The following is a 71,863-nucleotide window of genomic DNA, read 5'->3' as shown; positions in this document are numbered from 1 at the left end:
ATTGTTGAGGCGCCTGATTGTAGTTAAGGAGCCGAAATGACCACATAATCAAGGTACATGATAATGAAATGTTGCTCAAAAGACGGGTGCTAGATACACATATAAGTATATCTGATTCTGCTCTGACCTGATCGAGGTGTACAAAATTATGAGGGACATAGATTTGGTAGATCGGGAGAAACTTTTCTCTGCAGTAGAGGGGGCGATAACCAGAGAGCGTAGTTGTAAGGTCAAAGGCAAGAGATTTGGAGGGGATTCGAAGATTATTTTTCATCCTGGGGTGTGGTGGGAATCTGAAACTTTCTGTCTCAAAAGGTGGTCGAGGTGAAAACATTCATATTTAAGTTTAAAGTTTATTTATCAGTGTTACAAGCAGGCTTACATTAACACTGCAAAGAAGTTACTGTGAAAATCTCCTTGTCACCACATTCCGGCGCCTGTTCGGGTACACTGAGGGAGAATTGAGCATGGCCAATGCACCCAACCAGCACGTCTTTCAGACTGTGGGAGGAAACTGGAGCACCCGGAGGAAACCCGTGCAGACATGGAGAGAACATACAAATTCACAGAGTGACCCAAGCCGAGAATCGAACCCAGCTCCCTGGCGCTGTGAGGCAGGAGTGCTGGCCATTGTGCCACCGTGCCACCCACAGAGGCATTTAGATGAGCACTTGAAATGCCGCAGCATACAAGGATACGGGCCAAGTGCTGGACAATGGTTTGAGGATCGGTGCTTGATGGCTGGTGCAGGCATGATGGGCCAAAGGGTCTCTCTCTCTGTTGTAAAGCTCTGTGACTCTATGACTAAAGAGCGATATTGCCTTTGCTGTGTGTGTCTCCTTTAGAGTTGGTTTTGCAAGGCTGAGCACACACATATTTGACCACAGAACAATGCCTGGGCAATACCTACTTAAGCTGCTGCACACAGTTCAGTGGGAACATTAACCAGAGAGACAGGGTGGTGGAGAGGGGCTTACGCCAGGGAGTAGAGACAGTGACCCACAACCCAGTAACTCACTCGAGATGAATCAGAGAATAATTACAGCACAGGAGGCAGCCAATCCACCCGACTTGTCTGTACTAGCCCTCCACAACAGCAACTCCCTGTCCTTGCCCTGTAACCCTCTAAATTAGTTTTATTTTCAGACAATTATACAATTATGTTTGAAATGTCAGGAGGAGGAGAGAAATTTGATGGAACACTCATTTTTTTTTCCCCCTGGAAATGGAACGAGCAGTTTTTTTGCCACAAAGCACTGAAGCAACCTTCTGTTTTCAGGGAACTCACACCCAAAAGTTTTGCATTTAGTTTAAGGAAAAGCGTGTAAAATATATCCCACACATGAAGGACGTTCCTTTGAAGGTGGAGGGGATTATGCGAGTCGCAGCACTCCCCGCAAAAGCAGATTCATTGAATGAGATCTTAGTTCATTCAAAACTGGGGGATCAGATCGATGACCCCACCGGACACTTTGAAGGCTGTGCTACTGTGGGGTCACCCTGTCACGCTGTCTCTTCAGAGCAAAGCGTTCAGACTATGTCGAATTATCTGCAAAAAGTATCTCCCGCCACATGCTATACTCTCAGTGACTGGTCATTGATGTTTTTTTTCACCATCTAAAGATGGCAAAAAGTGGGAGTTTGGCCACATTAACACTTTGGGGAGTTTTTGTTTGGCTTTCTCAGGCTAAGAAAGCACTCTGCCGTTTTATTTTTAATTTCCATTTCTGCAGCACTTTTTTTAAAAAAAGATAATTAACAAATGGGGCTGCGGCTTCAGGAGAGAGAATAGGAAATGGTGCATGTTCTGCAATTTCAAAAAGCACTCTCCCAATGGATCAGCGGCTGCACTGGGTATATCTCAGCTCACTCATTCAAAGACAGGATGAAATGTGTGGAGTGGTTACATTGTGTCTTTGGCTTCTGTTTTGAGATGCCGGCGTTGGACTGGGGTAAACACACTAAGAAGTCTCACAACACCAGGTTTAAGTCCAACCAGTTTATTTGATAGTAATCCCTATGAAATAAACTGGTTGGACTTAAATCTGCTGTTGTGAGACTTCTTACTATTTTTTGAGTGCAGTTATTGCAGGGGAATTCAGCAATGCAGAATATTCGGGGCAGCCCCGGCGTGTTAGTGCTATTTAAGGCTTGTTTGAACTGCTTGCTCCCTTTTTTCTCTCTCTCTCTCGTTCCTCTGTGCTGCCGAGGCTTCTGAATCTGTGCACAAGAGGGAAGCTAACTATTAGGGGCCCTGACCTCTCACCTTGAGGTCAGTGCCCTGGAACTGAGCAGATGTTCCGCTGGGTGAACAAGTTGAAAATGGCTGGAGTTCCCAGGCTGAAAGGCGCCAGACTTTGGCCAGAGGACCTATCCTGTAAACTACAAACATAGGCCTATACATTGAAGCCACAAAAGCTGCCCTGCCCAGCCCGCCCCTCACCCTCCTTTAATGCTGATCAAACTGCAGCACCAACCCCCCACCCTCCCTCCGTCCCCACCCCTTTTAAACACACACTCCCACTCCCCACAGCCATCCTGTGAATTTCTGCAGAGGATATCACCGCTCACAAGAACTAAATCATCCAGAAAACAAACGCTCACATTCCCCAGACACATTCCCACACTTCCAAGGCCCCCTTTCCCCTCCTCACTCACATGAAAAGCGGCCCTTGGCATTTGAAAGGACAAGCTTACCCTCACACAGCACTCCGCCAACACCCCAACATGGCCACACTCACAGCACCCACCCACACATTCAACACTCAACAAGCTCACACTCACAGGACGAAGACTCACACACACACAAACCAAACACAGGCACTTAGTTTATTTATTAGCGTCACAAGTAGGCTTACATTAACACTGCAATGAAGTTACTGTGAAAATCCCCTAGTCGCCACACTCCGGTGCCAGTTTGGGTACATGGAGGGAGAATTTAGAATGGCTAATGCAACACCTATTTCAGACTGTGGGAGGAAACTGGAGCACCTGGAGGAAACCCACACAGGCACGGGGAGAATGTGCAGACTCAGGGAAGTTGAGCGGAAAATTAAGGAGGTAAAACATTTCCCCAAAGTAGGGCGACTTTGGGTCACCGGTTGCAGACAAAGCAGAAACCCTGCTCCAATGTGTCCCCACAGCCAAATGAGGGACAATCCTCAGATACCCAATTCAAAAGATATGAGATATTCAACACAATTCAAAATGTATGAGATATGAGTGAAAGACATGACTTATTCAACACATTCCACATGTTAAGAAAGCCCACCACCACCTCTATTTTCTCAGAAGACTAAGGAAATTTGGCATGTCCACTACGACTCTCACCAATTTTTATAGATGCATCATAGAAAGCATTCTTTCTGGTTGTATCACAGCTTGGTATGGCTCCTGCTCTGCCCAAGACCCCAAAAAACTATAGAGTTGTGAATGTAGCCTAGTCTATCATGCAAACTAGCCTTCCATCCATCAGCTCTGTCTATATTTCTTGCTGCCCCAGGAAAGTAGCCAGCATGATCAAGGACCCCATACATCCCAGGCATTCTTTCTTCCACCTTCTTAATAGATCAAATCAAATCAATCAACACTCACAGTGCAACACCACAAAAAAGGTAACAGACACCCAGCACATTACTGCATTGGTGGTACACTGTGCACACAATACTGGATTAGTGGTACAACACAGTGCACATAATACTGGATTAATGGTTTACTCTGTGTGCGTACATTACTGGATAAGTGGTACACTCTGTGTGGATACAAAATTGAATTAGTGTTACACCATGTGTGCACACCGTCCTGGATTAGTGGTACATTTTGCACACAATACTGGATTAGTGGTACACTGTGTGCATAATGTATAGAATTCCAATGAAGAAACCCCCTTCTTAAGCACTATATTCTTGAGTCACTGTGTAAGTACACTATATTGCACTGATGGCACACTATGCAAACAATACTGCATTGATGGTATATTGTGCGCACACAATAATGTACTGGTAGTACATTGTGCACAAAATACTGCATTGATGGTACACTCTGCACACTAAACTGCATTAGTAGTACACTGCATGCGCACAATACTGGATTAGTGGTACACTATATGTGCACACAGTATTGGGTTAGTGGTGCACTATATGTGCACACAATACTGGATTAGTGGTACACTATATCTGCACACAATACTGGATTAGTAGTACACTCTGTGAATACATAATACTACATTGATGGTGCACTGTACACACAATACTGGATTAGTGGTACACACTCAGCATGCGCACAATTCTGGATTAGTGGTACATTCAGCACACATACAATACTGGATTAGTGGTACACTCTGTGTGTGCACAATACCGGATTAGTGGTACATTGGACGCTGACAATACTGCACTGGTGGAATTTTGTGGGAAGTGATTATGATTTAAGGTGATTTCGACAAATAGGTGATATTGAATCTGCCACCTGTGATATATTTCTCCAGCTTTTCAATTGCGTGGAAGCTGATTAGAAACAAAGGTATTTTCTTTAGTTAGCACCTTTCACACCCTCAGGCCATCTCAAAGCACTTCACAGCCAATGAATTGTTTCTGAATTTTGAGTAATGAAGGGAATGCGATGCCCTTAGCGATGACCCATGAGCAACAAGTTAGATAAATGGACAGTTAGTCTGTTAGTGGCAGGTCATTTGAGGGATGCATATGGGACAGGACACTGGGAGAAATCCATCGATCTTTCCCGAATGGTACCATTGGATGTTTTGTATCCTGCGGATGGGGTCTGAGTGTAACATCCCAATCAAGGACAGCTCCACATTCCCTCACTACTGCACCGAAATATCGATAACAGACTATATGCTTAGCCAGGAATGGAGTTTAAACCAAAAGCTTCTGATTGGATGAGTCATGGGAGATTCTATGTAAATGGTCAGTCATAGCCAAATCAGCCTGTTGTGTTCTTTCAGTCACTGAGGTAACAAATGCCATATCTATTAATTATTTAAGGAAGGTTAATTAATCTTAGAATTAAAGCAGGAAAAGGATAAATCCAATTAAAACTCCTTCACACAGAGGGATGCACTGGTCCACATCGAAAATGAATCGACAGGAGTTTTGCTTGGGAAGTGAGAGTATTATGGGATGTGGAAGAAGATATATGTTTGGGGTTACACAAATGATGAACTGTCGGGGTTGATAAAATAGCAGGGAATGTATAATGGGCCACCTTCCATCCCGCTCAATTGTGGAAAGTGGAAACACAGAGACACCAAGTGGCCAGAGTGTAACAGCATCATTCTAGTATTGGCTGGTGCATAGCGCCACTGAGTGAACACAGGATGTTACGGCACTTCTTTATTGTTATAGCAGTGACCGTAGTCCAGCCATCTTCCAACAAAGGGATTGTAGGCTTGAGAGACAAGGCAAGAAGGCCAGTCTCCATGAGCCATCAGAGTTGGTAGAGGGATTGGACTCCAATGGGGGTTGGCATCATTCTGCATTGAGCTCGAGCCATGGAGCCAACTGATCTAACTGACCCCCTGCAGTCCAGTAAGGGACACGGAGCTAATGGATTCAGCCCAGCTGCCTGGTGGCACAGTGGTTAGCATTGCTGCCTCACAGTGCGAGGGACCCAGGTTTGATTCACAACTTGGGTCATTGTCTGTGTGAAGTCTGCAAGTTCTCCCCATGTCTGCATGGGTTTCCTCCCACAGTCCAAATGATGTGCTGGTTAAGTGCATTGACCATGCTAAATTCTCCCTCAGTGTACCCAAACAGGTGCCAGAGTGAGATGACTGGGGATTTATTGCAGTGTTAATGTAAGCCTACACGTGAGACTAATAGGTAAACTTTAACATTGTAGGGGGCACAGAAAGGCTTGAAGAAATTGTACTGGGCTAGCAATGGGCAGCTCGCTGTCTTTCCCTTAACCCCACACCTGCTCCTATCACACAAATAGGAGATGCTGTTTGATAGGGAGATTGGATGCACTTGGTTAGGGATAGAGATGGGCAGGACAGGAGTGAGTGGAATAAGGTTGGATACAATATTGATGGGCAGTATAGTTCTGGGTAGGTTAGGGTTGCAAGTTTGTGTTGAGCAGGATAGGGTTGGGAATAGGATAAGGTGTAGGCTATGTATGGGCAGGTTACAGATGGGTAGGATAGAAATATGTAGGTTTAGAATGGATGTATCAGATTTTGGCAGGATAGAGTGGGACAGGGTATGGTTGGGCAGGGTTTGACTGGATTATGACAGAGAGTTCTGTTATTTGTTTTTGTGCTAATAAACCTTAAAACTGAAGTCTGCAGACGCAGAAATAAATCTACAAATTGAACTTTTATATCAAAGCATCAAAGGACTAAACCCTGATTCTCTGCCAGTTTCAAGGAACTTCACTGGTAGTGAACATGGGGTAGGATCTACAGTCGCTGATCTCATGTTCTTGATAAGACATGGGTTCTATGTTATTCTTTCGGAAGAGCTTAATTGGTGAGGTTGTACCAAAGATGTTGGTAAGTGTAGGTCAGAATCCTTCCCCCTTTACCTCCCCATCCCTTTGTGCTACAAATGCATCTCTCAACTTGGCTCTATGAACCAAAGAAAACCTTTCCCTTACCTGGCAAGACAGCAGATATCTGATCCGCCGGGGTCTCCCTCTCAGAGAATCGAACCAGTTCGAAGCAAGGACCTGTGCAAGTGAACTATCTCAGCACAATCCACTCATTGAAACTTTAAGACTGATCCAGCAATCCACAAACTGATTTACCTTTTCATACCATTTTGTAAGCATGTATGACACGGTGACACAAGGGTTAGCTCTGCTGCTGCCTCACAGCACCAAGGACCCGGGTTCAATTCCAGCCTCGGATGACTGTCTGGGCACAGTCTGAACATTCTCCCCACGTCGGCATAGGTTTCCTCCGGGTGCCCCAGTTTCCTCCAAAGACGTGCAGGTTAGGTGGATTAAAGTTAAATTTTATTTGTTAATTGTAAGTAAGGGTTACATTAACATTGTAACTAAGTGAAATTCCCCCGGATTAGCCAGGGTAAATTGCCCGTCAGTTTGTCTGTGGGTGTTAGTATGTACCCTGTGATAGACTGGCAGCTTGTCCAGATATCCTGCCTAGTACCCAGTATCTGTTAGGCTCCAACTCCCAGTGACCCTGAACTGGAGTAAGCAGTTAAGTGAAGAAATTATATATATAATGTATATATTATGTAATACATATGATCATCTGTTTTTCAAAATCTATTAAAATCTAATCATGAGTCAGGAGCATTTAATAGATTATCTTTGCCATAAACGTGACTCAAGAACTCTAATAGAAATTCCAAACCTTCACCAACAATCAGGCATGCAGCTCATTAAATAAACTTCTGATTTTACTTCTTATGGGAAACGACAATGCCAAAGCCAGACTTATTTTCCTCTTTGGTAGGAAGGTAACTTGTAACCACACTTCATTCTTCCGCTGGCTTAGACTCTGAACATCAGAAGGTAATCACACCCCACCAATTTACATTTGCTTTCTGTCAATTTTCATAATTGGTGCTAGGATTTTAGTTTTCTGTTTGATTTTTCCTCCGCCCCCTTGGCTTCCAACCTTCACCTTTCTGCACGAGTTGATTTTGTGGCGTTCTATACAGGAGGCACAGCGCAGTGAAGTCTTGGAGTGAGGCAGTTATAGGGCAACGGATAATTGGAGCAGGGTGCACAGATGTTATTCAGTCCTCGTTTTCAAGTAATTCTACCCTTATTTTTATGTAACATATTTTGTTTCCCAACTTGCCAAAGGGCAACAAAGTTGACTTGGTTAGAACATGTGGAGATTTCTCTCGACTACAGGTTGGAAGGCTGGAAAGTACAAAACTGAGGCACCACCAGTGACACAAGGGTGCAATACCAGTAAACACTAGAATCATAGAATCCTACAGTGCAGAAAGAGGCCCTTCAGCCCATCGAGTCTGCACCCACCACAATCCCACCCAGGCCCTACCCCCATATTATTACCCGCTAATCCCTTTAACCTACACATCTTAGGACACTAAGGGGCAATTTTAGCATGGCCAATCAACCTAACCCACACATCTTTGGACTAGATTAAATAAGCAACTTCCATTATAATTCTGGACATGGCTACTTTTTAAAAATCTGTTCATGGTAAGTTCGCAGACAGCACAAAAATTGGTGGAGCTGCGGATATGGAAGAGGATTCTCAGAGGATCTGTTGGAGACTTGGGTGGAGACATGGCACATGGAGTTTAATCCAGATAATTATGAGGTAATGCATTTTGGAAGGTCCATTGCACGTAGGAATTATACAGTAAATGGTAGAACCCTTAGGAGTATTCACATGCAGAGAGATCTGGGCATACCAAAAGTGGCAACGCAGGTGAATAAGGTAATCAAGAAAGCATACAACATGCTTGCCTTCATCGGTTGGGGCATTGGGTATAAAAATTGCCAGGTCATGCTGCAGCTGTAGAGAATCTTAGTTAGGTCTCATTTGGAATAATATGTATAATTCTGGCTGCCACACTACCAGAAGGATGTGGATGCTTTGGCGAGGATACAGAAGCAGCTTTCCAGGATGTTGCCTGGTCTGGAGGGTCTGGAGGGTATATGAGAAGAGGTTGGAGAAACTTGGTTTATTCTCACTGGAGGTTGAGGGATGACCTGATGGAGATTTACAAGATAATGGGGGGCATGGACAGAGTGGAAAAGTCAAGTATTAGAGGACATGGGTGGGGAAAAGTTTAGAGGAAATGTGCGAGGCAAGTTTTTTTACACAGAGGCTGATGAATGTTTGGAACATGCTGCCCAGGGAGGTGGTAGGAGCAGGTACAATAGCGGCATTTAAGATGAATACAGTTTTAGTTTAGGTAGGCATCTTGATCGGCACAGGCTTGGAGGGCTGAAGGGCCTGTTCTTGTTGCTGTACTGTTCTTTGTTCTTTGTTCATGGGATATAGGCGTCGTTGGTTGGTCAGCATTTAGTACCTGAGGGCAGTTGAGAGTCAACCTCATTGCTGTGGATCTGGAGTCACATGTAGGCCAGAACAGGTAAGAACGGCAAATTTCCTTCCCTAAAGGACAATAGTGAACCAGATGGGTTTTTTGGACAATCAGCAATGGTTTCATGGTCATCATTAGACTTTTAAATCTGGATTTTTTATTGGATTCAAATTTCACCATCTGCCATGATGAGATTCGAACCCAGATCCCCAGAGCATTACCCTGGGATTACTAGTCCAGCTATAATACCACTACACCACCATCTTGCACCTTGCTTATAGGGGGTCGTGTGGTGCAGTGGGTAATGTTCTTATCTCTGAGCCAGAAGCTCTGGTTTCAAAGTTCACTTCAGGACTTAATGGCCAAGTAAGGTGCGTTCATAACTTTGCCAAGCAGATTGAGTGTCAGTCTGCAAATCCTTCCCTTTCAGGTCAATGGCGGGTTTTGAGAGTTGGAGAGATTCCTAGTCAGCTATGCAGAGGAAAGAAAGTTGGAGCCTCGACTCGCACAGAATTGTTCCAGTACAGAAGGAGTCCATTCTGCCCGTTGTATCTGTGCTGGATATCTGAATGAGTGATGCACCTGTAGCTCTCCAGGTTTGACGGTCTGTTGATGGTGGCACAGTGGTCAGCATTACTGCCCACTGCGGCAGGGACCCAAGTTCGATTCCCGGCTTGGGTCACTGTTTGTGTGGAGTTTGCACATTCTCCCCGTGTCTGCATGTGTTTCCTCCGGATGCTCCGGTTTCCTCTCACAATCCAAAGATATGCAGGTTAGACTGAGCGGCCATGAGAAATTGCCCCTTAGCATCAGGGGGTTTAGGATAGTAAAAATGTGGGGTGACAGGATGGGGTCTGGGTGGGATTGACAGACTCGATGGGCCAAATGGCCTCCTTATGCACTGTAGGATTCTATGGTATTGTCACCATCACCCCTCAGCCCCCACCTTTTTCCCGTAACCCTGCACATTCTTCCTTTTCAGATAATAACCCAATTCCCTCTTGAATGTTTCATTTAAACCTAAATCCACTACAAATTTCAGGCAGCACTTTCAGAACCAAACCACTTGATGCATGAACAAGTTTCTCTTCATGTCTTCATTACTTCTTTTGACAATTACTTTAAATCTGTGCTTTCTGGTTCTCTATCAAAGAACAAAGAACATTACAGCACAGGAACAGGGCCTTCAGCCCAGCAAGACTGCATCGACCATGCTGCCTGGCTTAACCAGAACCCCCAACCCCTGCAGGGACCATATCCCTCTATTCCCATCCTATTCATGTCAAGACGTCCCTTAAAAGTCACTACCGTATCCGCTTCCACTATCTCTCCCAGCAACGGTTCCAGGCACCCACTACTCCCTGTGTAAAAAATCCGCCTCGTACATCTCCTTTAAACTGTACCACTCTCACCTTAAACCAATGCCCCCCCTAGTAATTGACTCCCCCACCCTGGGAAAAAGCTTCTGACTATCTATTCTGCCCATGCCTCTCATAATCTTGTAGACTTCTATCAGATTTCCCCACAACTTCCATCGCTCCAGTGAGAACAAACCAAGCTTCTCCAATCTCTCTCCATAGCTAATGCCCTCCATACCAGGCAACATCCTGTACCCTCTCCAAAGCCTCCACATCCTTCTGATAGTGTGGCGACCAGAATTGAACACTTTGTTCCAAGTGCAGCCTAACTAAGGTTCTATAAAGCTGCAACATGACTTGCCAATTTTTAAATTCAATGCCCCAGCCTTCATTGGCAAGCATGCCATTTGCCTTCTTGACAACTTTCTCCATCTGCATTGCCACTTTCAGTGACCAGTGTACCTGTACACCTAGATCCCTCTGCCTATCAATATGCCTAAGAGTTCTGCCATTTACTGTAAATTCTCTATCTGTATTAGACCTTCCAAAATGTATTACCTCACATTTGTCCAGATTAAACTCCATCTGCCATCTCTCCGCCCAAGTCTGCAACCGATCTACATCTTGCTGTATCCTCTGATGTTCCTCACCGCGATCCACAAATCCACCAACCTTTGTATCATTCACAAACTTCATAATCAAACCAGTTACATTTTCCTCCAAATCATTTATATATATTACAAACAGCAAAGGTCCCAGCATTGATCCCTGAGGAACACCACTTGTCACTGCCCTCATTCAGAAACACACCCTTCCACTGCTACTGTCTGTCTTCTTTGACCAACAGGACAGTAAGTGAGATTTTACAAGCCCAGGCAAGTCATGGGGGTTACAGATAGTGCAAAGTGAACCCAAGATCCCAGTTGAGACCGTGCTCATGTGTGCGGAACTTGGTCTCTGATCTTCGGGTAAGCGTTCTCCAAGGCGGCCTTCACGACACACAACAGCGCAGAGTCACTGAGCAGAGACTGATAGCCAAGTTCTGCACACATGAGGACGATCTCAACCGGGATCTTGGATTCATGTTGCACTATCTGTAACCCCCACAACTTGCCTGGGCTTGTAAGATCTCACTAACTGTCCTGTCTGGAGACAATACACATCTCTTTAACCTATGCTTAATGCTATCTCCACTCACATTGTCGGCACCTTTAAGACTTAACTAGCTCTAAAGACTCGCATTCTAATCAGTATTCTGTAAACTGTGTGTGTGCCTTTATATGCCCTGTCTGTGATCAGAACTCCCCACTCACCTGATGAAGGAGCAGCACCCCGAAAGCTGGTGGCTTTTGTTACCAAATACATCTGTTGGACTTTAACCTGGTGTTGTAAGACTTCTTATAGGGAAGGTCCCTGAAGATTGGAGAATAGCCAATGTTGAGCCTTACATCAGTGGTAGGGAAATTATTGGAGAGGACTCTTCGAGACAGGATTTATTCCCACTTGGAAATAAGTGGACGTATTAGTCAGGGGCAACATGGTTTTGTGAAGGGGAGGTCGTGTCTCACAAAATTGATCGAGTTTTTCGAGGAAGTAACGAAGATGATTGATGAGGGTAGGGCAGTGGATGTTGTCTACATGGATTTCAGAAAGGCCTTTGACAAGGTCCCTCATGGCAGAAGGTGAAGTCACATGGGATCAGAGTGAGGTAGCAAGGTGGTTACAAAACTAGCTTGGTCAAAGTAAGAAGTCTCACAACACCAGGTTAGAGTCCAACCAGTTTATTTGATAGTAATCTCACAAGCTTTCGGAAACGGTGTTCCTTTGTCAGGTGTGTGGAAGATTCTGATCAAGAAGGACATATAAAGTCACACACAGTTTACAGAATACTGATTAGAATGCAAATCTTTGCAGCTAACCTGCTATTCAAGTCACAAAGATGCAGACAATGTGAGTGGAGATAGCATTAGCATAGGTTAAAGAGATGTGTATTGTCTCCACTCAGGACAGTAAGTGAAATGTTACAAGCCCAGGCAAGTCATGTGGGTTACAAATAGTGTGACACGAATCCAAGATCCCGGTTGAGGCCGTCCTCATGTGTGCAGAACTTGGCTATCAGTCTCTGCTCAGCGACTCTGAGCTGACGTGTGCCATGAAGGCCACGTTGGAGAACATTTTCCCGAAGATCAGAGGCCGAATGCCCATGACTGCTGAAGTGTTCCCCAACAGGAAGAGAACAGTCTTGCCTGGTGATTGTCAAGCGGTGTTCGTTCATCCGTTGTCGTAGCGTCTGCATGACTTGGCCACCATTGTCTACCTGATACACTGCAGGAAAGGATATCCGGAGGCATGGTACATTGGGGAGACCATGCAGATGTTACATATGCCGGAGTGTGGCAACTGGGGGATTTTCAGAGTAACTTCATTGCAGTGTTAAGGTAAATCTACTTGTGATACTACTGAATAAATTTATAAATAAATGAAATACAGAGAAATTGCAGAAAATGATTGAATATGGAATTAAACAGCACAGGCAGCGAACAATAGCTGCACTCTCAGCATGACCATATCTCGGCCTTACCCCAATAAACCGATTCCCCTTGTTTAATATTTTAATTATATTGAATAATCGTCAAAGTGCCATCATTTACAATCCACAAAAGAGGAAAGTAATGTTGATGCTGCAATATGAAAACAGGAACTCTGGAGGCATGAACCAAAATGCTGTTTGAGTGTCCCCAAGATTTTTTATTCATCAGCTTGTTGCTTTGAATTATTGACTTTACTGGGATTTGAATTTGGTTAAAAAGAGATTCTTTCCTGGACAATGAGTTTGAATGAAACTTTGCCAAGTTCCGGTCAGCGTGGTGCCAGTCTCAAAGATGGCCGCCCAATTAGTCACACGCCAGCAAAGCACTCACGGAGCATGCGCTTAGTTTGTTCATGCAAATAGTTACCGCGGCAACGGACACCCGGATGTGGAACCGAGTGGGCGAGGTGCTTGTCAGGTAAAGGCCTGGAATAGAGAGAGAGAGAGACTGGGATAGGGAAAGAGAGAGAGACTGGGATAGGGAAAGAGAGAGAGAGAGACTGGGATAGGGAAAGAGAGAGAGAGAGAGACTGGGATAGGGAAAGAGAGAGAGAGAGAGACTGGGATAGGGAAAGAGAGAGAGAGAGAGAGAGAGACTGGGATAGGGAAAGAGAGAGAGAGAGAGAGACTGGGATAGGGAAAGAGAGAGAGAGAGACTGGGATAGGGAAAGAGAGAGAGAGAGAGACTGGGATAGGGAAAGAGAGAGAGAGAGAGACTGGGATAGGGAAAGAGAGAGAGAGAGAGAGAGAGACTGGGATAGGGAAAGAGAGAGAGAGAGAGAGACTGGGATAGGGAAAGAGAGAGAGAGAGAGAGACTGGGATAGGGAAAGAGAGAGAGAGAGAGAGACTGGGATAGGGAAAGAGAGAGAGAGAGAGAGACTGGGATAGGGAAAGAGAGAGAGAGAGAGAGACTGGGATAGGGAAAGAGAGAGAGAGAGACTGGGATAGGGAAAGAGAGAGAGAGAGAGAGAGACTGGGATAGGGAAAGAGAGAGAGAGAGAGAGACTGGGATAGGGAAAGAGAGAGAGAGAGAGAGACTGGGATAGGGAAAGAGAGAGAGACTGGGATAGGGAAAGAGAGAGAGACTGGGATAGGGAAAGAGAGAGAGACTGGGATAGGGAAAGAGAGAGAGAGAGAGAGAGAGACTGGGATAGGGAAAGAGAGAGAGAGAGAGAGACTGGGATAGGGAAAGAGAGAGAGACTGGGATAGGGAAAGAGAGAGAGACTGGGATAGGGAAAGAGAGAGAGACTGGGATAGGGAAAGAGAGAGAGACTGGGATAGGGAAAGAGAGAGAGACTGGGATAGGGAAAGAGAGAGAGACTGGGATAGGGAAAGAGAGAGAGACTGGGATAGGGAAAGAGAGAGAGACTGGGATAGGGAAAGAGAGAGAGACTGGGATAGGGAAAGAGAGAGAGACTGGGATAGGGAAAGAGAGAGAGACTGGGATAGGGAAAGAGAGAGAGAGACTGGGATAGGGAAAGAGAGAGAGAGAGACTGGGATAGGGAAAGAGAGAGAGAGAGACTGGGATAGGGAAAGAGAGAGAGAGACTGGGATAGGGAAAGAGAGAGAGAGACTGGGATAGGGAAAGAGAGAGAGAGAGAGACTGGGATAGGGAAAGAGAGAGAGACTGGGATAGGGAAAGAGAGAGAGACTGGGATAGGGAAAGAGAGAGAGAGAGAGACTGGGATAGGGAAAGAGAGAGAGAGAGAGACTGGGATAGGGAAAGAGAGAGAGAGAGGGACTGGGATAGGGAAAGAGAGAGAGAGACTGGGATAGGGAAAGAGAGAGAGAGACTGGGATAGGGAAAGAGAGAGAGAGAGACTGGGATAGGGAAAGAGAGAGAGAGAGACTGGGATAGGGAAAGAGAGAGAGAGAGAGAGACTGGGATAGGGAAAGAGAGAGAGAGAGAGAGACTGGGATAGGGAAAGAGAGAGAGAGACTGGGATAGGGAAAGAGAGAGAGAGACTGGGATAGGGAAAGAGAGAGAGAGAGAGACTGGGATAGGGAAAGAGAGAGAGAGAGAGACTGGGATAGGGAAAGAGAGAGAGAGAGAGACTGGGATAGGGAAAGAGAGAGAGAGAGAGACTGGGATAGGGAAAGAGAGAGAGAGAGAGACTGGGATAGGGAAAGAGAGAGAGAGAGAGAGACTGGGATAGGGAAAGAGAGAGAGAGAGAGAGAGACTGGGATAGGGAAAGAGAGAGAGAGAGAGAGACTGGGATAGGGAAAGAGAGAGAGAGAGAGAGACTGGGATAGGGAAAGAGAGAGAGAGAGAGACTGGGATAGGGAAAGAGAGAGAGAGAGAGAGACTGGGATAGGGAAAGAGAGAGAGAGAGAGAGACTGGGATAGGGAAAGAGAGAGAGAGAGAGAGACTGGGATAGGGAAAGAGAGAGAGAGAGAGAGACTGGGATAGGGAAAGAGAGAGAGAGAGAGAGACTGGGATAGGGAAAGAGAGAGAGAGAGAGAGACTGGGATAGGGAAAGAGAGAGAGAGAGAGAGACTGGGATAGGGAAAGAGAGAGAGAGAGAGAGACTGGGATAGGGAAAGAGAGAGAGAGAGAGAGACTGGGATAGGGAAAGAGAGAGAGAGAGAGAGACTGGGATAGGGAAAGAGAGAGAGAGAGAGAGACTGGGATAGGGAAAGAGAGAGAGAGAGAGAGAGACTGGGATAGGGAAAGAGAGAGAGAGAGAGAGACTGGGATAGGGAAAGGGGGGGGTAGGGGGTATGGGTCTGGGGTAGAGAGAGAGGGAGTGGAGGGACTGTTAGGCAGAGTGGGAGGCACTGGCAGAGAGAGGGAGGGTGGGGGGACTGGGGGGGTGGAGGGATTGGGAGAGAGGGTGGGTGGCTGGGTGATACTGGGATAAAGAGAGAGTGGGAGTGGGACTGGGACCATATCCCTCTATTCCCATCCTATGTATTTGTCCAGAAGCCCCTTAAAAGTCACTTGTGTATCTATTTCCACTATCTTCCCCTGGCAGTGAGCCCCAAGCACCCACTACCCTCTGTGTAAAAAAAAAACTTGCCTTGTGAATCTCTTTTAAACCTTGCACCTCACACCTTAAACATATGTCCCCTAGTAATTGACTCTTCCATCCTGGGAAAAAGCTTCTGACTATCCATTCTGTCCATGCCCCTCATAATCTTGTAGAATTATATCAGATTGTCCCTCAACCTTCATCATTCCAACGAGAAAAACCAAATGTCTCCAACCTCATCATAGCTAGTGCCCTCCATGCCAGGCAATATTCTGGTAAATCTTTTGTGTACCCTCTCCAAAGCTTCCACATCCTTCTGGTAGTGTGGTGACCAGAATTGAACACTATATTCCTAGAGTGGCCTAACAGAGGTCCTATAAAGCCGCTACATGATTTTTAAACTCAGTGCCCCGGCTGATGAAGACAAGCATGCCATATGCCTTCTTGACTGCCTTCTCCACCCGCGTTGCCACTTTTAGTGACCTGTGTACTTGTACACCCAGATCCCACTACCTTTCAATATTCTTATGCGTTCTGCCATTTACTGTATATTTCCTATCTTTAATAGACTTCCAAAATGCATTACCTCACATTTGTCTGGATTAAACAGCACCTGCCATTCCTCCGCCCAAGCCTCCAGCTGATCTATATCCTGCTGTATCCCCTGATGATCCTCACTACTATCCACAAATCCAACAATGTTTGTGTCATCCACAAACTTACTCATCAAACCAGTTGCATTTTCCTCCAAATCATTTATCTATAACAAACTGCAAATGTCCCAGCACTGATCCCTGAGGAACCCCACTTATCACAGCCCTTCATTCAGAGACACACCCTTCCACTGCTACCCTTTGTCTTCTTTGACCGAGCCAGTTGTGTATCCATCTTGCCAGCCCACCTCAGATCCCATGCGACTTCATCTTCTGTACCTGTCTGCCATGAGGGACCTTGTCAAAGGCCTTACTGAAGTCTGTGTAGACAACATCCAGTGCCCTACCCTCATCAATCATCTTTGTCACTTTCTTGAAAAACTCAATCAAGTTAGTGAGACACGACCTCTCCTTCACAAAACCATGTTGCCTCTTGCTAATATGTCCACTTATTTCCAAGTGGGAGTAAATCCTGTCTCAAAGAATCTGCTCCAATAATTACCCTAGCACTGACACTGTAATTACCTGGATTATACTTGCTACCCTTCTTAAACAAAGGAACAACATTAACTATTCTTCAATCCCCTGGGACATCCCTATAAGAAGTCTCACAACACCAGGTTTAAGTCCAACCAGTTTATTTGATAGTAATCCCACAAGCTTTCAGAAACGATGTTCCTTTGTCAGGTGTGGAAGGTTCTGGTCAGAGAAAGACATATAAAGACACACACAGTTTGTGTGCCCTTCTCTGACCAGAACCTTCCACACCTGACAAAGGAACACCGTTTCCAAAAGCTTGTGGGATTACTATCAAATAAACTGGTTGGACTTAAACCTGGTGTTGTGAGACTTCTTGCTGTGTTTACCCCAGTCCAACGCCAGCATCTCTACATCATGACATCCCCACATCATGACATCCCCTGTAGCCAGTGAGGATACAAAGATTTCTCTCAAGGCCCCAGCAATTTCCTCTCTTACCTCTTTCGGTATTCTGGGATGTATCCCATCAAACCCTGAGGATTTGGCTACCTTAATGTTTCTCAAGAGCCTCCTTTTTGATCTCAACACTATTCAAACTATCTACACACCCTTCCTCAAACTCATCATCAACCAAGTCCTTCTCTTTAGTGAATACTGACGCAAAGTACTCATTTAATACCTCTGGCTCCATGCATAGATTCCCTCCCCTGTCCTTGAGCGGGCCAACCCTCTCCCTGGCTACCTTCTTGCTCTTTTTATTTATATATAAGCCTTGGGATTTTCCTTAATCCTGCTGGCCAATAACTTTTCATGACCCCTTTTAGCTCTCCTTGCTTAAGTTTCTTTCTACTTTCCTTGTATTCCTAGCCTTGACAAATGCTTCCTTTTTCTTTTTGACTAGGCTTACAACATCTCTCATTATCCAAGGCTCCTGAAACTTGCCATACTTATCCTTCATCCTTACAGGAATGTGCCAGTCCTGAATCCCTATCAATTTACGCTTGAAAGTCTCCCACATGCCAGATGTTGATTTGCCTCAAATACCTGCCTCCAATCTACATTCTCCAGTTCGTACCTAATATTGTTGTAATTAGCCTTCCCCCAATTTAGCACTTTCACTTGAGGACTACACTTATCTTTATCCATCAGCACCTTTAAGCTTATTGAATTGTAGTCACCGTTCCCGAACTTCTCCCCTTCTGGCTGGGCTCATTTCCCAATACCAGGTTCAGTACGACCTCTTCCCTAGTTGGACTATTTACATATTGTTTCAAGAAGCCCTCCTGGATGCTCCTTACAAACTCTGCCCCATTCATGCCCCAAGCACTAAGTGAGTCCCAGTCAATATAGGGGAAGTTAAAATCTCCCACTCCAACAACCCTGTTACTTTTACACCTTGCCAAAGTTTGCCTACAAAATGTTCTTCTATTTCTCACAGGCTGTCGGGCAGCCTATAGTAAACCCTCCACGTTGTGACTACACCCTTCCTATTCCTGAGCTCTACCCTTATTGCCTCCCTGTATGAGCCCTGCGAGGTGTCTTCCTGCAGTACAGCTGCGAAATTCTCAGAGACTGGGACAGAAAGAAAGAGACTGGGATGGAGTGGGAGAGCCAGACTGGGGTAGAGAGTGATAGTGTGTGCGATAAATAAGCAAGGAAGATGACAGATTGAAAAACTGGGTTGAATTTAGCAAGTGAAGATAGGGCTAGAGATGAATCTGCTGCATGAGGAAGTTCCTCTGTTAGCCTGGTATTGATAGATGGGGAAAATCAGAAGAATGTGTGAAGCCTGAAGATATTCTGAAAGGGCCTATGAATATGGAGTTGAATGTGGCAGCAAAAAAACTGGGCAATGATTCAGAGTGGAGCCTGGAAATCATTCTCCATTTATGAAATATAGCATTGTTTGATGATTGAATGCATATTCCTGTCTGAGAATTGTTACCCATAGTAGAGTCAGTGTGATGTCTGCCTGTTGTACTGACTGCTACCACATCTATATTGTATCTGCTATTGGCAGTTTCTGTGGTCTCTGTCTGTCAGTCACTGCTGCTGAGAGGAAGATGATTAGTCAAAATGTGAAGTGTTTCCACCTTCTCCAGTCTTAACATTACCAAGCAATTTCTACAGACTTTCTGCATTGAAAGTTTGGTTTGATACCTTACGTTAAAGGCGATACTCAAATACAGGTCATTTAAAAATGTTTTAATTCATGCCATTTCAGTGAAATACAACGTGTGATTCTGTTTTGCAGGTTGGCTGCAGTGCGACTGTCCCATCACCCTTGTCTATTCAAATCTGCATCAGTGGGATTTGTGCTGCCCATGGATTTTCGCAAGTGCCTCCATGTGAAGGCACGCTGTGAGGTGTACCCAGGCTCTGAAACCCGACGTTTCCCTGTCCCTGATGAAAAGGTTGATTGGGCAGTGCCGTGGGCAGATTATAAGCCAGTTGATTACACTGCCCCCTCGCTGTTCAGACGACCACCCTGGGCAGACCCACCTTACAGGTATGCCAGTGGGATGAGTTGATATGTGATCTCGCTCTCCAGCAAATAATGTGCACTTTGAGCATTTTGTTGCCTTAATATGGTCAATTACACCATGCTCCTTCACTGTCCATCTTTCATTGCCCAGCTACCTGCATTTTGTTCCACTCTATCCAGTCATAGCTAGAGCGTCTACCACGATCCCCTTATCTAAGGAAAGATATATTGGCTTTGGAGGCAATCCAGGGAAGTTTCATTAGGTTGATCTCAGGTATGGAGGCACAGTGGTTAGCTGCCTTACAGTGCCAGGGACCTGGGCTCAATTCTGGCCTCAGGTCTCTGTGTGGAGTTTGCACATTCTCCCTGTGTCTGTTTGGATTTCCTCCGGATGCTCCAATTTCCTCCTGAGATATTTAGGTTAGGTGGATTGGCCATGCTAAATTGACCCTAATGTCAGGGGGATTAGCAGGGTAAATATGTGGCATTACAGGGCCAGGGTGGAATTGTGGTCAGTGTGAACTCGATGGGCTGAATGACCTCCTTCTGCACCGTAGGGATTCTACAGGGGATTTTCTTATGAGGAGAGGTTGGGCCTATACTCATTGGAGTTCAGAAGAATGAGGTGTGATCGTATTGAGCTACGTAGGATTCTTAAGGACTTGACAGGCTCGAAGCTGAGAGATCATCTTCCCTTATGGGAGAGTCAAGGACCAGAGATTGCATTATCTCAGTAAGGGGTTGCCCATTTAAAACAGATGAGGTGGAATGTCTTTTCGGAGGGGAGTGAATCTGTGGAATTCTTTACTGCAGCGTGCTGTAGAGGCTGAGTCATTACGTATGTAGAAGGCTAAAATAGATTTTTAGACAGCAAGGGAATTAGGGTTATGGGGAAATGGTGGGAAAGTGGAGTTGAGGATTATATTGGATCAGTCATGTCTCATTGAATAGTGGCAGAGCAGACTCGGTAGACTGAATGGCTGATTTCTGCTCCAACATCTTATGACCTAACAACTTCTCTTCCCAGCATTATGGTTTAACCTTGGTCTGTTCATTTTTTCTCGTTGACGTGACTTTCCTTGGTGGCAGCCTCTGGAGACTTGGCTCAGTATTCACGTGTATTATTGACATCTAGCTGTACCTAACATTGGAACAGGATCGACTGTTCCTGCCCCATCATTCAATGAGATCATAACAGAGCTACAGCTACTTGCATACCTTGTCCTGTATTCCTTAATACCTTTGGATAACAAAAACCTATCAATCTCTGGTTTAAAATTTACAATTGACCTCACTTCAGCTGCTGTTTGTGGAAGAGGATTTCAAACTGGTTCTCTCCTCTGTGTGCAGAAATGCTTCCTAATTTCATTCCGAAACAGCCCCCAGGATCTTGACACCCCATCCAGTGGGAATAGTTTCTGTCTATCCACTCTACCTGTTCCTCTTTATAGCTTGAAAACTTCAATCAAATCATTCCTTTACCTGTAAATTCTAGGAAATGCATCCCTGGTTGGTGTAATCTCTCTCTTTGCATAATTTATCCCTTGCAGTCAGGGTGTTAGTTTGCTGAAGGTACACTGTGGGGCCCAGAACCGCTTACATTCCTCCAGGTGTGGTTTCGTGAGGGCTTTATACAGCTGAAGCATTCTTTTCCCCTCCTTGTATTTTTGCTGTACGGATATAAACATTCCAGTAGCTTCCTGATTATTTTCTGTACCTCTTCGTGACATCTGAATGATCCCAGCTCTTGGACTTTGGAGCATTAGAAAACAGAGTAGGACACTTAAACTTCCAAAGAAGATGTTAGGTCACATGACCTAAAGCTTGATCAAAGAGATAGGCTAAAAAAAAGTATAGAGCTGTAGGAGGGAATTCCAGAGCTTGGGGCTGAGGCAAATGGACCCACAGACATCAATGGTGGAGTGATTAACGTCAGGGATGCAAAAGAGGTAACTTCATTGCAGCGTTGATGTAAGCATACTCATGACAGTAAATAAACCATTAATTTAAACTATTAAAGGTAGCCGTGCTTTCAGCCGCCTAAGCGTCATGTTTTGGAATCCTCAGCCAAAATCCTTTTTCTTCCTCACCTCCCTCCTAGTGCATTAGGAATAAGATGCGGAAGGGGTGAGGAGTGGGGAGATTATGGATCCTCACACCTGCTCCACTATTCAGTCTGATCATGGCTGACCTTTGACCCTCAGATCTACCTTCCTGTCCAATCCCGATATCCCTTGATTCTGCCAAAGTCCAAAAATAAATCTCAACTTTGAGTATACTCGTAATCCCCTGCCATAGAAAATACGGAGTGAAAAACTCCCCTTTATTTTAGTCTTAAATCAGATTTAGACGTCCTTATGGAGGAAATAGAGAAAAATATAACAAGCAATTAAGAAACAAATGGCACGTTGGCCTTTCTTTGCAAGAAGGTTTGTGTAAGGATAATCAAGTCTTCTGTAATTATATGGGCTTTTGGTTGGACCACACTTGGGCTATGTATAGTTTGGTCTCTTTACCTAAGGAAACATGTACTTGTCGTGAGGGGGATGTAATGAATGTTCAGTAGATTGATTCCTGGGATGAAAAGGCTGTCCTATCAGCAGAGATTGAGTAGAATGGGTCTAAATTCTCTAAAATTGAGAAGGATGAGAGGTAATCTAATGGAAACATATAAAATTCTGAAGAGGATTGACAGGGTAGATGATTGAAAAGCTGCTTTTTTGAGCAAGACTGTCATAGTCTCAGGATGGATGGTTGGTAACTTAGGGTTAAGACAAGGAGAATCTTCTTTACTCAAAAAGGTTTTGAAATCTTTGGAGAAGTTTAAAGCTTAGTCATTAGTGTCACAAGTAGGCTTACATTAATACTACAGTGAAGTTACTGTGAAAATCGCCTGGCTGCCACACTCCAGGGCCTCTTCGGGTAACTGAGGGAGAATTTAGCCTGACTAATACACCTTACTAGCACGTCTTTCAGATAGGGAGGAAACTGGAGCGCTCAGAGGAAACCCACGCAGACACGAGGAGAACGTGCAAACTCCACACAGACAATGACCCAAATCGGAAATCAAACCCAGATCCCTGGCGCTGCGAGGTAGCAGTGCTAACCACTGTGCCAGCAGGGAACTGTGGATGCTCAGTCAATGTATATTTTCTAGGTGAAGAATGATGGATATATTTTGACTAATGGAATCAAAGAATATGGGGATAGAAGAGCAAAATGGAGCTGATGTAAATTCCGCAAAGAGCTTACTGAATGGCAGAACAGGCACAAGGGGTTGTATGAATTACTCCTCCTATTTCTTGTTAATTCAGTTACGAGCATAGAAACATAGGCTAAATACTTGCATTTATTTCACAACCAGAAGACTTCTCAAAGTACTTTACAGCCGATGTAATACTTTTGTAGTAAGAACAAAAAATGAGGGAACTACACAACTTAGGCAGCAGAGTGAGTTAAAGTCATGCCATAAAGCCTGATAATTTTTATAACAGAGATATGAATTGCCCAGTGTCCAGTGCAGAGAATTACACAGCAAGATTTCACATTTTAAAATGTTTACTGCAACAAACAAACTAAAATCAATACTGACTGAACATTACTTGGTAGGCAACTAATACTCTAAATCCCAGAAAAGGTATTCCCCATTAACTACTAAACAGAACCAAAAAACCCATGACTAGTTTGTACATCACAACACAGTCTCAGGAGAAACATAGTCGTGTGTTTAAAGTCTCAAGTTGCTCCTAGCTTTAACAGGATGTCTTCTCCATGCCCTACAGGGTAAATCTTCAAATGTTCCTTTAAAAAGAAAATAAATCAATCTTCTGAGTATAAACAAATGGATTTTCAGTACCAAAACATCCTCTGCAACTCCTGGTCTTTTGGTCTCCAGAACTGCTGTTTCTTCATTTAGGGAATCCATCCTCACTAACACTCACACTGCTGGTGGTTAACTCATAAACAGCCCTTTTCTTATGATATAAGGTGCAAAGCAGCACCTTTTATGGGCCTTTCCCCAAATCTCTCCAGTTGACTTTGAGAGTCTGGGGACAGGAAGACCAGTTATTGTTTCCTCTGTGTTCAGAAGTTAAAATTTGCATCTTACTTTAAATAAATTTTGACCTGCGTCTCTTTCCCCATGACTACCAGACAACATGGTTTGTCTCCATGTAGATTTTATAAGAGGTTACGTTTTCCCCAATTTACCCACTACTCCAATTTACCTTGAATTAAAGGTGACCGTTTAAAATTTAGCCATTTTTTTGAAGTCCAGCATTCGTAACAAAGTTAACATTTCAGATCACTAACTTTTCATCAAAATTGAAAAAAGTTAAAAAATGCATCTGAAGTATATTCAGTGTTATAATGTCTCAACTCAGCAGGCAATTTGCAAACAGCACAGAACCTAGAAACAGCAATCGCTAGATGATCTGTTCTTAGTGATGTTAGTTGAAGATAAACATTGACCAGGATACTATAAGATTGTAAGAAATAAGAACAGGAATAGGTCATTTGACCCCCTCGAACCTGCTCCGCCACTCAGTAGTTTCATGGCTGATCCGATTTCTCATGTCCACTTTCCTGCTCTTTCCCAAAACCCTTGATTCCCTTACTAATCAAGAATCTATCCATCTCAGCCTTAAATATGCACAAGGACTCTATCCTCACACTCCCTGTGGCAAGTGTTCCAAAGACACTCAACCTTCTGAGAGAAGAAATTCCTCCTCATCTTGTCTTAATTTGGCACCTCCTTATTCTGAGGCTATGCCCTTTGGTCCAGACTCTCCATGAGAGGAAACAACCTCAGCAGTTACTCTATCAAGCACCTTTAGAAGAATGAGATCGCCTCTCATAGAACATAGAACACTACAGCACAAACAGGCCCTTCGGCCCACGAGTTGCGCCGATCACATCAACACCTACCAATCTATAGACCTATCTATAACCCCCTATCCCATTAAACCCCATATACTCATCCAGAAGTCTTTTAAAAGACCCCAGCGAGTTCGCCTCCACCACCACTGACGGCAGCCGATTCCATTCACTCACCACCCTCTGAGTGAAAAACTTACCCCTAACATCACTTCTGTACTTTCCTCCCCGCACCTTAAATCTGTGTCCTCTCGTAGCGACCATTTCAACCCGGGGAAATAGCCTCTGAGAATCCACCCTATCTATTCCTCTCAACATTTTATAAACTTCTATCAGGTCGCCTCTCAACCTTCATCTCTCCAGGGAAAAGAGTCCCAGCTCCCTCAACCTAACTTCATAAGGCATGCCTCATTCTTTTAAATTCCAATGCTGGCAAGAACCACTGTGCTTTTTGTTGAAATAATGCTGTGGGATATTTGGTCTCCATCTGACAGGGCAGGTGGGGCCTCACTTTAGTGTCTCAATGGAAAATAATGTCAATTCTCTGAACTGACTCATGACTCGAAGTGCTTTGCAGCCAATGCAGTACATTTTGAAGTGTGGTCACAAAGGGCCATGTTAAGATGGTCTCTTCAAAGGAATTAAGAATTGACCCATTCTTTCCGATGATTCATCTGGACCAAAATACATGGCACCAATGGTTGAATACTAGTTCTATGGTGGTTGCTACGGTTACTACACAAAGAACATACTTAGGTATATTATATCTGTGCACATTGTACCATGTAGTAAATGTGACGTAGAAAGAAGGCTGACTTTTGATGAGATCAGTACACATTTTTAAATGTTAAGAATTTAATAAGAATATAATGCTGTCTTCGGCTTGCCTCAACCCTCTGAGGGTAAAGTGGTTACTGAGAAATGGACAGATGGAGTTGGGAGCTGCCATTTGCTCACAGGCCTTGCAGTCGTAATGTTGGGAACATGGCATTTAATTTATACTCTGCAAATTCCCACAAACAGCAATCTGATAATGACCTGATAACGTTTTTCAAAAATGTTAACGCACAAAGGATATTTCCCCTGCTGTTCCTTGAAATAGCACCATGGTATCCACCCGAGCTGGCAAGTGGGCCCTCTGTTTAACATCTCATCTGAAAGACGGCACCCCTGACAGTGCAGCTCCCCGTCAGTATTGCACTGGAGTGTAAGCTTTGATGTTTGTGCTCAGTCCTTGGAGTTGGAGTTGAACCTGGATCCTTTCCGAGGTGAGAGTGCACCTCATGACGATGTGGCTTGCGTAACTCAGTTGAGCCTGTAATTTATGGAGTGCGTGCCATTGAACCCGTGACATGTCTCATTCCTCTTCCCGTGCTTTAATTGTACAGCCTTCTCTTTCCTCATGTCACAGCACAGTAACTGGACTGTTCTTTTTGTTTTCACTTAGTGATGAAAGGGAGCTGGAAGCGCCATTGAAGTTCAATCATTTGGATGGTGGAGTGGACAGAACGTCCCATATTGTTTCATATGATGTGGTAAATGGATTCCCACGGTGAGGCTTCCTCTCTGTATAACCATGAATGCAGATAAACATGTCCATGCAATACCTCCCCCTAATTGATCCCATTCCTCCCATAATGTAATACCATTTTCAAACTTTGAGACTTCATGTTCAATATTGGTCACCGTGTTTATGTATAGATAACGTTACTGTACAGCTGAGAGAGTGGTAATCTGCTGGTAATTGTAAACCTGTGTATACACGTCTTTGACTTGGCCCCTCGTAATTGCTGAGTTGCTCATTACAGACTGGGACCAGCTGATGCTGCCGTGTTACTGACTTCCCTCTCCAGTGACGGGGAGAAGTCCTGTTTCCATTCATGGCGTCACTGGAGTAACACATGAGGGATTATATACACATGTTTCCTGATCACCTCACCACCAACTCAACATGACAAAACATAGATATTTCCATTTAAAGTTTTAAAGTTTATTTATCAGTGTCACAAATAGGCTTATATTAACATTGCAATGAAGTTACTGTGAAAATCCTCTAGTTGCCACAGTCCTGCGCCTGTTGGGAGAATTTAGCATGCCGATGCATCTAACCAGCATGTCTTTCGGACTGTGGGAGGAAACCAGAGCATCTGGAGGAAACCCATGCAGACACGAGGAGAACATGCAGACTCCACACGGATAGTGACCCAAGCCGGGAATCGAACTTAGGTCCCTGGCGCTGTGAGGCAGCAGTAGAGCCACCATGCCGCCCCATAATAAAGCAGTGGAAAATATTTTTCTGGGCCGTCTGGTGGTGCAGTAAGTTAAACATGGACTTTGTATTATTGGTCTAAATGCATTTCAATGGGGTGAGTGTCTGCATCGTCTACTGGTTGTGAGGGACTTGATGAAATTGGTTAGCACAGTATCAGTAGCCTGAATCCAGTGCATGTGAGCTTACAGTGTTCCTATCTATGAATCTCACTGAGGCTGTATTGTCTGGCCCTTGAACTGAGTGACTTGCTAGGCCATTTTGGAGCACCGTTAAGAATCGTGCTGTAGGTCTGGGGACATATTAGTCCACACCAGGTAAAGATGGCAGATTTTCTTCCCTCGAGCGGAACCAGATGGGTTTTTATGAGAATCGACAATGGTTTAATGGTCAATTTTAGACTTTGAGTTCCAGATTTTTATTGAATTCAGATTCCACCATCTGGCATAATTGAATTTGAGCCATAGTCCCCAGAGCATTACCCTGGGCCTTTTTTCATTCATTCACGAGACATGGGTGTTGCTGGCTGGCCAGCATTTATTACCCATCCCTAGTTGCCCAAATCAGTTGAGAGTCAACCACATTGCTGTGAGTCTGGAGTCACATGTAGGCCAAGCCGGGTAAGGACAGCAGATTTTCTTTCCCTAAAGGACATTAGTGATCCAGATGGGGTTTTCCGACAATCGACAATGGTTTCATGGTCATCAGTGGATTCTTAATTCCAGATATTTTTATTGAATTCAGATTCCACCATCAGGTGTGGCGGGATTTGAACCCAGGTCCCCAGAACATTTGCTGAGTTTCTGGATTAATAGTCTAGTGATAATACCATAGCCATCACCTCCCTTCTGGATTACTGGGCCTCTATGTCACCAACTCTCCTTGAACTAGGGAAGAAGTCTGTATCTATGCTGAGGTTTTGTGAATAAACCTAAGTCTGACTCCAAATCCTCCTTTTAATGAATAGGCGGTAAGCTATAATAAAAACCTCTGGGACAGTACCAAGGGGCTCTGAAAGCAGAACACACAAAGATCAAGAAAAGACTCTGGTGTCACAAATTGTGATAACTTTCTGCATAAACTGTTTGTTACATCTTTGTTCATCCCTCCATACGTGCACAAAGTACTTACAACCCACTATTGGGCATAGGGCAGTGTAATAGGTTGTGAGTTTTCTTCTACAGTTGCCGCACTACTGGGCTGGGTTTCTATGCATAATTGTGGGGAGGCAGCAAGTAGAGACCAGGAATTTCCCTTTAAGCAGGGAGGTGTGAACCTTAGCAGTTGCTTTTCGAGTATTTTTGAAAGTGCTCAATTTGCAGATTGCCAGTATACCTTCTCACTAATAGAATGATGGAACGCAAAATCAATTTGGGCAAAGAAGACAAAAGAGGGAGCAGTGTGACAGGATTAATGAGAAGCTGCGTTTAGATGTGATTTTTTTTTTTGTCAATTGCAAGTTATGACATCCGTTTTACTGAGTGAAGTATTTCAGCTTTAATCTAATGCGGTATCCCCACAGAGTATCCTGAATTAGAGTGAGGTGACCGCTGACTTGTTCTTCCAATTGACTCAGTTCTAGGATAGCTATTTCATACTGTCTGCGTGTTTGATGTACAAAATAAATTGATTCTGTCTTTTACTCTGTGCCTCAGAAATCCTTGTGGACGGACTGGACTGAGGGGCAGAGGACTCCTGGGAAGATGGGGCCCGAATCATGCAGCAGACCCTATTGTGACGAGGTATGTTCTCTTTGTTTATTTGGGAATCTCCCTGCATTTCAGGACAATGAGAATGGAGGGTGAGGCTCTATGGTGAGGACTTGCAATGCAATGACACTCAACAGCTGGCACACTCTACTTTGAAGCAGGTTCATAGAAGTAGGTGTCGGCTGTTCAGTCCCTCCAGGCTGTTCTGCTGTGTGGTTCAATCATAGCTGATCTGCATCTTAACTCTCATTTACCCTCCCTGATTCCATATCCAATATCCTAACCAAGCAAAAATTTATCAATCACTGTGTGGAAACTGACTCATCCGTCTCAACAGATTTTGGGAAGGGATCATTCTAGATTTGTGTCACCCTTTGTAAGCAAGCATTTCCTGATAACCACCCCTGAAAAGCCCCACTCTAACTTTAAGGTTGTTCTGGATTCCCCTGCCAGAGCAAATAGTTTCTCTCCATCTACGTAATCAAATCCTTTAATCAACTTAAACTATCCCTATAATGATTCAGATGTTAACTTCCCTTAAACCTACCTTTACTCAATCTGAATACTTAACCTTAATGATGCCAGTTTACAACAGGTACATCATTACTCCTGAGAGGGATACAGAGATATCCCTCTGTATCCCTCTGACCTAATCCCTCTGGATTTTGGGGAGGTTAGGTTTTAAGGAAAAATTTCTTTGGAAAGGAGACTTTAAGGTAACGTAAGTAAAACCTTTTGAGATGATGAAAGAAGTTAACCCAAATCAGTCTCTGTGACAATGGGTTAAAATACTGAAGAAACAAATTAGAAGTGCTGAAATTAGGAGTAGGAAGGCAAGTTTTCACTGAGTGTTGTTGAGCTATACACAACCATTGAAGTGGACCCTGTAAATTGATTCAGTTGGTGGGGAACACGTTGGAAAACATTCCAGGGTATCTATTGGAAGAACCAGGGAACTGGATATCCCTGTGAGAGAGAGATATATGTGTCTTTCACAGAATCCCTACAGTGCTGATGGAGGCCATTTGGCTCATCGAGCCTGCACTGACAACACTCCCATCCCAGATCCTATCCCTTAATCCTACCTGTTTACGCTACTAATCACCTGACACTAAGGGGTATTTTATCATGGCCAATCCACCTAACTTTCATATCTTTTGACTGCGGGAGGAAACTGGAGCACCTGGAGGAAACCCATGCAGACTCCACACAGACAGTCATCCAAGGCTGGAATTGAACTCAGGTCCCTGGCACTGTGCTAACCACTGTGCCTCCCTATTTGTTTAGAGTTTTGATGTTTGAAAACTCTGCATTCGTTTCACAGAATCGTTACTGAAAAAACAGTGTATTAAATTTTGGATGTCAGAGCCTCAATGAGAGAGAAGGGAGAAATGTAATAATCCTTAATATTTGAGATGTAGGGAAATGTAACTGTGGTTCCTCCACAATTTGGATATATAAGGCAAGACTCAGAAGGCCGAATGGGACTGACAGGGCTGGTGGTGGGGGCAGGTACTGTTTGTTGCTGGTGATGCCACCATTTAATATTAAGCACTCTTCTTGTCTGTTTCACACAGGTGGAAGAGGGAGGCTGGAAAAACAGTCATTCACAATCGCTCTGGGAAGCCTGTGTTGCAGTTTGTTGCAATCTGTAGAAGGGACAATGGGGAGTGGGCAATTCCTGGGGTAAGTAAGGGTGCAGGGAACACTGACCTTGTGTCTAACTGACCTTAATTAGATTCCAGCCTGCTCCGTGGTGGCTTAAAAAACAGTTTCTCGAGCTCTTGTCAGACGTTGATCATTACTGATGATCTTTCCCTCTCCAGTGTTCCTTCACCTGCGCCCTCCGCACCGCACCACCACCACCACCACCCCACACTTCCACCACACCCCCCCCTCCTCCACCACCACCATCATACCACCCGTCACCACCATCATACCACCCATCACCCCCACCACCACACCCCTGCCCACCACCACCCCTCCCCCACCACCACCCCTCCCCACCACCTCCGCACCCACCACAACCCCAACAGTTCCTCCCCAAAAGTGTTATTCTTCACGTGCACAGTGAGCATTCACTGGTGTTTGATGTTGAAAGGTACCCACAAAGCCTTGATATTCCTCTGGTGGGGAAAGGTTACATGATGAAATTAGCTGCCGAATCCCTTTTCCGTTCCTTTGCTCTGCTCCAAGGACTATGCCACGGAGTGCTGAGCATTGGGCGGAGCCCACAGCACTGCCTGTACACATCCCATATCAATCCATTTCATTTTTCTTTGTCTCAGTTTGGCCTCCAGTTCTAACAAGAGGGGCAGAGGGTCCCCTCTTACTGCTGCTTGGGTAGACACAGCCCATTCCCCAGTGCAACACAAACTGGAAATCTCATGGCTCAGATTGTCACTGTGTTGGACTCAGTAATTCTTTAGTCTGACATTGAGCTTGAGATGTGATGTGAAAGCACTCAACCTGGGATTGCCACCCACTCGGTTCTGGGGATTCAGCCTAGGGTAAACAGTTCCTGCTGGCTGAATTGGAACCTTTGGTTGGAGCTGGGTCAATGTCTAAAAGATCATAAGGATGGGGACAAACCAGGTGGTATCCTCTCAGGATGTTTTCTCCTTCGTATTTTCCTTCTAGGGAATGATAGACCCGGGTGAGAAAGTATCAGTCACTCTCAGGAGAGAGTTTGGGGAAGAAGCATTGAACTCCTTGCAGCTACCAGAAGCCGAGAGACAAAAGATGAAATTGTTAATTGACTCCCTGTTCAAAGCTGGAGAGATGGTCAGTATTTATATCCTAATGATGTATAATGGAGACTTAAAACATGCAGCCGATCCCTCCACACACAGTATCTGTAGTGTAGTCATTTAATTTGGAATTTTTTTGTTAGCAGTTTTCTGTATGGGGTTAGGAATCTCACACAGGTCACACTGAATAGATGCTTCATTGTCCAACGTTTTGATTTTATATCTGTTGTTGAGGCAGTTTTTTAAAATTCATCCATGGGATATGGGTCAGCATTCATTGCCCATCCCTAATTGCCCTTGAGAAGGTGGTGGTGAGCGGCCTTCTTGAACAGCTGCAGTCCCTATGGTGTAGGCACACCCACAGTGCTGTTAGAGATTCCAGGATTTTGACCCAATGACAGTGATATAATGGCTGATACATTTCCTAGTCAGGGTGGTGTGTAGCTTGGAGGGGAACTTGCAGGTGGCGGCGTTCCCCTTGTGTCTGGTGCCCTTGTCCTTCTAGATGGTAGCGATCTCCGGTTTGGAACGTACAGAGGAAGTTTTATGCTGTAATGAACACATGCTAAATCTAGAAAGGTGTTGACTTTTGCTTGGGGACTGTTCCATTGGTTGTCAGTCAGAACTCCATATCCTCCCCAAGTGATGATTCTCTATGGTAAAAGCCCAGAATGTGAGTGTCAGCAGGTTCCCTGAGACCCATTGGAGAGATCCACCTGATTTCCAACATTAAACAGCCTGGGAATTAAACTCTGCGGTGTCCATATGCGCGAGATGATTAAAGAAGCTTTACCTTTATCTCTCTCAGATGAGGGAGAAGGAGATAGATGATAGGTTAATGGGAGAAAACACAAGTGGAGCAGAAACACCAGCTTTGGGCTGAATGGCCTGTTTCTGTGCTGTATTTCCTATTAGGAAAAAGAATGAGGTATTATACTATGTGCGAGAGGGAGAGAATGGGAGATGTTTGGTCAGTTCTCCTGTACTAAACAGAGAAGAAACATTGAGAGTAAATACCAATGCAGTGACCATATGAGGAGAGATGTGTGCAGGTTAGATGGATTGGCCATGCTAAATTGCCGCTTAGCGTCAGGGGGATTAGCTACGGTAAATGCATAGGTTATGGGGATAAGGTCTGGATGAGATTGTGGTCAGTGCTGACTCATAGAATCCTACAGTGCAGAAGGAGGCCATTCAGCCCATTAAGTATCAATGTACACTGTGCATACACTGTAGGATTCTATGGAAACATAGCCTAATTTCAGGGATCTTCAAACTGTGGCACACTTCCCTGCAGAGATGGATGGTAACAGTTTGGATCGTTTCACATTCAAACCTTCCTTAACAATCCTAGAATCAGAACAGCACAGAAAGAAAACACTGAGGTTCACTAGATGGCAATGAGAACGTGCACATAAAGGCACTCTGATAAACTGTGGGGTGTGGTGGGGGTACCAAGCCATTGCAGAGCCGGGGGTGGAGGGGGCAGAAGAAGAATTCTTATTCAGCTTCACAACTCTAACAGCAAGTTTAATGAAAATGTTTACTGAATGATACATCGATTGTTTGTACTTCATGTGTGAAAACTTTATTAATTATCCCGGTACATAATGGATAAAGTATTTGTATAATAAACATTCAGCTCACACAAGCCTTTGTGCTCAGATGTATAATTACACGAGTAATTGGTGTAGGTGGAGGAGTTTTTGGCATCCGAACAGACCACCAGGGATTGGATCACGTACTTCCTAGAACTGAAGTCTACTCCCGATAATTCATAGGAAAAGAGGAATTTTGGATGGAGAGACACCAAGCTGCTCTAGTTCACCTCCCTGGCAGCCATATGTTAGAATAATTATGGAATCAACAAATAAACTAGGAGTAGGCCATTCGGCCCTCTGAACCTGCTGCACCATTCATTTTGATCATGGCTGATCATTGAATTCAATATCCTGATGCCGCCCCATATCCCTTGACCCCTTTATCCCCTGGAGCTATATCTAGAATTGCTGATAGATTGGAAGAGTCGTAGAATCTCTACAATGAAGACGGAGGCCATTTGTTCCATCAGGTCCACACCGACTCTTTGACTGAGCCTCTTACAGGGGCCCTCTCCTCTACCCTATTCCCATAACCCCAGACAGTTACCATGGCTAATCCACCTAACCTACACGTCCTGGGACCCTAAGGGGCAGTTTAGCACATCAGCACACGTTTGGAGTATGGCAGGAAACCAGAGCACTTGGAGAAACCCCCACAGACACGGGGAGAACATGCAGACTCCGCACAGACAGTGACCTGAGGCTGGAATTGAACCCTGGTCCCTGGCGCTATGAGGCAGCAGTGCTAACCACTGTGCCACCCTCAAATTCTATCAGTTATCCTACAAGATATCAATAAATGAAGAGTGGAAAACGCTAGAGGTGGAAAGATTTGTCCAAAGAAACTTTACTTTTTAAATTCATTTTTGATGGGATGAAGGTGTCACTGGCCTATACCATCATTGCCTTTCCCTAATGATCCTTGAGAGGGCAATTATAAAGAGTCAACCATATTGCTGTAGATCTCAAGACATGTAGGCCAGACCAAGTAAGAATGGCAGATTTCCTTCCCTGAAGAACATTAGTAAACCAGCTGGGTTTTTGTAAATATTGATAATGGTTTCATGGTCACCATTAGAATTAAGTCCTGATTTCTTTATAATCTAGTAATTTGAATTTAGTGACTTTACTTCAGTAGGAATAGATTATTTGTAATGTGCTTCAGTTACAAGATCTGTTGGCTACCTTGCAACGCAGAGCTCTGCTCTCCGTCCCACTCTGTCCCTTCAATTGCTGCCCCCAAACCAAGACACTGTCGCCATCTGTCATTCTCTCCCTATGGGACCCCTGCTAAACTCACAGCCACCCTCCAGCTCATCCATGTAACCCCCAACCCCCACCAACCATTGCCATGTCCTCTAACTTTATTCTAGGCAGCATGTTCTTACAGACAGAAGGAAGGTTAATTCAAACAACATTAATTTCTCCACTCCCCACCCAACCAGAAATAGAAAGATGTCTTGATTTGTTTCTCTTTTTTAAATAATGGCATATTTCCGAATCCCTCTGTTTTGATGTGACCCAACTTTCTATTGATAACCCACATCAAACTCGTGATAAGATGAATTTGAAGGGTTAGTTTATTTGCACACATGCTCATTGTGAAAGAGGATCAGCAACATCCCCCTCGCATTCAGATATGAAAGATGGAGATGGAGAAAAGAGAGATTTATAGTGCAGAGACCACAGGTAAACAAAATTGTTTCTCGTGGGTTCCAGAGTCCAGAATCAAAGTCCAATGAGGTATTTCTTCACAGAGGTTGGTAGGCTAAAAAAAACAATACAAGTAAATTCACTTTTCCAGTGGTGTTGACTTCATACAATGAGATAGACATGCAGAGATTAATCAGTTTTGCAAGTGATGGTACAGACTTCCAGCAGAAACAGGGTAGCTGGGGTCAACTGTCCAATCTAGGCCAGAGCTCTTTCAATATGGCCTGCTAGTTTGATGTTAAACAGCAGAGTGAACTGTGCAGTTCAGCAAGACAATATTACTCATTCGACAAGCCAGAAGCACGTGTTACATGACTTTACCTTGCCGCAATGTTTTCAACAAAGGCAGTATGCCCAGTTTCTGGGAATTGGCTTTGTGTCCCAGGCTGATAACATCTCAGCCATTATGGGCTAAAGTGAGTGTTGATTGGCCATTGTCTCAGTCTTCAGTGGCCAACCTGGCTTATCAAATACAAAAGGCCTTCATGTTGCTCCTGTTGTAGTTGGCCTGTGCTGTCCACAGGTAGCTCTTCAGTGATAACAAAGTGTGAGTGTCCCTGAAACTGCAAGGTGGCGTCTTTTGTTCAGGGGTCTTAGATCGATAAAGTTTTGGCCATTTTACAGGTCTTGGTTCAGTTATAAAAAATTTTAGAAAGTGATGAGCATACCTATATATATTTGATAAAAATATACAGCGTGAGCTTTTAGTCTACTCACAATGTCATTCTACCTCCCTACTTTCACACTGCCCGATTCCTCCATCAGTCTGGCATCTCGGTTCTGTTCTTACCTGGCCCTCGCTCCTCCCCCTCGATCACACTTTTTCAGAATCTTCTGTTGATGGAGAATTTCTGGGTCAAACTACAAGCCGGTTTGGCTCAGTAGAGGGTGTGGGTGTCGGGGGAGGAGTTGGAGTCAGCAGTTGGCAGGTGAAAGATGTGGGTCTGCTTGATCAACATAAGTAAGTTTTGAGACTCACTTCTGTATGGAGTTTGTGATTAAGGAGAAAAAGCATGTTTACCAAACATTGTGTGCTAACATGTCAAGGACTCAGTGCAACTGCGACAGATATGCAAACCCAAAGATTGAAAAAATGCTGAATTGTATTGGTTAAAAGTGCACACCAAACTGTAATGCTATTGGTGTTTTAACTGGCATGCAAAATGCTGTAACTGAAACCGTTTTACGGAACGTGGCAGAACATCATAGTGAGAGCCACTATTTGTTCCCCTTGTGCACAAGAAATAATGGTGTAGCTTTTGACTGTACCATGCATCATCTGGTTAATTCTTAACGTGGGGATGGGAGGGGAGTGCAGCTATTGATGCCAGAATTCAAACTACAGATCTGCTTAAATACTAACTGAGTTCTGTACCCCCCAGGTCTACAAAGGATATGTTGATGATCCCAGGAACACTGATAATGCTTGGATTGAGACAGTGGCTATGAATTTCCACGATGAGAAAGGTAATGATTTTTGCCTTGGCTGTGTTAGTGGATGTTATCCTGGGAGGTGAAGGCTCCACGGTAACTTCTATGTTCCCCCAGGTTCTCTTGTACTGATCCTAATCTTCCAACCTCAGGCCTTTCTGCAGAGAGTTTTACTCCCTATTCTCCATTGTTGGTCCTTTTACATTATAAATATTATTGCTTTTAAGATCCAGACTTAGATTTATACAGCACCTTTCACAACATCAGAATGTCACAAAGTGCTTTAATCACCTTTTGAAGGGCTCTCACTTATGTACAAAACATAACAGCTGTTTATCCATAGCAAGATCCCATAAACAGTGATGTAGCACTTCCTCAGTACTGCACTGGAGAGTTAGCCTGGAATGTGTTCCCAAGTCTCTGATATGAGACTTGAATTCCCAGTCTAGGGTAAGCATTCTGCAACTGAGACATGGCTGACACCTAACGTTTCCTTGACCCTGCAGCTCTACAGAAGCCCAGTTCCCGGTGTCGCCTCCACCCAGAGCTTCTTTCCTGGTGGAAGGAACAATGATACTCTCCTATCTCCATTTCAGTGAATGGTTGGGCTTAGAGTTGGGGCAGGCCGACAATTCAGGAGGTGCCTAATCCTGGGAAAATATCATAGCAGCCTGGGTCAGGGTGACCAACTCTGGGGTTAAAACAAATATGGGGACACTTGGCCAAGAGGTAGAGTGGGATAGAGGAGATGCTGACATGTGACCCGTAGGAGTTGGCCAGAGTGTGGGGTGGTGGGGAGATTTGGACAACTCTGTGAACCCCTTCAAAGTCAACCAGCCATCAAAGCTGAGCACCTCTTTGAAGAGTACTGGCTGCGAATACTGTGATAACTGAGTGTATACTACAGTCATCGTTCAGAGCAGCTGGTCCAAAATGGGGAAAGGTTTGGGCACTTAAATAAGAACCAGTTTCTGCCTGTGGAGGCGAAGTCTGTATGGAAGGAGAAGGTAGTCTGCACTTAGGATTTTGTGACCAAGCCTATGATGAGTACAAGTGGACTCCAGCTTCCTGCTGTGTAAAAAAGATATTCAGTGGATTAACGCTGACTCCCTGTGCTCCCGCGGGGTGGTGTGGGCTCAGATCTTCGCAGGTGGAGCAGGACAGGACACAAAACATACAGACACAAGATATCCAGGGACATATGGCATCCCAGAAGCTCAGACATGGGACAGAAAGCTGAACTCTGGGACAGTCCCAGAAAATCCAGGATGCTTGGTTACCCTGGCCTGGGTATTATTGGATGTATTATGTATTTAGCCTTTGTCAGTTTTCTGTCTTACGTCTCCGGGTGGTGATGACTCTCGCTGGGGAATATTATCTCTGCTGATGGTTCACTTGCTCTCTCCTCAGCCTCTTATCACACAGGCCAGTCTTCAGCAGTAAACTGTGATGGGGTCTATCAGTATGGCATCTGCCCCTTTCTCTTTGCCTCTCCTGTGTGTTATACCCTCCCCAAACACCCCAATCTCCCTACCTCAAACGGTATAACTCTCCATTGCCGTTGTTGAGTTGAGGGACAGCACGGTGGTTAGCACTACCTCACAGCGCTAGGGACCCGGATTCAATTCCCAGCTTTGGGTCACTGCTTATGTGGAATCTGCATGTTCTCCCCATGTCTGTGTGGGTTTCCTCTGGGTGCTCCGGTTTCCCCCCCCCCCCCCCCCCACCCCCCACCACAGTCCAAAAGATGTGCTGTTTAGGTGCATTGGCCATGCTAAATTCTCCCTCAGTGTACCCGAACAGGCACCGGAGTGTGGCAACTAGGGGATTTTCACAGTAACTTCATTGCAGTGTTAGTGTAAGCCTACTTGTGACACTAAAATAAACTTTAAAAAAAACTTCTTCTGCCTCTCTGTCTCTGCAGGCAACAGTGTGGGAAAGCTGAATCTTCAAGCAGGGGACGACGCAGGGGCAGTGAAATGGATGGACATCGATCAGCAGCAGAAACTGTATGCCAGCCACACAGCGCTGCTTCACCAGGTAGCACAGATGAGGAACTCTCACTGGTAACACTCACTGAACATTTCCCACACCATGGGAGGCAGCGACAGCAGGACGTGCTAACACCACTCATGACATTCAGTGTTTTGATATCCCTTTTGAAACAGTGGCTCCACCAGACGATTACTACAGAACCTGGAGAAAACCCCTGTTGGAGAGCAGCTTTAATGATGCTGCTAAAGTTGCACTTTGGAATGGCATTGGGCTGGCTCATAGGCTTTGCATTTGGAAGATGATGGCTTGGAGTCCTCCTTCCCCTTGTTTTGATTTGATTTGATTTATTATTTTCACATGTATTAACATACAGTAAAAAAAATAGTTTCTTGCACACTGTTCAGACAAAACATACTGTTCATAGAGAAGGAGAGAGTGCAGAATGTAGTGTTACAGTCATAGCTAGGATGTAGAGAAAGACCAACTTAATGCGAGATAGGTCCATTCAAAAGTCAGACAGCAGCAGGGAAAGAAACTGTTCTTGAGTCAGTTCGTACATGACCTCAGATTTTTGTATCTTTTTCCCGGTGGAAGAGGGAATATCCGGAGTGCATGGGTTCCTTAATTATGCTGGCTGCTTTGCCGAGGCAGTGGGAAGTATAAACAGAGTCAATGGATGGGAGGCTGGTTTGCATGATGGATTGGGTTTCGTTCACAACCTTTTGTAGTTTGTTGTTTGCCCTACCACTGTTCCCCCACCCTCGAGAGGATCAAACAGATGGCTGAATCCCAGCCACAGCCTGAGCACAGCCCTGCTTGGGCATGACAAAGTATGCATAACTGACAGTGTCATTTCCCCTGGCGTTGTTGCTCATTCTCTCGAGAGCTGTTCTGTCCTCTATTCAAAGCCTTCCAGGACATCATGGTTGAGCCCTTCGCAGTGGATTACCCTGATGTTCTGAGCTGAAGCAGCAACACTTGCTGTCTGCATCTGAAGATCAGAACATCATCCAAGGACCAGGTCGTGGAATAATGTTTAGGAGGATCAGGTGATTTGGGACCTATGGTTCTAAAAGCTGTCCACAAGGAACAGTACAGCACAGGAACACACTCTTCAGCTCACCAAGCCTGTGCCAATCACTCTGTCCTGTCTAGACCAACCGCCTATATCCCTCTATACCCAACCTGTTCATGTGCCTATCCAGATAAGTTACGTATCTCCTCAACCACCTCACTTTGCAGTGCATTCCAGGCCCTCACCGCCCTCTGTGTAAAAGAAAAAGTTCCCCTCAGATCTCCACTGAACCTTTCCCCCCTTACCTTAATCCTATGGCCCCTTGCAATTGTCATTTCTGCCCTGGGAAAAATCTTCCAACTATTCACCTTATCTATGCCCCTGGGGGAGTGGGGGGGGGGGTGGTTTCTTCTCTCATGCCTGTTTCTGTCCTAAAATCTCTCAATCACAGAATTGTTGCACCACAGGATGTGGCCATTCAGCCCATCATGCATGCACCAGCTCTCCACTTGAACAATTGACCGAGTGCCTTTTCCCTGTAACCCTGCATGTGCTTCCTTTTCAGATATTCCAATTCCCTCTTGAATGCCTCAATTAAATGTGCCTCCAGGCAGTGCTTCGAGATCTTAGCCAATCACATGAAATATTTCCTTCTCATGTCTCTGTTGTACCTTTTGCCGATTACCCTAACTCTGTGCTCTCTTGTTTTAGTACTCTTCCACCATTAGGAACAGTTTCTCACTGCCTACCTCTCAGGATTCAAAATACATCGATCAGATCTCCAATTATTATTCTCACCATAGTTTTTAATGTAATTTTTCACAGGATATGGGTGTTGCTAGCTAGGCCAGCATTTATTGCCTGTCCCTAACTGCTCTTGAGGTGGTGACAAGCTGCCTTCTTGAGTGACTGTAGACTAGTTGGTGTGGGTATATAGCCACTGTGCCGTGTGATTACGCGCTAGGATTAATCAACAACTCCATTATCAGAGTACCGGGATGGGAGACGGCAAACTAGTTAGACCTTGATCTTTTTCATCTACAATCGTGATGTATCCCCAATGTGCCCCTCTCTGCTGTATGAGGGTATTTTCGGGTGCATGCACTTTGCATTTATCTGTCAACAGGTGGCAGTGTTATTCTGTGGACAGTATAAGCAGCGAATAAATGATAGTAACTGTGCTTGTGTCCCACAATTAAAGGTCTTAGACATTTCAGTTCGATAATGTGTGGATGTTTCTGCATTAAACAGGACTGAAGGGGAGATCTCTCAGATCATATTGGTACTACAGTCCACGAAACACAGTGTGAGATTATAAACACTAATTTGTCATGCCTAGTATCTCTGGTCTCCCGTGTGTTGTACTGTACACTGGCTGAAATGTAAAGTGTTTGGATTCCACTCAGCGTTAGGTTGTCAACTCTGCTTGGTTGTGTTCCTGAAGGATTCATTGCATGACTCCAGCCTCCGATCTCCCCAACTAGTTGAATAGCCTTGTCCTATCTCTGATTGTTTCATTGGTAAATAAAAATATTGTGGGGTTTTTTTTAAACGTCTCTACGGAATTCACCCCCTCCTGGAGTTACTTACAGCAGCATCTTGGAGATTCATCTTTAATTCCTAGTGATTCCAGGATTTTCCCTAGAGAGTTGGCAGCCTGGGTTTAGTGTCTCCCAGAGTACTGTAACCACTGCATGAGGTGGAAACTTATGGCTATCCACAGCTTATTGGTACCTCAAGCCTGATACTTTGAGGATCTGGGCCTGATTTTATCACCAACCCCAGGTGGCACAGTGGTTAGCACTGCTGCCTTGCAGTGCCAGGGGTTCGGGTTTGATTCCTGGCTTGGGTCACTCTGTGCGGAGTCTGCATGGGTTTGCTCTGGTTTCCTCCCATAGTCTGAAAGATGACCTGGCTAGGTGCATTGGCCATGCTAAATTCTCCCTCCCGAACAGGCGCCAGAGTGTGGCGACTAGGGGATTTTCACAGTAACTTCACTGCAGTGTTGATATGTCTACTTGTGACACTAATAAATAAACTTGAATCCATCTGTAAACCCCATAGTTCCTTGTAAATTAGATTACATGCTGAAGTCTTGGCTGTGTCCTGCACATCTGTTCACACCTGTAATTGGCCACATTTCCATACTGTAATCAGGTTATGCATTAAAACGACAATTAAACATTCTTAATCATTCCTGTCCCTGATTACTCTGTTTCAGTCTGGGATAGGGCTTACAGGTGACTGCATGGACCAGTAATCCTTGGAACCAAGAGGGGGAAGTAATTTGGAGTTCCTGTTCCAGATTTGTTATCCATTGACTCCCTGCTGGATACTTTGGGAGAGGGGGAGGAGGGAATAGAATCACTCAAAAGGCAAATGACTTGAATATAATTTCTATAAACAAGATGCAAAATGCAACCTGCCTTCATCTGTTCCTTGCTGTTGGTGCAAAGGATGCCGAGGAAATTGACACCAAGACCACTTTGCAGAAACAAAATGATCAGCAGATTTATTGATAACTAATTGAGCCAACAGAAGCAGATAAAAACATTAGACAGCAAAGCAAAGGTGTTGGGAGATTTGAAGTGGTTTGCATGGTTTTCATTTGTCCCTTTCACACAGTTAACTCTCAGGAAGATTGTGCTAAAGCTGCAAAGATTCCACGGTATGATAGCCCAGCTGTAGATATATCAGCCAAGGAAAGTCATTGATGTGCATTAACACGTATGTGCAACGTGGGCAGATTAAAGAACAGCTCAGCCTCTGGCTTGAGTAAGAGAAATAGATCGGGAATGTGAATTTAAATATATGATTGTCAGGAGGCAGCATTCAGCTGTTGAATAAACAAATAGATGTTTTGGGGTTGGGGTGTATTGGGCTAGCTCCTCTGGAAACACCTGTTATTTAATATTCATTTATAGGATGTAGATGGACATCGTTGGTTGGGTCAGCAATTGCCCTTGAACTAAAGGGTTTCCTAGTCCATTGCAGGCAGCAGTTAAGAGAGTCATAGATCATAAAATCCTACAGTGCAGAAGGAGGCTATTTGGCCTATCGAGTCTGACTGATCGCAATCCCACCCCAAGTCCTTTTCCCACAACCCCAAACATTTATTCCGCTAATCCCTCTAACCTACACATTTTGGAACACTAAGGGGCAATTTAGTGTGGCTGATAACCTAACCCGCACATCTTTGGACTGTGGGAGAAAACTGGAGCACTTGGAGGAAACCCATGCAGACACGGAGAGAATGTGCAAACTCCACACAGATACAATCAACCACACTGCTGTGGGTCTGGATTTACATGTAGGCAAGACCGGGTAAGGATGGCAGATTTCCTTCTGTACAAGACATTACAGATGGATGATGACAATCGACAATGGTTTCAATGTCATCACCGAATCCTGTGGTGGGATTCAGATCCTTGTTCCTGTAACATTATCCTGGCTCTCTGGATTACCAGTCCAGTGACCACTACACCACCACCCCACCTCCCTTCCATTGTCTGTATTTCAAAGGTGATGTTCCCTCCATGACACTCTAGTACAATATCATACCCAAAATGTCATCCTCTTCTCACTCCACTTTTCCTTACCGTCGCAGGAAGTGTAACACTTGCCCGTTTACCTCCACCATCCAAAGTCGCAAACACCTTCCAGGTGAAGCAGCGATTTACTTGTATTTTCCAATCTACTGTGTTCACTTCAACCTAATGCATATGGCACAGTGGCAGCACAATAAGCTATAAGGCGCACTGCAGCTATTCACCAATGTTCCTTCAACAGCACCTTCCAAACTTACAACCAGTCACCACCTTGAAGGACAAGGGCAGCAGATGTCTGAGAATGCCACTAAACAACAAGATCACCTCCATGTCACACACCACCCTGACTTGGGAATCATAGAATTCCTACAGTGCAGAAGAGGCCATTCAGCCCATCAAATCTGCACCGACTCTGACAGAGCATCTTACCCTATCACATCTTTCCCATGGTTAATCTAAGGGAGAATCTGGCACAGTTAATCGACCTGCACATCTTTGGGTGGAAACGAGAGGAAACCCAGGCAGACATGGGGAGAACATGCAAACTCCACACCCAAGGCCGGAATTGAACCTGGGTCCCTGGAGCTGTGAAGCAGCAGTGCTAACCACTGTGCCACTCCATATTAATTGCCTTTCCTCCACTGTCGTTCATTCAAAATTTGAGAATCTCTTCCTAACTGTACAGAGGGAACTGCACCTTTGGAATGTTGACAGGAGGGGAAGGAAGATGTGTTTGCTGCTGGAATCACGATAGAGGTGGTGAAGGAGGATGATCCTTTAAATATTAAGGCTTGTGGGCTGGAAAGTGCGGACAAGGGAAACTATTGTATCTCTGCGAAGGAAGGGAGGGCTGAGGAAAGCAGTGTGGGAAATCGGGGGATATGGTTGAGGATCCTGTCAATCACAGTTTGGAGGGGTAAATGCACATTCAGAAAAAGGAGGACATTGTGGAAGTGCCAGGTGGCAACATCAGGGCAGATACAATGGAGAAACCGAGAGATTGGAATGGAATAATTACAGGAAGCATGGTGTGGGGAAGTGGAGTCAGGGGAAGCAAATTCAAGGAGAAATTGTTCAATAAAAGAACATTCAGTCACCCAGAAGAGGGTAGTGGGCCTTTCCTGATTATTATTAGAGTAAAAAAACCTTTAATCTGATATCATTGGAACAATAAATCCACAAATTTATTACCATTTGTGTGATAAACTCTAACTGACCGTCATCAGGATAATAAACCCACAAACCAATTATCATCAGAGTAATAAACCCTCAGGCTGATTATCATCAGAGTAATGAACCCTCAGACTGATTATCATCAGAGCAACAAACCTTCAGGGTGATTATCGTCAGAGTAATAAACCCTCAGACTGATTATCATCAGAGTAATAAACCCTCAGGGTGATTATCCTCAGAGTAATAAACCCTCAGGGTGATTATCCTCAGAGTAATAAACCCTCAGGGTGATTATCATCAGAGTAAAAAACCCTCAGGCTGATTATCATCAGAGTAAAAAACTCTCAGGCTGATTATCATCAGAGTAATAAACCTTCAGACTTATTATCATCAGAGTAACAAACCCTCAGGGTGATTATCATCAGAGTAACAAACCCTCAGGGTGATTATCACCAGAGTAACAAATCTTCAGGGTGATTATCACCAGAGTAACAAACCTTCAGGGTGATTATCATCAGAGTAATAAGCCCTCAGGATGATTATCATCAGAGTAATAAAGCCTGAGGATGATTATCATCAGAGTAATAAACTCTCAGAATGATTATCATCAAAGTAATAGACGCCTGTGTGGTTCTGATTAGAGCAATACCAGCTCAGTGTCTGTTTATCTGCACACAGTAAGAAGTCTCACAACACCAGGTTAAAGTCCAACAAGTTTATTTGATAGTTTGGTGTTGTGAGACTTCTCACTGTGTTTACCCCAGTCCAACGCCGGCATCTCCACATCGTATCCGCAGACTGACTGTCCGGCCCTGGATCAGACGGTTCATTGTTCCGGGGGACGAGATATTTGGACGGACCGCTTGGCCGATTCTAATTGGTGGGCCGGGGAAGCTGTGTTCCGGTATAAACAATCCGGGGGGAGAGACCCGGAACGGCAGCGGGTGAGTGACCTTCAGAGCCCCGGGGCTAAGCCGGGGGTTGGCCAGAGACCCCGCGGCTGGGCGGGGGGCTGGTCTGGGGGAGGCCGCGGCTGGGCGGGGAGAGGCCGGGGGTCTGGTCTGGGGGAGGCCGGGGCTGGGCGGCCGCTCTGTCCCACGGTCCCTCATCCCGGACCGGGGGGGGGCGGCTGTTGTCTTTCTCCAGGCCTCTGCTGTTTGTTCTCTCTTCGCTCTCTTGACGACTCTGGCTTATGTTTAAAGTTTTTTTTTATTTGTGTCACAAGTCGGCTTACATTAACACTGCAATGAAGTTACTGTGAAAATCCCTGAGCCGCCACACTCCAGTGCCTGTTCACTGGGGGAGAATTTAGCACGGCCAATGCATCTAACCAGCACATCTTCACCCAATCCATGTAAAACAAAAGTAAAATTTTCCACGTCTGATATACTCAGAGGGTCAAGCATCCTCTGTGGATTGGGTTTGTCTTCTATCTGTCCTCGTTCAGAGGGTTGGCTGCATTATGAGTAACCTTTCTCTGTTGGTTTCCACTGTCTTCTGTCCTCACTGCCTGTCCCACAGGGAAACCAGTTCACATTCTGAAGTTATTAGTTCTCCCTTGTACACATTTACCAGTGTTGTACCTTTATATTATCTTTTTCCAAACACTCCCCTCCTATTCACGTGACACATCCAAAATATAGGGGTGTCCTTCATATCACTGCCTCAGAGTAGGTCCTCAACACCACTTTCTCAAGCACCCACTCGTTTGCCTGTTTGGCCACCCACAATATACATCGTATCCATCTGAGGCCAAACATTTCAGATGCTCTTATTCAAACCTCATCACTTTTCTTGATGGCTCAACTTTCACAGCCACACGTTGTCACCAGCCACACACAGGCTTTCAGAAGATGAATTTTTGTTGTAATTGAGATGCTGTGGCTACTCCATACTCTTTTCAGTGAATTCGTAACGTCATGGCCCTTGCTAAGTCTAGCTTGAATTCTCTTAGCTTCTGCATCTTACGTCTTAAGGGAGGTGATGGTCTAGTGGCATTATCACTGGACTATTAATCCAGAAACTTAGGTCATGTTCTGGGGACCCGGGTTCAAATCCTGCCACAGCAGATAGAATTTGAATTCAATTTTAAAAAATCTGGAATTCAGAATCTACTGATAGCCACAAAACCATTGTCGATTGTTGGAAAAACCCATCTGGTTCACTAGTGTCCTTTAGAAAAAGAAATCTGGCACCCTTACTTGGTCTGGTTTACATGTGACTCCAGAGCTACAGCAATTTGGTTGACTCTCAATTGCCTTTTGAAGTGGCCTAGAAAGCCATTCAATTCAAGGGACATTAGGGATGGGCAATAAATGCTGGCCCAGCCAGCAGCGCCCGATTCCTGTGAATGAATTATAAAAAAAAATGAGTGACCCAAGCTAGTGGAAGCGATCAAGCTGAACTCTATTATCAGGATCTTGCAGGTCTTTCCACCCAGCCCCATTGCCTTTGTCCTATCGATGTTGATCAGGGGATCACATAACTGGTCAACTTGATCAAGATGATCCACCAACTCCTGTAGTTTCTCGACTGAATTAATGAGCAGAATAATGTCATCAGCATATTGAAGATTCAAAACTCACCACCTACCAATCAGCGACCCACCTTCACATTCATGAAGTGTTTCTCTCTCTCCACATTCCTGCTCAGGTGCTGAATAAATATAGTGAGAGGACACACTCCTGTCTTGCATCCTTTTTGACGCAACCATTCTGATAGGGTGCCGACAACTCTGACCCTAGTTTGTTGTTTGCAATAAAGCTTGGCTGGCAAATTGATTCAATGTGGCTGGTGTCTCATTGTTGTCAACCAGAGCTTCCAGCAGAGACCAAATCAAATTCCTTCTCAAAGTTAATGAAGCGCGTGTATATTTGCTGCTGGTTTTATTGAACTTTACGCATTATGATTCTAAGTGACTTGATTTCTGCTTCATCTTCCACTTCAAAATCTAGCTAGCTCATTAGCAGCCTTCTTCTCTCTGATCCAGAATGACCCTGAACAAGATTTTACTAGCGTGGGAGATCAAAACAATTGTCCTATTATTTGAGCATTGTTTCAGGTCTTCTCTCTTCAGAGGTGGGATAAAGGTAGAATCAGCCCAGTCCTCCGAGCACTTGCTGCTCTTTCTCAGTGACAAACATTTTCTATACATCTTGCCCTGCTGCAATTCTCTTCCCATCTTAAGCCTGTATATTGTGTGAGCCCATGGCCTTAAGGCTGGCCTGTCTGATGAATGACTCACTATCTCAACTTGAAGTACAGGAGGCTCACATTCAACCTGGCTTTTAAATTCCAGTTCACCAACGCCTTGCAAAGGTACTCACGATTTTCACGCCATCATGTATCCGTTTTCTTCGCTTCCATTTTATTTTTACCAGAAACTTGTTGAATGCCATGCAGGCATGGTTGAAACTTTTTTGTGCAATTGATCAAACTGTTTGGAAAGTTTTCTGTATATTGCCTTTCTAAAATCTCCACTCTTAATTCATCACACATGATGTCTGTGTGAGTCTGCATGGATTTCCTCCACATGTTTCAGTTTCCTCTCTCAGTCCAAAGGTGTGCTGATTAGGTTGATTTGGCTATGCTAAATTGCCCCTTAGTGTCAGGGAGCTAGCAGGATAAATAGGTAGGGTTATGGGAAAGGGCCTGGCTGGGATTGTGATCGATGGGCTAAATGGCCTCTTTCTGCACTGTCAGGATTCTATGATTGTGTCATTTGGCTGTTTTTCTTATCCATGGCTTTCTTTGAATTCCTGCCTTTAAACCTTCGTAACAATCTATATCATTTTCCCTCTTTGCCCCTCTCTTGACTTCAGTCAGGAAAAAAGTCTCCTCAGATATCAATCCTTTCTGTCTCTGTCTGCACAAATCTCAAAGAAATCCCACAACACCAGATTAAAGTCCAAACAGGTTTATTTGTAGCAAAAGCCGCAAGCTCTCGGGACAGCCTGTCCCTTTGTCACGTGGCTGGTCTTGCAGAACGCCCAGCCACCTGACGAAGGGACAAGCTGTCCCGAAAGCTGGGATGAAAGCGCTTTATCTGAATGCACGAAGCATTCGGAATAAAGTGGATGAGCTGGTGGCGCAGATCGACACAAATGGATACGATCTGGTGGCCATTACAGAGACGTGGCTGCAAGGTGACAGGGACTGGGAGCTGAATGTACAGGGCTATCAAGTGTTTAGGAAGGATAGGCAGGAGGGAAAAGGGGGGGGTGTAGCTCTGCTGATTAAGGATAGCATCAAGGTGGTAGCAAGGGATGATATTGGAGCCAAGGAGCAGAAAGTGGAATCGTTGTGGGTGGAGATTAGGAACAGCAAAGGGAGGAAGACGCTGGTGGGTGTCGTCTATAGGCCCCCGAATAATGATCTGGAGGTGGGGCGGGCTGTTAACGCGCAAATAAGTGCGGCGTGCAGGAATGGGACGGCCGTAGTTATGGGGGATTTCAATCTGCATATTGATTGGTCGACCCATGTTGGACACGGTGGGCTCGAGGAGGAGTTCTTGCAGTGCTGCCGGGATAGTTTCCTGGAACAGTGTGTGTTGGAGCCGACGAGGGAGAGAGCTATCTTGGATCTCGTGCTATGTAATGAGGCGGGTAGAATTAGGGACCTTGCGGTGAAGGATTCTCTTGGGGAGAGTGATCATTGTATGGTGGAGTTTCTGGTGCAGATGGAGGAGGAGAAAGTGGGTTCCCGGACACGCGTACTTTGTTTGAATAGAGGGGAGTACGGTAGGATGAGAGAAGAATTGGCGAATGTGGACTGGGGGAGCGCGTTGGAGGGAGGGTCTGCTGAGGAGCAGTGGAGGATCCTTAAGGAGATCTTTCTTGGTGCTCAGCGGAAATTTATTCCGATGGTCAAAAAGGACAGTAGAAGGAGAGGTAATAAGCCGTGGATAACGAAGGAGGTGAAGGAAAGTGTTAAATTAAAAGTGGAGGAATTTAGAGTAGCTAAGAGTAGTGGGCGAGAAGAGGATTGGGAGAGGTTTAAATGTCAACAAAGATTGACAAAGAAGTTGATAAAGAAGGGTGGGAGAAACTATGAAGCTGGGCTAGCGCTTAATATAAAAAAGGATAGCAAGAGTTTTTATAAATATATAAAAAGGAAGAGGCTGGCTAGGGTGAACGTTGGTCCTTTAGAGGATGAGAAAGGGGACCTAGTGGTAGGGGATGGGGATATGGCTCAGGTATTGAATAACTTTTTTGTTTCTGTCTTCACGGAGGAGGACGTGAATAATTTGCCGGGTGTTAGTGATGGAAAGGTGGTAGGACTGGAGGGTCTTAATGACATTACTGTTACTAGAGAGGCGGTGCTCGACAGACTGGAGGGGGCTGATTGTGGACAAGTCCCCAGGACCGGATGGAATGCATCCGAGGGTTCTGAAAGAAATGGCGGAGGTGATAGTGGATGCCTTGGTGGTTATTTTCCAGACGTCGCTGGATTCCGGGGAAGTGCCGGAAGATTGGAAAACGGCTAATGTTACGCCGTTGTTTAAGAGGGGTGCCAGGCAAAAGGCGGGGAATTATAGGCCGGTTAGTTTAACGTCTGTGGTAGGTAAAATGTTAGAATCCGTCATTAAGGAGGAAGTTGCGAGGCATCTTGAAGGCAATTGCTTGATAGAGCGGACGCAGCATGGTTTCATTAAAGGGAAGTCGTGTCTGACAAATTTACTGGAGTTCTATGAGGATGTGTCTAGGGCGGTGGATAGAGGAGGGGCGGTGGATAGAGGAGAGCCAGTGGATGTGGTCTTTCTGGATTTTCAGAAGGCGTTTGACAAAGTACCTCACGAGGTTATTGCAGAAGGTCGAGGGACATGGAGTTGGGGGTAGGGTGTTAGCGTGGATAGAGGATTGGTTGTCAAATAGGAGGCAGAGAGTGGGGGTCAACGGGTGCTATTCGGATTGGTGGATGGTGACTAGTGGAGTGTCCCAGGGGTCGGTGCTGGGGCCTCAGCTTTTTACCATTTATATAGATGATCTGGAGGAGGGAACCGAGTGTAGGGTGTCGAAATTTGCAGATGACACCAAGATTGGGGGAACGGCAAATTGTGCGGAGGGTGTGGAGAGTCTGCAGAAGGATCTAGAAAGGCTGGGCGAATGGGCCAGGAAATGGCAAATGGAATTTAATGTTGGCAAGTGTGAGGTGGTCCACTTTGGTAGGAATAATGGTAGGAAGGACTATTACTTACGGGGCGAGAAACTGCAGCAGGCGACGGTGCAGAGGGACCTCGGTCCTTGTGCATGAGTCGCAAAAACCCAGCTTGCAGGTGCAGCAGGTGGTCAGGAAGGCGAATGGGATGCTGGCTTTCATAGCGAGGGGGATTGAATATAAAAGTAGGGAGGTCTTGCTGCAGCTGTATAGGGCATTGGTGAGGCCGCAGCTGGAGTACTGTGTGCAGTTTTGGGCGCCGCACCTGCGCAAAGATATTTTGGCCTTGGAGGGAGTGCAGAGGAGGTTTCCTAGGCTGATACCGGAGTTGAGGGGGTTGAGCTATGAGGAGAGGCTGAATAAACTAGGCTTGTACTCGTTGGAGTTTAGAAGAATGAGGGGAGATCTCATTGAGACGTATAAGATGATGAATGGGATGGATAGGATAGAGGTGGAGAGGCTCTTCTCGCTCAAAAAAGACAGTAGGACTAGGGGGCACAGCCTCAAGATAAAGGGGGGGCGGTTTAGAACGGAGTTGCGGAGGAACTTCTTCACTCAAAGGGTGGTGAATCTCTGGAATTCTCTGCCCATTGAAGTGGTGGAGGCTGCCTCGCTAAGTATTTTTAAGACGCGGGTTGATGGGTTTTTGATAAGAGAGGGGATTAAGGGTTATGGGGAGAGGGCGGGAAAGTGGAACTGAGCAGCGACAGATCAGCCATGATCTTGTTGAATGGTGGGGCAGGCTCGAAGGGCTAGATGGCCTACTCCTGCTCCTATTTCTTATGTTCTTATGTTCTTAACTGAAATCAGGTGATCACTTTCTTGGCCGTTTGATGCTGATAATGTCCTTTTTCCTTTTCTTCCAGAAGCACATTTCCAATCCTACTCTGGTGAATCAACAGGCGACGCGGACCTTGGTTCGCTGAGTGCCATCTGAGCTGGTAAGAAATCTGCTTTGTATCTAAGGTTCAGGTAAATAAGATGATCGGCCTCTTGTCTTTCCATCTCACAGTGAGGAAGCCATCCTCCACTTATATTGGACATCTGTATTCCTTTTGACACGGGTTGCCTGTTGCCACTTCAAGCATGGTCATAAGCCCAGTCAGTGACCAGAAAATTCCACTGAATCGTAGAATCCCTACAGTATAGAAGGAGGCCATTCAGCCCATCAAGGTTACACCGACAACAATCCCATCCTATCCCCATAACTCAAAATTAGGGTCAATTTATCAAGGCCAATCAACCTAACCTGCACATCTTTGGAGTGTGGGAGGAAGCCCTCATAGACACGGGGAGAATGTGCAAACTCAGCACAGACAGTGATCCAAGCCGGGAATCAAACCCAGGTCCCTGGCTCTGTGAGAAAGCAGTGCTAACCAATGTGCTATCATGCCACTCCACTGCTGTCCAAGTTTTCACCATCCATGTTAGGCAGCTGTTTGGAGTTCCTGTTGAACCTGTCTGCCTTGATTAACTCCTTAGCTGGTACTTCAGTCAAGACTTTCACCAGTGATGGCAGAGCCTGAACAAGTAACCCCCTATTTCCAGTTGTTAAACCATTCACCCCATTGAGCTTCGAGTTGGATTTTTGAAAAGGATGTGGAGAGTGAAACAGAATGAATGTTTCAGACTTGCACCCTTTCTCTCTATTTTCCTCCCTCTCCGTTTCCCATTTCCCCACCACCCCTTTTCCCTCCTCTTCTCTCCCAGCCCCCTACCCAACAGTAACTGTTGTGCCCAGTGACTAATTGATTGCATTTTCCAAGATTGACCTTTTTTTTCACTCTTTTTGTTTGCCTCAGTTAGAAATTTGTTGGTGCTCTGAGAAAGGAAAGATGGGAAACACAAGCAGTGAACGTGCAGCGATGGACCGCCAGGGGGTTCATAAGCCCCCTCGGAGGGACAGCACTGGCAGCGCGATCCATACCAAAGAACACGATCGGCCAAAAATTCTGATGGACAGTCCAGAGGATGCAGACATCTTCCACGCTGATGAAATCAAAGTAATGGTATCTTTACAATGGATTCTAGTGTTTATCCACTCCTGGTGCTGCTATCTGCACTGCTGTATAAACTAGTCTCATTCCAATTTGCTATGTGTAACTTGTCCCAAAGGTCTTTGAGTCTGGGTAATGAATCTGGGTAATGAGCCTGGGGGAGAACAGCAGACTAAAGTCAGCATGTGTGTCCTTTAAACAGTGTACACTGAGTAAAGGTTGACAGCCAAAAGCTTGCCTGATTTATCCCTCCCTTATAGCTTGGTGTTAAGACCAATGGTTTCACTGTTACTGCCTCTCCGATTATTATCAGCTCACACACTGAGGTTGGAATGTGGGACCTTCCCACTGCATGGCTCACTACTGTTTGATTTGGGCAGTTGGATTTTTCCCTGAACTGTTGTAATTTTCCTCATCCTAAATGACTTGAACTATAAAACGAATTGGAGAAATATGGTGTTAAAAAAGCCAGTATCTGAATTACGATTCAGCGTTGTCTTCTGTTTTCCAGGCCCCAATGGAGAAGGAGTTCTTTGCCTGGCAGCAGGACCTGGAAGTTTCTGACAAACTATCCAAACAGGCTCGTCCAACAGTGTTTCGGTGGAAGGGGGGTGGGAAGGAGGTTTTCATCTCTGGATCCTTCAATGGGTGGACCAACAAAATCCCACTCACCAGAAGGTAGGTGTTCTTTGTAACCTTCCGTGAGTTTTCTCATTATCAGCTTGGCACGAGTCCAGGTTGGTATCTCTGATAGACTACCAGGCAGCAATGTACACTCTGTACAAAACAGCCTCAGATTGGGGGAAAGCAGATATTAACATGCTACTGAAAACTAACACACTGCTTATGGTAAGCTTAGAGCGAGTGTTTGCACACAGTATCCACACAGTGTTTCCTTGCGGTAAGGCACATTCCTAAGCTATTGGAGTATCTTTCATTGGTAAGTCCATGGTTGTATTTCAATAGATTAAAGAATAAGAGACATAAGTATATTGCATTGCTTAATGCAGGTATATTGTAATATATAATGAACACAGTAGCAGACACTGGGTATATTGTATTACATAATGAAAAGAACAACAGGCACTGGGTATATTTTGTTTGTTGGTATAGGTAATGACATGGATATGTGGTATTGGTGTACAGTGACAAATATTGGTTCACGTACAGAGTGGGACACATGGGGTTATGCTGTTTTGAATGCGTATTGGTGTGCACTGGGACATTTTGGACAAAACTCACAGTTACAGACGTAGACGTATTTAATTGGTTTGCATATACAGTTTTGTACAGGTAAATGTCATTGTTTAGTGTACACAGTGATGTAAACTGAGGTGTGTAAATATATATAATATTGGATAGCAGATGCAGTAACAGTCAAGAATATTTTTCACTGGAATGTATGCAGTGATTAGATACAGACAGGGTGTATCTATTTGGATAATGTACACCAAGGCAGAAAATCCAGAGGCTTGGACTAAGCTATTGGAGGATATTTCATTGCTAAGTCCATGGGTATATTTCAGTACATTAAAGAATTAATTGTACTAATGCTCCGAGACAGCAGTTCAAATCCCACCAATGGCAACTACTGGAATTTAAAATTCATTAATTAGATAAATCTGAAATGAAGTTAATCTCAGTAATGATGATGGTGAAACTACAGGATTGTGACAAAAACTCTTCTGGTTCACAAATGTCTTGTTGGGGATTCCTGTACAGTGGACAGTTATGAAACGTATTGTTGAAGTCTGTGGACACAAAGGTGTGTTATGTCTGAGATTATATCTGGCGCTGTGAGGCAGCTGTGCTAACCAGAGGGTTCCACCAGTCTACTGGAGAAACCCCTACAGAAATCCCTCGAGTGTATCACCATCTGGACATCCCACACTGGAATGAGGGAGGGAAGGTCTGTTCCTCACCACCAGAGGGCATGAAACTTTCTGACAATCCAGCCACATTCAATGCCAGGGTTAGCCAGAGAGACTTTTTAAACAGGTGGAGTGCGGTGTGTTTCCTACACTGTCCACTGCCTAATTCACTGCATAGGAGGATATTACGTACTGACCACAGTTAACTTTCTTCTCTCCCTCTCTCTCTCTGCAGTCACAATAATTTTGTGGCCATTCTGGACCTCCCAGAGGGTGAACATCAGTATAAGTTCTATGTGGATGGTCAGTGGACCCATGATACATCAGAGGTATAAGATGGTGTTGACATACTGCAATTTTAGTTTCTTACTTTGACATACAATGTACATTTGTTTCGTTGCATGTGTCCTGATACATGTAGACGTAATGGTGTCCTGTGTCCTAACCACCTTTACAGGGTTGGGGCTGTAATGAGCCATGTTTATGACATGGGGGGAAATCCCTACAGTGCAGAAGGAGGCCATTTGGCCCATCGAGTCTGCACCAACTCTCCGATAGAGCATCACACCCAGGCCCTATCCCTGTGACCCCACATACTTACCCCACCAATTCCCCCTAACCTGCACATCTTGGGACATAAGGGGCAATTTAACATGACCCACAGTCCGAAGATGTGCAGGAAGAATCTGGAGCACCTGGAAGAAACCCACACAGACACTGGGAGAACTTGCAAACTCCACACAGACAGTCACCCAAGCTGGGAATGGAACCCTGGTGAGGCTAATCACAGTGTCCGTTCTGATGGGGGAATTGTAGAAATAATTCCTGATGCCAGCCTTTTTGTCTTCTAATGTGAAGAGATTCCCAAGTGTATCTTGTGGGCCTGGAGGCAGGAAAAGACGAGTGGAAAGCAACGCTGTGCTGGGTCTTCTGGATTTGCTTCCTGCTAGATAAACCAGAGGACCTCATTCCCAGAGCAGGAACTTACTGCCCTTGCAATTACTATCTGTCTACAGAGCAATTGGACATGGAAAACAGGCTGTATGATGCAGTGAATGATGCTGGGCTTGGCACTGGACCATGATGTGATTCCTACACGAGGAACACACGCTAGCATGGCAAAGATGATGGTGTCAAAGGCCTCTGATGTCTGGAAGTGGTAACACTGGAATGTTCCACAGCTGTGATTCCTAACAGTTGTAATATGTGCTGCTTGTCCCCAGCCCGTTACCACCAGCCAGCTTGGTACCATCAATAATGTGATCCAGGTGACTCGGACTGATTTTGAAGTTTTTGATGCCCTGATGGTGGATTCACAGAAAAGCTCCGACATGTCAGGTGGGTCACAAGTACAATGTGTAAAATGTCAATAATAACAGAGTCATTGAATATGGTCTTAGAATCATTTGTCCCATTCATGTTTATGCTAACTCTTTGGTAGAGGCTCCCAATTTATTCAACTCCCTGCGCTTTTCCTATGGCCTTGTAACGTTTTCCCCATTAAGTATTTAGCAAGTGCTCTTATGAATGTTACTACTGCATCTGCTCCCACCATCCCTTTCAGGCAGTGCATTCCAGAACACAGTTCACTATTTGGAAAAATATAAATTTCTTCAAGTTGCCTCTTGTTCTTTTGCCAGTTGATGGAAATTTGTGTCCTTGGTTAGCAACCCTTCTGCTACTAGAAATAGTTTCTCCTTATTTACTTCTTCAAAACCCCATTCATCGCTTTGAAGTTTCTGTCAAATCTCCTCTTAACCTTCTTCCCGAGGAGAGCAACCCCAGCTTTTCCAGTCAGTCCATTTAACTGACCGCTATAAATGTCTCCTGCGTCCTGTATAATGTTCATAAAGTGTGTGGTGCCCAGAATTGAACATGCTACTTCAGTCGAAGCCTAACCAGTGTTTTATCATGATTTAACGTAACTTTCTAGCTTGTGTACTCTGTGCCTCTTTTAATAAAGCCTAGGATCCCATGTGGTTCTATCATGAGCCATCCACCACCATCAAAGATTTGTGTACATACAGTCCCTGGTCTCGCTGTGCATGGAAACCTCTTTAAAAATGTGCCTTTCCATTTATACTGCCTCGTCTCATTCCTCTTACCAAAATCACTTCATGGTCCTCTCTGTTAAATTTAATCTGCTCAGTTCACCTGCCTGTTTATCCTCTTAATCCTCTTAACTATTCTTGTTTCATCTGCAAACTTGAAATTGCACAAGTCCAGAGATTCGATATATATCAAAACATTATCATCTAATAACAGATACACCGCCTTCTGATTCACCTCCACTCTCAACACCTTGGCCACTTTTGTATGCATGCTGTCACTATCCCTTTAATACCCAGTAGCTTTAATATTGCCACCACGTCTGTTATGTGACACTTAAGTACGTGCACATCAACCACGTTCATCTCTGATATCAACCTTACCTGTTGCTTCATCAAAAAGCTCAGTCAAGTTAGTCAAAGGTTTACCTTTAACAAATCAGTGCTAACTTTCACTTATTAGCTCATGCATTTCCAATTAATTTGTTCCTCTAAGTTTACCCACTGCAAGCTGACCAGCTGGTATTTGTTGGTTCATCTCTTTATTTTATTACCACTTGCAATCCTTCAGCCCTCCAGCACCACTTCTATGTACAAGGAGGAATAGAAGATTGTGGCCAGATTCTGCGTTTCCTCAGTTAGCTGGAAGGGGAGGTGGCAGCGTAGTGGTATTGTCACTGGACCAGTAATCCAGAGATACAGGGTAGAACTCATGGGACCTAGGTTTGAATCGCACTGCAGCAGATGGTGAAATTTCAATTCAGTAAAAATCTGGAATTAAAAATCTAATTGTCGTAAAAATCCATCTGGTTCACTGATCTTCTTTAGGGAAGAAAATCTGCCTTCCCTACCTAGTCTGGCCTGCATGCACATTGACTGAATGCCATCTGAAATGCTTAATAAGCCCATTCAGTACATGGGCAATTAGGAATGGGCAATATATCCTGGCCCTGCCAGCAATGCCCACATCCCATGAATGGAGTAAGCTAGAATTTGGGACTGTCAAGGTTACCAATATTTTAAGTGCCTCCTTTTTTATCTATTTTTCTCGTATCTAATAATATGATTGTCTCCTTTATTACTACATTGACAGCATTTTCTACTAGACTGGAAACAGTAGTAAGTTACTCAGTTGATACCTCAGCCATGCCCCTTTTTTACAAAAAAATCTCCTTTTTGATACCTAATCAATCCCATTCTTCCTTTGTCTATATTTTTACAATTTATATGTTTAGAAAACATTTCTGCATTCCCTTTTATGATAGTTGCTTATCTTTTCTCATGGTCTCCTTTTGCCCCTCTTATCCTCTTTTAGGTATCTGCTGTACATTCTGTTTCCTGTTTGATTTTCCATTGCATTATGAAGCTTACAATTGTCATCAGCCTCCTTTATCTGTTTCATTTATAACTTCGATAGCTTTAGTCATCCAGAGAGCTGTAAATTTGGATGCCCTGCCTTTTCCCTCTTTTGTTCTGTATTCAAAATAGGCAATAGGATAGGCACCAACACCACCTCCACGATCATCCTCAACACCAGTGCCCCATAAGGCTGTGTTCTCAGCCCCCTACTATACTCCTTGTACACCTATGACTGTGCGGCTAAATTCTCCTCCAACTCGTTTCCAAGTTTGCTGACGACACCATCGTAGTGGATCAGATCTCAAACAACGATGAGACAGAGAATCTGGTGAACTGGTGCGGCAACAATAAACTCTCCCTCAATATCAGTAAACGAAGGAGATTGTTGTTGACTTCAGGACTAACGGAGAACATGCCCTTGTCTATGTCAATGGGGACAAAGTGGAAATGGTTGAGAGCTTCAAGATTTTAGGTGTCCAGATCACCAACAACCTGTCCTGGTCCCCCCATGCCAACACTATAGTTAAGAAAGCCCCCCCAACGCCTCTACTTTCTCAGAAGACTAAGGAAATTTGGCATGTCAGCTACGACTCTCACCAACTTTGACAGATGCACCACAGAAAGCTTTCTTTCTGGTTTTATCACAGCTTGATATGGCTTCCACGAGGTATGGCTCTTTTGCAGTCCAAGACTGCAAGGAACTACAAAAGGTCATGAATGTAGCCCAATCCATCACACAAACCAGCCTCCCATCCATTAACTCTGTCTGCACTTCTCGCTGCCTCGGAAAAGCAGCCGGCATAATTAAGGACCCCACACACGCCCCAGACATTCTCTCTTCCACCTTCTTCCTTCGGGAAAAAGATGCAAAAGTCTGAGGTCACATACCAACCCACTCTGCTGCTGTCAGACTTTTGAATGGACTTATCTTGCATTTAAGTTGATCTTCCTCTACACTCTAGCTATGATTGTAACACTACATTCTGCTCTCTCTCTCTCGTTTCCTTCTCCATGAATTGTATGCTTTGTATAGTGTGCAAGAAACAATACTTTTCACTGTATTAATACATGTGACAATAAATCAATTCATTTCTGCGATGTGAGCATTGCTGGCAAGGCCAGCATTTGTTGCCCATCCCTAACTGCTAGAGAATCCCTAGAGAAAATGGAGGTCATCTTGGTCACTGCAGCCCATCTGGTATAGTTCAACCCACAGTGCTGTTAGGAAGGGAGATCCAGGATTTTGACCCGATGTCAGTAAAGGATCATAGTTCCAAGTCAGGATGGTGTGTGAACCGGAAGGGAACTAGCTGCTTTTTACATCCAGGTAGTAGAGGTCACAGCTTTGGAAGATGCTGTTGAAGGAGCTTTGATGAGTTGCTGGGGTACATCTTTCACACTCTGCTACCCTGTACCCAAACCATTTCCACTTTGGTGGTCCTCTGCTCAATTACTGTTTTGCCTACCAATTTTTGATTTCAGTTCACCTGCCAGATCCCTTTTAAAGTCAACCCTCTTCCAATTAGAATCTTTATGTTCAATTGTCCTTTGTCCCTTTTCCATAACTATTTGAACCCTGATATTATGATCACTATTTCCCAAATACTCTCCCACTGAAACAAACTTCATTTGCCCCACTTCATTCCTCGTTCTGCTAGAAACACACTAATCAATAAAGTTCTCTAGTACACATCCCAATAATTACTCCCCTCTCCTTGCCCCTCACCTTGTTACTATCCTGGTCTATATTTGTATAATTGAAGTTCCCCACTACCATTACTATATAAGTTGCCTGAAAATTTGCTTTTCCTTGATTCAAATTCTGGACTTTTTTATGTTAATTTTTGGGACATGGTGTTCACTGGCTAGTCCAGCATTTATTACCCATCCTGTTGCCCTTGAACTGAGTGGCTTGCTAGACCTTTTCAGAGGGCAGCTGAGAGTCAGTCACATTGCTGTGGTCTGGAGTCTCATGTCGGCCAGACCAGGTAAGGATTTCCAGGGAAGGACACATTTCCTTCCCTGAAGGACATTAATGAACCAGATGGGTTTTTCCGACAATCATTTCACGGTCATCAGTGGATTCTTAATTCCAGATATTTTTATTGGATTGAAGTTCCACCATCTGCCATGATGGGATTCGAACCCAGGTCCCCAGAACATTAGTTGAGTTTCTGGATTAATAGCCTAGCGATAATACCACTAGGCCATTGCACTTCAGTGGTTTATTTAGTCAATACTGCCACTGTCCCTCCTTTCCTTTTTCCTTCTCTCTCCTGAAAGACTTGTAACTAAGAGTATTAAGTTCCCAATCCTCCCCTCCTTTGATCCCGGTCTCTGCAGTTCCTATCATATCACAGTAAGAAACCTCACAAAACCAGGTTAAAGTCCAACAGGTTTATTTGGAATCACCAACTTTAGGAGCGCTGCTCCTTCACTGCACTCCACAATGAAGGAGCAGCACTCCGAAAGCTGGTGATTCCAAATAAACTTTAACCTGGTGTTGTGAGACTTCTTGCGGTGCCCATCCCAGCCTAATGCTGGTATCTCCACATCACATCGTATCATAGTTCTATGTGGTCATTTGTGTCTGCAGCTAGCCAGTTTTATTTACCATGTTCAGTGTATTTACATGCAGACACTAACTGATCTTGGACTGTTCTGCATTTGTACCTGTCTAATCGCCCTATTTGTGCGCTATTCTTTACTCCCCTAGCCCTGTGTACACTTTGTTTCTGCTCTCTAATTTAGATCCGTGCACAGCTTCTGTCATTCATGTCAGTGCTGGTGTAATTGAGACAATTAACTTTCCTCAGATCTATCAAGCTCTCCCCCCGGCCCGTATCATCAGGATCCTTACGTGTACAAATCTGAGGAGAGGATTAAAACACCACCTATTCTGCCACCACACCTGCTCCAGGTCATTCTGAACAAGGACACAGGCATTTCCGTGAGTAAAAACCACTGCCCCCTTTCATTCATTTGCAGTGATGGGATATTTGAGTCTGTAGATGTGGATAATCCTTTACAGTAGCAATTGTAGATGAGTTTTAGCTCAGTATTGCTGGGTTTGCTTAACAATCATAATCTGATGGATCAGCTTTCTACCAGATATCCTAGTTACAGACCTGGATATCTGGAGTAAATGTGTATAGTGCGCACGGTGACACAGTGATCAGCATTGCTGCCTCACAGTGCCAGGGACGCAGGTTCAATTCCAGTCTCGGGTCACCATCTGTGTGGAGTCTGCATGTTCTCCCATGTCTGTGTGGGTTTCCTCCAGGTGCTCTGGTTTCCTCCCACCTCCCAAAGATGTGCAGCTTAGGTTGATTGGCCATGCTAAATTGACCCTAGTGTCAGAGGTTTAGCAGGGTAAAAATATGGGCCTGGGTGGGATTTTGGTCAGTGCAGACTAGATGGGCCAAATGGTCTCCTTCTGCACTGTAGGGAATCTATGTCTAGTTAATACACAAGCCAGTGTCACTAAGCCTGACGCTATGTGCATGAGTCTCACTGCGCCAGAAATTAGGCCTAGGATCTTAACTCAGGGCCACAATGGGAAGAGATGGTTAATTGCAGAATAGTCCTCAGACACAAGGTGGTTAGGAGGCGATCAGATTCCAGATTGCATCCAGACCTGTGGAGGCCTAGTCTTTCCCTATGGGGCCCAGAGGCACAGCTGTACTTCCAACAAAGGCCTCTTCTTGCTGACTGATCTTCTCCTGCTGTGGAAACTGCAGTGACTTCTCCACTTTGACTCAACATGCAGATTGAATATCGATGGAATGACTCACATCACCAGGATGTCCTAAAGTATCATAGAATCCCCACAGTGCAGAAAGAGGCCATTCGGCCCATCAAGTCTGCACTGACTCCGAGAGAACATCCCACGCAGGCCCTCCCCTCACGCCTATCTCCGAACATTGGCCATGGCTTGTCCACAACCTACACAGCTTGGGACTGTGGGACAAAACCAGCGCACCTGAGGAAATCCACGTAGACACGAAGATTGTGCAAACTCCACACAGATAGAAACCTCAGGCTTGAATTGAACCTGGGTCCCTGGTGCCGTGAGGCAGCAGTGCTAACCATTGTAGTGCCTGTTTTGAAATGTCATCACTGGAGGAAACGTAACATTAACATACAGAGGGATCTGGGCGTGCAGGTCCACAGTTCCCTAAAAGTGGCAAGACACATAGCCAAGCTGTTTTAGAAGGCTTATGGCACGCTTGCCTTTATCAGCCAGGGCATTGAGTACAGGAGTTGGGAAATCATGTTGTGGCTATGTAAAACCTTGGTTAGGCTGCGTTTGGAGTATTGCATGTAGTCCAGAAGGAAATGGAAGCTTTGGCAAGAGTGCAAAGAAGGTTTACCAGGATGTTGCCTGGTCTCGAGGGTGTTGGCTATGAGGAGAGGTTGAATAAACTGGGATTGTTTTCACTGGGAAGACAGAGGCTGAAGGGAGACCTGGTGGAGGTCCACGAAGGCATAGACAGGATTTTTCCCAGGGTAGAATGGTCAATTATAAGAGGGCACAGGTTCAAGGTGAGAGGGGGATGTGCAGGGGAATTTGTTCACACAGAGAATGGTGGGTACCTGGAACACGCTGCCAAACATGATGGTGGAATTAGCCACATTAGCAACATTTAAGAGACATCTAGATGGGTCCATGAGGGAGGAAATAGAGGGATATGGACTGAGTAAGGGCAGAAGGTTGTTTTAGTTTAGTTAGGGCATTATGACTGGCACAGGCTTGGAGGGCCGAAGGGCCTGTTCCTGTGTTGTACTTTTCTTTGTTATTTGAAATATGTCCTCACTGTTCACTGAAAGAAGCAAGTTAGAATCGATAACAGTGAGATCTTGGGTGAGCTTAACCTACTCGTCTTCTCTCGTGGGTGGCTTATATCATCACCCCCCTAAACCCTCCTCATTATTGTCTGACATTGTCCAGTGTTATGAATGTCTGCATTTGCACACTTAAGTAATACTATGTATGTGTACTGAGTATAGTCTGTGGAAACCGGATATCTCCGATTGTGTGCATGTGTGACCACTGAGCTTAACCTGTGTACACATGCAGGGCATTGTGTGTACGAGCTTGTGTCTGTTTACGTTTATTACAGGTGTGAACATATGAACCAAGTTGCCACATGCTAAATCCATCCTGCAGTCTGTATTCTAATGTTTGCAAGTGTCACTTTGATTTCTAATCCTCCAAGGACATTCTGGAATCATTCCATTGTAACTTAAATAGCTGAACAATCCGACCATTAAATTCACAGAATCCATCTATTATCTCACACACGAAACCGTGATCCCATTGGATCCTTTCATCTATTTGCAGAACCCAGGATTTTGGTTTCGTTTTTCATTCAGCACAGCCATAATCATTTTCTGTGTGAACTGGGGAACAGTTTTGTCCATCGCTGAGTTAGCATTATCTACAATACCGTCCTCTCCCACGTTTGAAAAGCTATGAAGCAATCGTTGTACACTTGCCAAATCAGGAATTATTAGAGAACAGGAGTGGCCCATTATCCAGAGCAATGCTGCAGCTGCTTGCCGTGATATCTCCACCCCCCACATCCCCCGAATACCAACGCTCTGACCCGCAGCCGCCTCCCCTCTCCCCCAGAGCTGTCTGCTCTGACCATCCCCACTTCTCCGGAGCATTCAACTCTGATCAACTCCCCCCGCCTGCCCGCCCCTCCTCTTCCTGTGTGCTCTGACACCCCCACATCCCCAGGAACTATGTACTTTGACCATCCACATCTTCCCTGGGTGCTATCTGCTCTGACCTAGCTCCCTGAGTGCTGTCTGTGTGCTCTGAGCATCCCAGGCACTGCTGCACACCCCCTCCCCCCACTCTCACCCCTGGAAGGTGTCTGCTCATTCTGGCTCAGTATCCAGTGAATGTTTTGAACCTACCCAGAAAGGCTTGCATTCTCTCTGCTCTGTTCTGATTGCCTGTGCTGGACTAGGGAGCTGGTAAAGTAAATTTAGCTGCTGAGTGTGAGAAGGGTGTGAGTCACAGCACTCTGATAATCAAGGTTAGAGAGCAGGCTGTTGTGCAGGAGGCCTGGTTCTCAGCCTCTTCTCTTTACTCTTACAGTGTGATCCTGCATTGCTGCCGGAACCAAATCACGTCATGTTGAACCATCTGTATGCTTTGTCCATTAAGGTCAGTATTGTGCCATCTATTTAACCCATCCACTTACTACGCTTACTGCTGTCTGCTCACTTCCAGCCTCCCCTTCATTCATTTCCTATTCCTCCTTTCATCCTGTAACGCACTGTCTCTTTCCAGATAGTTTGTTCTCGGGGAGCACTGGACATGCGGATGTCCGGTTACAAGTTCATCAGGAGAACCAAAGTACTTCAAAATGTCTCTTTATTTAAATATAAATCTCACTGTGTGGTGCCAGTGAAAACATGTTTTGTTTACGTTAATCTGACAACTCATAATGTAAACTAAAGGAAAAATTAGATTTATTAGTCAAAATCTTTGAAACCTGAAGACCACAATCTTTATTGGTCTCTTGATAGCTTGACTATTATCATAGAATTCCTACAGTGCGGAAGGAGGCCATTCAGCCCATCAGGTCTGCACCAACACTCCGAGGTGCACTCTACCTAGGCCCACAGTCCCCTGTGGACCATGTATTGATCATGGCCAATCCCCCTAGCCTGCACATCCTTGAACTGTGGGAGGAAACTGGAGCACCCAGAGGAAACTCACGCAGACATGGGGAGAAAGTGCAAACTCCACATAGACAGTCACCCAAGGCCAGAACTGAACCCAGACCCCTGGCACAGTGAGGCAGCAGTGCTAACCACTGTGCCACCGTGTCCCCCCCCCCCCACTGCAGTATTGTGCAAAATTATGAGGGATATGAATAGGAGAGATAGGAAGAAACTTTTCCCCTTAGTAGATGTGTCAATAATCGGGGGGGGGGGGAGTAGATTTAGGGTAAGGGACAGAAGATGTAAAGGGGATTTGAGGAAAAACCTGTTCACCCAGAGGGTGGTGGGAATCTGGAACTCACTGCCTGAAGGGTGGTGGAGGCAGGAACCCCCACAACATTAAAGAAGCCTTTCAAAGATCACTTAAAATGTCATAATGTACAAGGTTATGGATCAAGTTTTGGAAAATGGGATTAGAACAAATAGATGCTTGATGGCTGGCGCAGACATGATGGGCTGAAGGGCCTCACACTGTGTTGTAAAAATCTGACTCTATTCCAATGAACCCAACTAATCAATTTTAGATTATGGAACTGACTCATATTCCATCGTTTTGAGTTCTGCCAGTTGATCTAAGGCATGTTCTTTTGACAGGTTTGGTAAAAGAAATACTGAGAGATTTTGATAAACCTCTCCTATCCCACTGACTCCCTCATATCACCATTCTATACCAGACTCCCTCATATACTTAGCTTCTCCCATTCTATATTTCATCCACCTTCTCCTCCAGTTTGTACACCTTTCCCATTGTACACGCGTGCGTTTTGCTTTTGTTATTTAATGTGGAATTTAGAATCCCTTCAGTGCTGCTGGAGGTCAGTTGGCCCATCGAGTCTGCACCAACCGCAATCCCACCCAAACCTTATTCTCATAATCCCATATATTTACCCTGCTAATCCCCTGTCACTAAGGGGCAATTTAGCATAGCCAATCAACCTAACCCGCATATCTTTGGACTGTGGGAGGAAACTGGAGCACCTGGAAGAATCCCACGCAGACATGGGGAGAACTCCACACAGACAGTGACCCAAGCCGGGAATCGAACCTGGGTCTCTGGCGCTGTGAGGCAGCAGTGGTAACCACTGTGCCACCATGCCACCTCTGACTCAGAAGATCAGAGATTTAAAGCTTCAACTGCAGATCTTTAGCGTCAAAGCTGCTATTTTTTGCTGCACTGTTTGCATACGGCATTAAACTGAGGCTTCCTTTAATTGTTCAGGTGAACAGAAAAGTTTCAGGCACATTTTGGAGAAAAGCAGGAAAGCTCCCAAACGTCCTGACCAATACATCATCCGTCAGGCAAACCACCTAAACAGGTTCATTGCTTATTCATCACATTGCCGTTTGTGGAATCTTGCTGCAAGCATATTGACTACTGGATTTATTTATTCATCTACAATCACACATCAATAGTCCTGTATCTGTAAAGTATTTCAGGACATCCCACAGACAGTGACAGTGATAAGTGCTCCTCCTCCACCCTCTCATTAAGTGACTCACTGCAGCTTTCACAGACCTGTGTCCAATTCTGCACAATCTCCTCTCTCTCATTTCTTATTCTTTCCACCACCCCCCCCCCCCCCCATTTCTGTAGTCCACATCTCCTTTTTGATGCTTTCTGTTCGATTCTACACCTTTGCATACATCTCTGATTGGAGTCAATGTCGCTGAATGAAGCTTAACACTGAGCACTTTGCATTGTCTGAGAAAGGAGACCATTTAGTTCACATCCAAACAGATTCATGGCCCATTGCCAGAGGTGATGTAACCAGGTACCACAGTGCCTAAACCCATCCTTTTTTAATTGTCCAGTGACAGAGTTGGATTTCTGTATTGAAAGTATTTTGAATTGTTCACAGGATGGTGTTATGGTGCTGAGTGCCACACATCGCTACAAGAAGAAATATGTCACCACTCTCCTCTACAAGCCCATATGATCCCTCAAAGCGACATTCCGCTCTCATCCGATCAGGAAGCTGCATTTCCTTCTGTAATCACTCTCCACTCACCAGCTATTGTCCTGGATGTGCTCAGGAAGATTGAATCGGATGGTAATTTCCAGAACCCTCTTCAGCGATTGAGAACTTGCTTCACTTGTTGCTTCCTGATTAGAAAAGGGAAATCAGTAATCTAAAGCCAAGCAAAGCGCTCTCCTCCTGGTCCCTCTCACTCAAGCTAGTTCCTGACTGTGAATCCATGCCCCCTTACTGCAGCATGTCTAACTCTGTTTTACCAATGTAAGAGTTTCTTCAGCCTCTGATCAGAGTGCTCTGTTGTTTCACAGATCTTTCGTGTGAAGGAGTCTCCCCACCCAGAATCACTCCACCCACCCAACCAGAATCACCCAAACTCTCCCCACCCCACCCCACCCCACCCCACCCCCCCTCCAACCAGAATCACCCAAACTCTCCCCACCCCACCCCAACCCCCCACCAGAATCACCCAAACTCTCCCCACCCCCCCTCCAACCAGAATCACCCAAACTCTCCCCACCCCCCCCTCCAACCAGAATCACCCAAACTCTCCCCTCCCCACCCCCCCTCCCCTCCAACCAGAATCACCCAAACTCTCCCCACCCCACCCCCCCTCCAACCAGAATCACCCAAACTCTCCCCACCCCACCCCCCCTCCAACCAGAATCACCCAAACTCTCCCCACCCCCCCTCCAACCAGAATCACCCAAACTCTCCCCACCCCACCCCCCCTCCAACCAGAATCACCCAAACTCTCCCCACCCCACCCCCCCTCCAACCAGAATCACCCAAACTCTCCCCACCCCACCCCAACCCCCCACCAGAATCACCCAAACTCTCCCCACCCCCCCTCCAACCAGAATCACCCAAACTCTCCCCACCCCCCCCCTCCAACCAGAATCACCCAAACTCTCCCCACCCCCCCCTCCAACCAGAATCACCCAAACTCTCCCCACCCCACCCCCCCTCCAACCAGAATCACCCAAACTCTCCCCACCCCACCCCCCCTCCAACCAGAATCACCCAAACTCTCCCCACCCCACCCCCCCTCCAACCAGAATCACCCAAACTCTCCCCACCCCCCTCCAACCAGAATCACCCAAACTCTCCCCACCCCACCCCCCCTCCAACCAGAATCACCCAAACTCTCCCCACCCCACCCCCCCTCCAACCAGAATCACCCAAACTCTCCCCACCCCACCCCAACCCCCCACCAGAATCACCCAAACTCTCCCCACCCCACCCCCCCCCACCAGAATCACCCAAACTCTCCCCACCCCACCCCCCCCCACCAGAATCACCCAAACTCTCCCCACATTCCACCCCCCCTCCAACCAGAATCACCCAAACTCTCCCCACCCCACCCCACCCCCCCTCCAACCAGAATCACCCAAACTCTCCCCACCCCACCCCCCCTCCAACCAGAATCACCCAAACTCTCCCCACCCCACCCCCCCCTCCAACCAGAATCACCCAAACTCTCCCCACCCCACCCCCCCCACCAGAATCACCCAAACTCTCCCCACATTCCACCCCCCCTCCAACCAGAATCACCCAAACTCTCCCCACCCCACCCCCCCTCCAACCAGAATCACCCAAACTCTCCCCACCCCACCCCCCCTCCAACCAGAATCACCCAAACTCTCCCCACCCCACCCCCCCTCCAACCAGAATCACCCAAACTCTCCCCACCCCACCCCCCCTCCAACCAGAATCACCCAAACTCTCCCCACATTCCACCCCCCCTCCAACCAGAATCACCCAAACTCTCCCCACATTCCACCCCCACCCTTGCAGACTGCATGATGACATTTTCAGCATGTTAAAGCTATATCATGGGGACCCTGCTAATCAGCTCCAGGTGGAACATTCATGATTATTAAGGGAACAAAAACAAAAGTGTGTAAATTGTAACATAATAGGAACTGACTGAAATCTCTTGTTTCTTTATGTCTGTGGCTCCACTAGAATTGTAATGACTGCTGCACTAAACAGTGCTCAATGTGCACACATGGTGTATGCGGCAACAGTCAGATTTCCTTATCAGGGTTATACATCTCCATTCTGTCCCTGACATTGTGAGGACTTGGCTGATGGTTGGGGATTTGGGAGGATTTGGTACTCTGGATATTGTCCTTGGTATAGTACCATGATGTATTTCAACAGTTTCAATTTGGCACTCTTTAATCATGCAATTGCATTTATTAACACTCTGTAACTCCCAGTCACAAAGATGCAGTAGAAATAGCCGTATGGTACTAATTCCCCATGAGTATTGCAGAGAAAAGACACATTGTAGAAACCTTTTGCCATGCACTCATCAGGACTATTCTCAAGGATACCAAATGTAATGGGAACAACACTCATGAAGTATAAATTGCTGATTAATTGGCAAGAGGATTCTGGTAGACGTGTTACCATGGAGAATGCACCAGTTAACTGATGGCTGACAGTTTAATTACCAAATTTTGTTAAATTCATACCAGGCAGGCTGATTCCGATTGGTCAAGTCCTGCCCTGAGGAATAAACCTGAGCCTGGCTCTTACCTATTTTCTGTAGTTGAAACAGGTGCAATGTGTGTACATGTTCTTTCTGTCCTTTTTCAGCAACGCTCATGTCGCAATCAAGTTTCTTCAGCCACATCAAGTCTAAACTAAGTTATGAAAGTGAATCTTTAGTCCTTTCTCCCCACCAATCACTATCCCACTAGTACCGAGGGGCCACTCTTTTTATGTCTGAGTCTCAATTGCTGTTGTGATAGTCTGTCGGCACCTACCCAACCCCACGGCTACCAGAAAGCCTGATCCTGTATTTATTCAAATGCTGCCTCTTGATTTGTGCTCCCTTCTCTGCATTCCAGGCAGAGAGCTTTGTCCTCATTGCGTCCTTACAGGCATCAGAACTGCTCACTGGTCAGCAGTCAGGAGCAGGACTCCACACGGTCCTCTTTTCCACACTGCTCCCTTCCCTCTGCCTCCATCCCTGTCTCCATGGGTTAAGCCATTGTTGCAAATGTCGATCTCTTACCCTGTCCTAGCTGAAATTGGCTATTTTCGCACAGATGGAAGTAGGTCTGGGATCCTCCCTGCTTCAGTGTTGTATTGGATAAGATGTTTAATCCTTTGAGTCATTGGAAGAGATCTGAAAGAACACTCTCCATCTCACAACCACCCTTTTTTTGCTTATCTCTTCCCCACCCCACTTAGCACATTTGTGTGTCAGCCCCTCCCAGTTCGGAGGGTCTCCGTGTCAGCCCCTTAGTTAATGTCTGTGCAGCTTAAACCCCTTTAAGTTCAGGGCTGGGAGGAGGAATGTGAAATTGTCAGATGGGTTGCTGTTTGAAGACTGCACCACATGGCAGCGCTCTGGGACTGTGACTCACTCATTCAAATGGATGATTAAGCCCGTTACACTGTTCGGCTTCAAGTGATTTTCGGTTCTTATACCAACCAGGCTTTCTCTGTCGAATAAATTCCTGAAATGTCAAGTAAATTCATCCTGTCTCCTCACCTATCCTGCAATGTCGTAGACTACTAAGATGAGATGTTAGTGTACTCTTCACGGTAACAGTGAAACTCCCAGAGGGTGGCCTGTTTCCCAGGAATTCTTTGGGTTTCTTGTATCCCTGGCATTCTTCTGACAATCAATTGATTCTGATTGGAGACTTGGGGCCAGTTAGGTTGCAATAAACATCACGTTATAAGAGCTGCTGTGTATTAATGTACAGTTCCAATTTTAAAATTTATTTATTAGTCACAAGTTACATTAACACTGCAATGAAGTTACTGTGAAAATTCCTTAGTTGCCACACTTCAGCGCCTGTGTGGGTACACTGAGGGAGAATTTAGCATAGCCAATGCACTTAACCAGCACGTCTTTCAGACTGTGGGAGGAAACCAGAGCACCCGGAGGAAACTCAGGTAGACATGGGGAACATGTGCAAGCTCCACACAGACAGTGACCCAAGCTGGGAATTGAACCCGGGTCCCTGGTGCTGTGAGGCAGCAGTGCTTGCCACTATGCCACCCTTCGTCTCATAGTCTCATCGTTGTCGTGTCCCCTGTTAGCTTCCAGTGCAAAAAGGTGTGAAATGTGGGCGATGCGCTGCATCTGGGAATAGTGTGTCCTGGCAATAATAGAGATCTGGCACAAAAGCTGCATAAGAAATAGAAGCAGCTGTAGGCCATTCAGCCCCTCAAGCCTAGTTCGCCATCAGTAAATTCATGAGACCTCGATTCCATTTTCCTGCCCTTTCCCCATCACCCTTGACTCTTGTCAATCATAAATATATTCATGGACCCAGTTTCCACTGCTCTAGATATTGTGTCTAATTGTGGGCAACATAATTCTGGACACAGGATGTGAAGGCTTTACACAAAGGCAGTTAGAGATGGGGGATAAACGCTGGCCTAGCCTGCGCTGTCCACATCCCATGAACAAATAATTAAAAAAAGATTTATGAGAAGACGCTGAGATTGAAGGACTTTAGTTCGATAGGTAGATTGGAGAAGCTGGGTTTGTTCTTGTTGGAGAAGTTCAATAAAGCTGTTCAAAATCTCAAAGCGTCAAGACAGTAAATAGAAAGAACCTGTTTCCCATGGGCCAAACGTCCAGAACCAGAGGATGCCCATTTAAGGTAATTGGCAAAAACGGCAATGAGTGGTTAGGATCTGAAAGGCACTGCCCAGAGTGTGATGGGGATAGATTCTATCACAGCACCCCAAGGGGAACTGGATCAGGACATGAACACATAATGTTGACAGGGAAAGAATGGGGCAGACGGATCCAGCTTTGTTTGTGATGGATCAATTAGCCACCTCCTGTGCTGTAACCAGCCTGTGGTTGAGTGAAGAAAGCCAGCACTGTAATATCACCAAGAATGAATAGGATGGAAGTCGGGCTCGGGTGCTGCTGATCTTGGATTTGTTTCAGCCGTTAGGTGGAAGGGAAATCAACACTGCAGACCTGAAATGAAGGCCCTGTGTAATAAGATGCATCTGACCTATAATGATGCATTTACAACAAAAATGAGTAACTAAAGGCCTGATTCAGTGTGATGTGGAAGTGATTAGCCACACAAGGCACTGAGCACACTGAATTTTTTGAAATTACGTATGTGTTTCTTTAGTTCTCAGCTGAAGGCATCCTGGGATCTGCCCTCAGTTAACTTCCATGTGTACGCTCCCAGGAAGGACACTGAGGCAAGATGCTTTTCCCCTAACTTGGGCCTCTCAAGCCGATTGGACTGAGCCTACTTTTGTTCCAGCTCAGATTACTTTGAGCAAGTTATATTAGCACAGAATTTATAAAGGAAGGAAGAACTGTGTTTATGTAAGAAGCATTTAGATGAGCACTTGAAATGCCAAAGCACGCAGGGCTACAGAACAAATGGAATTAGAATGGATAGATTGATGTCTGGCACATACACAATGGGCTGAATGGCCTCTTGCTGTGCTATAACATTCTATGACTCTGACATCTTTCACAAAGTGAAAGGACATGCCAAAGTGTTTCACAACCAATAAAATTTTTCAAGTGTAATTATTTGCAGTCAAACACTTTGCACACAGCAAGATGCCATGCAGAGCAGCATGTTGAATCTGTCTTGCGGGCTGAGATTTCACAATAACCAATCAAACTGATTGAACAGCTGGAGACGGGGAATGGAATGAGGGATTGGGGGGGTGGCGCGGAGAGCTAGGAGGGATGGGGGGAGAGCTAGGAGGGAGGGAAGGGTGAGGGGAGCTGAGCTAAGAAGAGTGGAGTTCTTCAGAGCTGAAACTGCAGGAAACAGGCGGAAAATTGAGGGTAGAGGAAAATGTGACATTGTGATTTCAGGAGCAGCACAGTTTCTCCAGGGAAGCAGGGAGGGACATGGAAATAGCTTAAACTCCATGATGGAAGGGGAGGAGGGGGGAACGATAGTGACCCGTGTAAACTCTCCTGTGGCCAGTTAGGAAGCCCGAAGAGATGAGCCATGGTGGATTACTGAGCGCTCAATAAGATGATCCCTGCCGGTCGACCTGTGGTAGCAGTATGTGGCTGATTTAATAGGGAATATCCCTGCGAAGGCCGCAC

The 71,863-nt window shown here is 45.3% G+C and overlaps 2 protein-coding genes across 4 annotated transcripts; both read left to right on the top strand.

Annotated features, from left to right (window-relative positions):
- The first annotated feature begins 13,334 nt into the window (after positions 1 to 13,334).
- On the top strand, positions 13,335 to 41,101 carry LOC145355958 (ADP-ribose pyrophosphatase-like). The gene is made up of 8 exons (XM_080208471.1): positions 13,335 to 13,380; positions 19,327 to 19,581; positions 25,880 to 25,984; positions 28,357 to 28,443; positions 29,988 to 30,096; positions 31,051 to 31,194; positions 35,857 to 35,941; positions 37,830 to 41,101. Exons 1-8 carry the CDS (start codon positions 13,349 to 13,351, stop codon positions 37,973 to 37,975), a joined length of 963 nt encoding a protein of 320 aa, XP_080064597.1. The 5' UTR covers positions 13,335 to 13,348; the 3' UTR covers positions 37,976 to 41,101.
- A 3,373-nt stretch (positions 41,102 to 44,474) lies between these two features.
- On the top strand, positions 44,475 to 66,172 carry prkab1a (protein kinase, AMP-activated, beta 1 non-catalytic subunit, a). Of its 3 annotated transcripts, none has more exons than XM_080208718.1 (9): positions 44,475 to 44,580; positions 50,659 to 50,733; positions 51,599 to 51,801; positions 52,301 to 52,467; positions 53,896 to 53,989; positions 54,884 to 54,998; positions 59,884 to 60,017; positions 63,180 to 63,248; positions 65,671 to 66,172. In XM_080208718.1, the coding sequence occupies exons 3-9, from the start codon at positions 51,628 to 51,630 to the stop codon at positions 65,746 to 65,748; spliced, it is 831 nt and encodes a 276-aa protein (XP_080064844.1). In that variant the 5' UTR covers positions 44,475 to 44,580; positions 50,659 to 50,733; positions 51,599 to 51,627; the 3' UTR covers positions 65,749 to 66,172. The 3 variants fall into 3 exon arrangements, with proteins under 3 accessions (XP_080064844.1, XP_080064845.1, XP_080064843.1); XM_080208719.1 differs by having other exon boundaries at positions 51,595 to 51,795; XM_080208717.1 differs by having other exon boundaries at positions 51,595 to 51,801.
- Positions 66,173 to 71,863: the final 5,691 nt, after the last annotated feature.

The sequence above is a fragment of the Carcharhinus amblyrhynchos genome, chromosome 20 (genome assembly GCF_965287045.1).
Source record: "Carcharhinus amblyrhynchos chromosome 20, sCarAmb.v2.hapA, whole genome shotgun sequence".
In the NCBI taxonomy this organism is placed as follows: domain Eukaryota; kingdom Metazoa; phylum Chordata; class Chondrichthyes; order Carcharhiniformes; family Carcharhinidae; genus Carcharhinus; species Carcharhinus amblyrhynchos.
The sequence above is the reverse complement of the archived record's forward strand: the minus strand, read 5'-3'. Positions and strand labels throughout refer to the sequence as shown.

What these genes read in the sequence shown, in the direction of transcription:
- LOC145355958 (XM_080208471.1), top strand. Translation starts at nt 13,349, where the DNA reads ATGTGGAACCGAGTGGGCGAGGTGCTTGTCAG. An exon ending in GTGGTAAATGGATTCCCACG is followed by an intron (nt 25,985 to 28,356) that starts GTGAGGCTTCCT and finishes TCTGTGCCTCAG; the next exon opens with AAATCCTTGTGGACGGACTG. An exon ending in GGGAGTGGGCAATTCCTGGG is followed by an intron (nt 30,097 to 31,050) that starts GTAAGTAAGGGT and finishes TTTTCCTTCTAG; the next exon opens with GGAATGATAGACCCGGGTGA.
- prkab1a (XM_080208718.1), top strand. Translation starts at nt 51,628, where the DNA reads ATGGGAAACACAAGCAGTGAACGTGCAGCGATGGACCGCCAGGGGGTT. An exon ending in CTGATGAAATCAAAGTAATG is followed by an intron (nt 51,802 to 52,300) that starts GTATCTTTACAA and finishes TCTGTTTTCCAG; the next exon opens with GCCCCAATGGAGAAGGAGTT. An exon ending in GAAAAGCTCCGACATGTCAG is followed by an intron (nt 54,999 to 59,883) that starts GTGGGTCACAAG and finishes AACTTTCCTCAG; the next exon opens with ATCTATCAAGCTCTCCCCCC.